Consider the following 72089-nt stretch of genomic DNA (forward strand, 5'->3'; position numbering starts at 1 on the left):
TTTTTCCAGTAATTTCCCTTCTCAAAAAAAAAAATCTAATAAAAACTTATTATAACCACAAGATTCTAACTATAGTTACCATGTACCACAATTTTTGAATTGCTAATGTGTATTAATTGTTAAATCAAAATATTCAATTCAACAAAGCCTTATCCTAACTTTTTGGGGAGTTATTAAGTCCCATATATGGACTATGGAAAAAAATTCAAATTATTAGGCTCTACCATAACTCTTCAATGTTTTATTATCTTTTGGGGGAAATTATTATTTCCATCTAATGGGGAAAAACCTTTCATCAATTAACCCTTCATATAGGACTTTCAAATCTTTGATTAATTACAGCATTAGAACTATATTTTCTAGGTCATAAATTCAAGCCAAAACTAATCTGTATTTATTTTGATCACAATAAACTAACTTGCTTGAATTTAGTTTGCCCTTGGTGGAGGTGAAATAGCTGAACTTATCCTCTCTTTGTCTCCCATGTTCATTATTCTCTCCCACAATCACAACAGCAAAGAGACTGATTATATAAGATTAGGGTCCAAAAATGCAAAACACCCACTTAATGAATATTGCTTCTTGAAAATTAAACACAATTCTTTCCTAAAGAAAAAGAAAACACCCACACTTACTAAAAATTTGGTTGACCTTCCTACCATTTGTTTAAAATGGCAATACTTTCATTAGACTCTCACCAAAATTGTCTACCTGATCAACTTAAAAGTTGTAAGAAGGGTCATTATACTATGAAATTGTTCATCCTTATTTGAATTCAATTGATCTATATTAATACCAGCCATTTTGAATTACCCATCTAATTGAGATGAAAGGATAAAAGGGATGGATCAGACTGTAATATATGTTCTTGTTCCTTCCTTTTCTTCTTCTCCTTTTTCTTTTTTATAATTTTTTTTTGTTTACTTACCAAAAAAGAGTCAAGGCCACGTTTCTTAAGAAAAAACATGTTGCTTCTACTAGACCATGAAAAAAAATGAAAATTTCAATCTTCTTTGCAAAGAGATCAGATTTGCTCCTTGTAGAGTGCACCTCACAGCATGTTTCATTCGTGCATCGAAAACATTTCCATAATTGTAAATTTTTATTCATGAAGAGATGTTCCCAATGCGCAAATAATACGTTCTGTGAGGTCAGTGTGAGGTGCATTCAGTGAGGAGCAGATTCAAATACCTTTGCAAAAACAGAAGAGAAGCGTGAGGCTCCTAAATTTAGCACCAGGTGCTGTCACATTTTGGTTGGGTTGGTTGAACATGCAGAACAAATTTGATAGTCGTGCAGCTGAAAGGAGCATTGAAGGACTGGTAATTTGCTAGGTCCTCTTTCATGTATGTGTGAATGCATTCTAGCCATAAACAGAATTAAGATTGAAGGGTCCGACCTTTCAAAGCTTAACAATAATGAAATATACTTGCTTTTGAAGGCCCGAAGCATGAATTGAAAACATGGCTGTTTTCAAATGAATACTTGGCTCCTTTTCAAGAAAATAATTATTATTTTCTTATAGCAAAGACAACGAGAGCTGAATATCTTGAAGGTATTTCAGTGCCAAAGTTGAATTTTCTTCTATTTATAAAATCCATGATGCGATTCACAGTGGGGATTTTGATTTATCAAGAAAGTGATGATTTGTTCGCTCTTATTCATATGGAAAGATAGAAAATTCTCTATAAATTATTATTATTATTATTATTATTATTATTATTATTATTATTATTATTATTATTATTATTATAAGGGGAAGTGCATTTTTCCCATTTATCAAAATCATAACCCTAATTTAATTACTCTTCCTTGTATCATGTGGCTGGCAACCAGTTTATCAATTTTGAACATCTCTCTCTATCAATCTATCTATCTCTATCTCTCTCTATCTTGTATTGGAGCACTGGATTGGATAAATAGGATTTTTAAAAGGTGTATTTGTATGAGAGAGAGGGCATAAATTTTAATAGTTGGAGAGTGGAAAGCAAGAAGAGTAGGGACACAAAAAGAATAAAAAAGAATACAAAGGCTTTAGATGAGAAGGAAAAGTTTGAGACTCAAGTCACTCAACGATTTTAAAGGGAGGGAAAGGGAAACTCTCCCTTTCATATAAAGGTAACAGACTAGTACAGAAGTATTTATTTGTCAAGAAAAAGCAGAAAATAAAAGAGAAAAGGACTTCTGTAGTGCTCTTGATGACACACCGCAAGCAGGCAAATAAATGCATCTTTTGATTTTTCTTGAATTATAAATACACACTTCTTTTCTTATAAAAAAAATAATTAATTAATAATTAATCAACTTTTACTAAATTGTCTCTTTCATCAATGAACATTGAATTGTTCCTTAAAGAATCCAATCAATAGGTGATATTCCAGCTAACTTCGAAGCTTTTCGTCTAATCAAAATCAAAGTTTGAAAAAAAGGAAAACCAAAAATCGTAGATTGAAACGTCAACGCCACCCCACTTGCAAGAAGAGGTTCGCTTTGAGAGAGTAATTTGATCGTGATTGCATTATATTTGTGCATGAATGATTTGATTTGTCCCCCGCAATGAACATTGAATTCTTCCCCTAGAGCAGTTGTAAAAGTTAAAACAGTTTCTTTTTTTTTTTCAAAAAATACAAAAAATAATTATTAATAACTTAATATTATCTTAGTTTTAATTAGTTATCCTTTCACCTCAAGTATTTGGACAAAAAAAAAAGAGAGAGAGAGAGAGAGAGAGAGAGAGAGAAAGAAATCAGGAATTTTCATTGTAGGGCTCGATTGATTTGTAGAGAGACTAGAGAATTTCTATAAGGCCTCATTTGTTTTGGAGGATGGATAAATAATTAAGATTCTTTAAAAAAAAATTGTTTTCATGGGATTTACCGACTTACGCACTTATTTTTACACGAAAATGAACAGGCCTAAAATAAATCTTAATTAACTAATTAGGTGAGAGTTCTCTGAAGTCTGAAAAGAATACACTTTGAATATTTGACTGTTAGACAAAGAGTTCTCTTGTCACGTGACAACCCAGCAAGATGATTGCATGAGCAACCACCTACATTGACAAGGTAAGTTTTGATTAGCTTGGGGGGAAATTTCTCTTCCATGGAAAATTGGCAAAGCTGAATGCAGGAGGGAGTACTGAAGCTGCTGCAAGTGGAAGCAGGAAGCAGGGAGCAGGGAGCAGGAATGAGCACAGTACCTGCAGTACCGAAGAGGCAGTCAATCGAAATCATGCATGGGGACGATATTAATGCAGAGTCGCCCCACTTGGCTGAGACAAAACGAGTGGTCCGCGGAGGCAGCAGGACCAGCAGGACGCCTCATATCACTCCCATGCAGATGCAATGTTTTCCCCTTATGCTCCCTTTCTCTTTCTCTTTTGAGCCAAATATCAGATAAGAGGTGGGCATTCAAAAAGAGAGGGAGAGGGATGCACGAGATTATGGGCAGACAGTGGCCATGTTGGAAGGATGGGTCGAACAGTACGATTTGGTTTGGGCCTAGCTAAGCTAGCCACGTGAACCTGCTGATACGGGACGACAGCATGGCGATGGACGGTTTGTTTTTGTGGAGGAACTGTGAACTGTCCAAGGCATGGAGCTCAACTTGCTGTGTCCTCCTTCACCAACGAACAGCTAGCTAGCCCCCAACTTGTGATTAACCCCAGCCGAATCATTAAGATAAAGCTTCTATTTCCTGGTACCAACTTGATGTTTGTAACCCAGCTGATAAATCAGTCAGATGAGAGAGTTGAAGGATTTCAAAGTCTCAGATGGGCAGCCTCCAAAGGGCTCCACACGTTTGTGTATATGTCAAAGTGTCACTCATGCATGAATCCCACTTTTCTCCCATTTTTCTTTGCCTGAAAACTTCCAGAGCTCTAATGCTGAGATGGGTCCATCAACAGTGGATTGAAATGCCAAATTTAGTAGGGGAATGGCAAATTAATAGTCCTGGAGATATCAATTATGCAACTTAGTGGTCCTAAATATTCTTTTTCTGACATTTTGGATTTTCCTTTAGAACATTCTTTCTCTTTATTTGAACTTGGACCTATAGAACCACAGAGTTTATTTTGGGGCATAGTTTACGACCATCTCTAGTTGAATTTCATTGGGTGATCTATAACTGTTTGGAGTGAAATTATTTGGTTGTGGCCATTGCATTTTAGAACATATAGAGTAACTTTTTCAACATGGAAATAGAATAAGTGTTTTTGTCAAAACAAAGTAAAACTTTTTTGGCAGATTGGAGGGCTTCTGTTTAAGACAAGCCACCTATCTTCTCAAGAAAGAATATTTAGACAATTTCTTTCCATTTTCAAATAAAAATATTCTACTGAAATAGGCGAGTATTATTCGGATAAAACCAAAAAAACGAATTCAAAATTTTGGTTTGTTTTAGTTTTCAAGTTTAAAATATATAGCGATGAAATTCAGTTTTAAGTTTTAACCGAAAATTGAAGTGAAATTTTCGATTCTGTTTCAGTTTATCATTTGAAATTTTGGTTTTTTTTTAATTCGGTTTTTAATGAATAAACCGTTTGTTTACCCTTATTAAATATGTGTCTACCCATCTTCTTAGAAAAAAAAATTCAAAAAACACTTATACAAGATCAATATTAATAATTTAATGTCCAATCTTAATTTCTAACTGAATTTTATTAAAATGCATCTGTCAAAAATGTAACTTAAATATTAGCCCCACATCATTACATACAGGGTGGCCATTATCTAGTCTAGTATATATATTAAAGCAAAACCGTCAAACTAGAGGGCCTCTACTTCAGACAAGTTGCTATATCTTCCATCAAAATAAAAAAGAAAAAACAAAGAAACAATCAAACCTATAACCATTGTTTTTAAAATTGGATTTGACTGGATGGTCAAATCAGAAAAACTGGAAATTGGTCATCTGATCGGTTCTGTTTTACCCTAGAACTGTCTTTTGGCTAAAAAACCGTTGATTTGGTCAGCAAATCACTTACTCAAGTTGTCAAACTGTTTGACCCATCCAACGTTTTTTAACCTTTTTTTTATCTTTTTATTAGAAAGAGTCGTCCATTCGGTTTGTACGGTCAAATTGTTTGGCTCGGAAACTGGACCCCTGAACGGATTTAGGGCATTTAATTTTCGCACTCTCAAAAAGGTTATTAATGGTTACCTCTATTCACAAAAGAAATTTACAAAAAAAAAATACTCATTTTAAATGGTGTGGACCATTTTTCTAGATAAAGTGGGTTATTGTTTACGAATAATATTTAAATCAATTAAAAATTATAATTTAATATCTTAAATAAAATAAGAAACATATATGCATACAAAATCAAATTAATATCAATGATAGGCGTAAAACAAAATCAAATTATCCCTCAGCATGCATGGCTCATGGCTGAAATAACTCAGTGATGCAGGGAATTTTTTATTCTTTCTTTGAGATTACTCGGGTAAATGGTTATTTGACCTTACCAACGCTGATGCAATAGAAAGGACGCTGATTACATGATTACATCATCGTTGTATTCAGAAATCACGGGTTGTGGAATTTACCATACGGCACCCACAATACCACATTTAATGCATGCAACTATACTAATGGCTATTTAGTTCCACTTGCATGGGATCGTCTGCACTTAGACTGGTTGGCGAATTTACATCATTTAGGGGCTGTTTTGCAGTGTTGTCGTTTATTTAATAAAAGTTTTGTATTGTTTTTATCTTAGAAAACAAGAAAATGGTTGATAGTGTTATTTGGCATTTAGGTGTCATTAATAATTTTATCGTTTTTATGCTTAATATTTGTTTAGATAATTAAAGTTAAATTCAAATATCATATATATATATATATATATATATGATATTTGAATTTGACAACACATGTTAATTTATTTCTTCACCTTTTACTTGCAAGCGCCTTCCCCCTAGTACTTGCCTTGGGTTTCTACATGTAATAAAAGTTAAATCCAGCATACATATATACATATCACGTGCTCTTACACTAATACTGTACTATATACGTAGATATAAGCGTTAGGTTTTGTATAGACAATAAAAATTAAATTTAAATTGCTAGTATATATCATATATGATTAATATTATTATTTTTGAGAAACAATTTAACTCAAAAGCTTAAGTTATTAATGATTTTCTTGATACGTAATTAAAATTCATTTCGAAAGAGAAATATGTTGATTGATATTTTGAGTGAATGATGAATTCCTTCTTTTCTTGGAATTCTGAATGTAGGCCCTCCCTCTCTAAAGGAAGCCTTGTTACTATTGTGAGCCGGAGCTCATAACAAAAGTTTATAGAGTTCTTAGAAAAGAACTCATTCAAGACATCGGAAGATTTTCTGAGAATTTCTCTTTTACCTAAAACATGTAGCGTAATTCGGTCACTTCTAGTTGGCGCTCGAGTGGCTCCTGAGAGGTACCTGAGACGAGAGGAAAGAGGAAGAACCCCCGGGGGGTTTCTCGGCGGGAACGCTCCGATGTTTAAGTTAGTATTGAGTGCAAGAAGCGAAAGGAGAACAAAGGCTAAGAGTGCAGGTTACGCAGGTGATTCGAAGATACCTTGTTCCTTGAGAACAAGCCCCTTATAACTGAATTTCGTTGCTTCAGGCCCTCTGACCTCTGACAGGGCAGGTATAACCGCCACTGTCAATCTACCATAGCCGTTACGGGCAGGGCTGAGGTGGCACGCGCGGGGAGGTCGTGCAGGGTGCGTGCCTGTTAGGTATGGGACGCCTTTCTAAAGGTGGCAGGTGCGGCGAGGGGGACATCCCTGTTGTCCATAGGTTTGTCAGGTACGACGGTCGGGTAGGAAGCCCCCTATGGTATACCGAACTGTTCCCCTGCGAATTACCCTGAACTGGGTTGTCCTTTGAGTGACGGGCTGCCTGTAGCTGGTTATGCCGAGCTAGCCGACCCGAGGTCTTTGTGCCTCGGGGCATCCGGAGAAGAATCGGTGCGTTCTTGCTTGGGAGTGGCCTGAGGTCCATTGAGAGGAGCTCAGGCCTCAAAAGGGGTCAGCGTGCCCCGAACTCGAGACCCCCTGAAGTGCCTTAACCCCGGGGAGGAGGTGCGGGCAAGGCGGCTTTCGGCGAGTAGTTTGCTTGCTGAGTTGCCGTGTTGAACTCGGCGGGATTTTCCCTCCAAGTTGTGCTCATGTCCGTTGCGCTGTCATGCTGAGTCACTGTTTGAGTAGGGTCACGCCCACGTGTACCTGAACTACAAGGTCAGGCCAAATCACCCTCCATCAGGTGTCACGTGTCACTTCTATAGCCATTTCATCTCTTCAGCCAGATCAGCATCATATGTAAGATGGATAAGCGCGACCAAGAAAAAAGAATCATATACAGATAAGGAGGATAGCTCCGTCGCGGATTAGGGCTTATTCCGAATACCTCAACGGACAACCTCATCCCAAGTACCCTAAAAGCTTCATCCAAATTGGACACGGATTTTCGACTAAAAGCTTCATCCCAACAACCCTAAAAGCTTTATCCAAGTCGGGGATTAGGACTTTTGACTCTTCAGCACTCATACTGTTATTCTGCCTCTGCTCAGACCAGCACTTTTCTCTCTACTATTCGGCCCGACCACCCATCATTCTTGACTAACTTGAACATCGGAGTAATATTCAGGGAATAACTCCTCCGGCCTCTAACTACTTTATTGTTTCAGTTCTTAGTGCATGACTTCATTCTTCCATCTCGACTTCGCCGGTTGGTAGGATCATCTTACTTCAATTTTAATTCAGAACACCTCAGATCCGATAGCATCAACAAAACCATAAACTTCAAACAAAACTAATTAAACAAGTTCCATGAAGAGATCTAATTGAGTATGGTTGTCAATCAAGTTGGTTCAAGGTTCCTTATAAGTAAGGTCACGTCATAACCAGTCAACTACTCTTTCTTGTGAGTCGATATTTTCCAAGTGATGTGTACTAAAAAAAAAAAACTTTTTAGGAAAAATCATTGGCATGAATATCTCAGGTGGCACCTTAACCATGTGAGTGGTCCTTCACTGTATCGTGACCCCTGTTGGAACTAATGAATTGCAATGACGTTTGGTTGCAAGTTGAACTGTTTAAGTGCTCACAGTTTTCGTCCACATGCATAGAATGTTTCATCCTGAAATTATTTTAGATACGGTAGGCCCCATTCCCAAGCTTTGTTAATTTTTCTCTTTCTATTGAATCCTCAACTTAACCATTTTCGCCTAGCAAAATAAAAAATATATATAAAAGAAAACGAGGAAAATGAGAATTAATTTGGAATGACTATATATATAGGATGGTTGAAATAAGAGATTGGCTTTGAGATGAGTGAGAGAGTATTCTTTAAAACCCTTTCACCCAAAACAAATATATATATATATATATATATATATATATATATATACAAAATGAAACATGCAAGATTATATCATCTAAATTAATCAAAGAACCCCATTTTTAGGATAAATTGGAATTAGAATCAAAACGAGTCATTTTAATTCCAACTGTTTAGTTGGGCGAAATTGGAATCCTATTCACATATTCCTGCTGGAATGACATTCTTTCATTTAAGGGAATAGAAATCCTCCCTTCCTTTTGGGAATGAAATTCCATTTGGACTTTTATTTCAATTCCGGTTCTCTTGTCTGAATCAAACTGATTATGGTAATAGACCATTTCAATTCTGGATGTGAACCAAATGGATCATTAGTTCTTTGAATTTCAGATGAGATATAGATACTTGAACCCAAGTATTCAAAATGAAAATGATATTGTGTGAAATAGAACAGTGAACAATGAATTTGGATCCTGTAAGGTGCCAACCCCAGCTAGTTGGTAAGGTTTTCTGCTGATCAAATCCTGCCTGCACCTGGGTTGAGGGATGGATGCCCCCCCGTTGTGTAACCCTTCAAAAGATATCAAAAAAAAAAGAATTTGGATCCCTGGAACTACTTGATGGTGGAGAGACAGAAAAAGGGTTCATGCTGATCATATGTAATTGAGATGGATCCTTATAGTGTTGTCATGAATTTTTCTGAGACCAACCCGATGATCAAAAATGACATATCATGTGGGCGTGGTCCCTGAATATTGAATCACGATCCTGATATAACTAATGAATTGACGAGCCACAACAAATGGTGTTCATTGCAAGTTGAACCTTTCATGGTTATTACAATCGATTGATGTATAACCAATTTTATTTAAAAGAAAACAGTTTGATGTTTTAATAGTTATTTTTTCCTCTTAACAACCAACTTGGTTTCACATTTTGTAATCGGTAATTATGAACATCCATTAACTAGTATAAGTTATAAATTTAAAATTTCTTTTGGAGTTTATAAGTTTTAAATAGATACATTATGATTTCAAATTATATATGAATAGCTATTTATTTAAATTTAATACTTACCAAAACTACATACTACATGTATTCATGTAGTTCACCTAAGAATCTATAACAGACAATGTTATTTTAATTTCTTAATTAATTAATTGCTTGGATAATTATACTACATTACATATTATCATGTTCCTTCTGTTTGTAACAGCTTATCGTCCAAATAACCTTTTTCCAACTTGCAGAGAAGATTAATTAATTACACAAACAACAAAAGAAAAGGAGAAGCTAGCAATAATATACATCTATAAGTTTAATTTCTTTTTTACCGGTAAATGAAACTCTACTTAGAATATAAATCCAAAAAAGATTTATCAAAAAAAAATATAAATCCTAAAAAGGAAAATGTAATGTTGATAAAATTCTAAACCATTTTATAATAATCAATCATGGTTAAATTGTGTGATATATAGTATAATGTCATTCATTATCAAACTCGAATCTCCTACCCACAAACTTTTCCCACCTACCCACCCACATGACATTACATCCGCACATCGGGAAATATCATATCGCGCTGGTCATTCAATGGGATCAGATGTTCCTAGTACGTATACAGTAGTGTTTTATGGGTAGGGATGGGGAAAGTTTGTGGGTAAGAGATCCAAAATGTTATTTACCATCATCTAAGCTTTTTTCTCAATTATATGGGATCAGATAGCTACATGAGTCTTATTTTGTCATTCCCTTAAATTATGATCACTTAAACAATTTCTTATTACTTGCACCCAATGATCAACCCTTAATTCTTCTAACCTCTTCAACTTGTAACATATGACTAGTATGATATCCTTCAATATTTTTTTAACAACAAATTGATTTTGAAATGAGTACGGCAAAATCATAATTTATGAATGAGATTAAAACGTAATTTTCAGTGCAACAATAACACAGAATGAAAGACAATAAATGAATAAATATTTGAGAAAAAAAAAAAACTTAGTCTCAACCTCCTGGTCATCATAGCATTCTCAATTTGAACTTCAGGCTCCATTTTTTTGCAATACAAACACTGAACCTGGGTATTTATGTACTGCGGTTTGCATTTACAAGTGTTTGTTTGACATGTAAAAAAGAAACGATTATCAGATCAGAAATATATTTTCTGACATTTTTGTACTCTGAAAATTAAAAGAACATTATTGTACTTATTTTTTTGATTACCAAAGTTAAGGCATTAGAGTTTTTTTGATGGAGCCCACACATAGCACCGATATCAAACAAACAAGAATACAAAAACGATTTAAAATCTGAACCATATTTACATTCATAAACCAAAAAAAAGGATAACATGCAATGTACATATTTGTGTTTGCAACCAAATGCAGCCTCAATTAATAACATCTTAAGCAAGCTACTTACTCATGATATATACTTGACCTCAAGTCCCGAAACCCAAGCACATTCTTTTGAGTTGGACTGAAATTATGATACATTAGTGCTTTCAATCTTGAAACCTAAACGCATACTTGACTAGATTATGTTAAAATTAAACCCAATAAATCTTTCAATATCTTCTACATAAATTCAACTTCCTTTACATTTATATCAGAATCTCTTGAAGGACTCTTCACATGAAGAAGCACTTTTTTTCCACATTGGATTCGAGCATCTAAAGCCATCCTGCTTTGGGACACACCAGCTCGTTGCAATCCAACAATTAAAATTGTCCCATCACATGAGGGGCCCCATGAAAGCACTATCATCCATGCCATTAATTTACATGTCGAGCACCATTTAGATTTCTTTACAAAAGAAGGAATTAACAAAGGTGTAGTCTTGTACGTTGTTGAATGCAAAATGTTGCTCCGTGCTGTCAAATTAAGTTGCCAACTGTCAACTCAAAATTCACAGGATACCATATCCTGCCTCTGACTCCTTTATATATATTAATGTATATGGTGTATGTATACTCGTTATGGCTAGCTGATGGACACCACCATTTCTCTTTTCTTCCCTAAACCTAACTTTCAAGTGGGGCGACCTGCCTTCTTCATGGCCAACAACCTAATACCATCTTATTAACTATCATGGCATCTAGTATTCATTTCTCTTCTTTCTTTCCCTTTTTTTTTTCTTTTTTTGTATTTACTCTTTTGTTTTTGTTTAGCTAAATCAAGATATAGTTGCTTTCCTTTTATTCTGTGGCCTGTTTTTATTTTGGCCAGAACCATGACTTGTTTTATACGTCTTTATGTCCTTTAGTGCTTTCTAATATGATGATTTTATTACACTGTCACTCTAATTAATTTCAGGTGTCCTTGGGACCTATTTTGATAATTTGGTTCAATAGTTCCAAAGAATCCAAAAACCCCTATGTGGTAGGACCCTTTCTCCACTATGGATTAGATAGGAGCCAAATTAACCATCTCTCTCTGCATGTGTTGGTCTTCTTGTTTGTACAATGACACATACATTTGTACATGTAACGCTGTATATTAATAGTTGTTTTAGCGTGGAAAGAACAGAGAAAATCGTGTTACATTTTCTAAGACTTGGATTTATAGAACCCACATAGACCCCACTGGTTAAATCCAGGACCAACCCATAGCAAGTGGAATGTACCTGGAGACAAGCCTTCTTAAAAACTGGAGCCAGCCATATGAGTCCGCCGGTGGTGGGTGGATTGGATCAAAGTTGTTTATGATATCTATAAATTTTATATTAATGGAGGTTGGCATATAGATTGGCCGTTTTTACTGATTCGGTTCTCATTTCTATGGTCTCTCTGCATTAGCTTCCCTAAAATCATAGCCACTCAAACACAATAATGCATTGACTAGTTAGATGCTGCAAATGGATTGGATTTAGATCAGATATATCATTGGATTCAGATCAGACTCAGACTGAATTTCGATACTATTTTCTATTGATAAAGAATGATCAAAATACTATATAATATTAAAAAAAAAAAATGACTTGTGTGAGCCTTGAATCAGTTGGGTGTATTCATACTCGATCCAATCATAAATGGGTCAAATTCGAGTTCAGACAAACAGAAACAGATACCATTTGCAGCCAGCAGAAATTGTTTAAAGTTTAAACAAATGTGGAAGAGCTGAAGTGAAGCGTACGTACATAAATGAAGGAATTACATAGCAGATTGGTTCATTAAGATAATCCAGTCTGATCAATTGCTTGCCTTGGCGATGTCTAGCTGGTAATCAGTTGACAAGTAAAGCATCACCGCACATGAACCATGTGCGCAGTGAATCAGTGATTGTTGTTTCGAGACTATGGATTCCGATCATTGGTTGGTGGTGGTGACATGAAATTAATAATGGCGATGATTGGTTGGACGGGGGCCTGCCTTCTGTTGTCTGTGACCTGAACGAGCGGCGATGATTGGGTAGACAGCCGTCGGCCACCCATCAGTGGTGACGTGAGGCGGCGATAATCGTCGGTTCTGGAGATGGTTGGGGTTGGCTTGATGTCTGAGCATCAGTCAGTTAAGTTATGTACTGATCTAGCAGGTCGAACAGTAGTAATTAACAATAAAAAATGCCTTGGGAAGTTTAATTAAATTCAGTTTAAAGTAATCATGTTCTTAAGTGCTGATTAGTTGATTAAACCAAACCATTTTTACATTTTTTTTTCCTTCTGGCTCTTGGGAAGGCCAATGAATGATGAATCCAACTCAACCCATTTGTCTCTGGTCTGCACATTCTCTCTCTCTCTCAGCCTCAGCTGGTTGCCGTTGTTAGAACCAACTTCAGTTATCCAGTTATGGGCTGTTCTAAGTCGATCCATAAGTAATAATTAATATGCTTTGGGAAAAGTGATTAAGCTCAAAGTAATCAAAATCATGTTCCGAAGTGCTGATTAGTTGAGAAAAGTGATTAAACTATTAATTCTTTTGTTTTTTTCTTTTCTCTCTTGAAAAGCCCAACTAAGCCAATCTAATTTATTTGCACATTCTTACAACACCATTCAGGTTGTTCAAGTCCCATACCCTGGATATTTTATTTCTATATTCTACCCTCATTTGTTTAGTGTGCCATCTCTTGGCCCATGTTTCTAAAATATGTATAAACACACATGGGATTAGCATAATTTATTCTTTTAATTAGTTGCTAACAATAAATAACCCTAAATCTAGAGAATCTCTCTGATTTGTTTCATTAATTCTATCTAGTATCTACAATCTGTTATGGTGGTTTGGTTCTACTAAGGTTGTTTCCTTTAAACCACGGGCGATTTCATTAAAAAAATTCAGAGTTTGTTTATTCATGCTTGGTCCAATCTCACATGCATCTCTTGGGGAATTTGGGTTCTATCATGTGGTGGTAATGAGACTCTCTCTCTCTCTCTCTTTTCAAGAAGAATTTTTCAGAAATCTTTCAGAAACCAAGTCCAGATAGGAGAGGGTTGCATCATGTTTGGCAAACTGATATTAATTTTTTTCTAAATTCTTATTATCATGGACCCTAATGATGATTTCTGCTGTATCATGGGTCGGAACCTAATTATCCACTCACTTGTATCGAAACAAGAACACCCTATTAAACACAGCCCAAGTTGTGATGAGCCGTTCAAACTTCAAAGCACAAATTGATTACAGGCCCAACTAATTTTTAGCTGGACCATTCTATTATGGGTCCTGATCCTCTCTGAAAAGGTGAGACATTTCAACCGTTATGGGGCCCGATACTGTTCTATGGGTCATGTGGTTGAAGGCGCGCTTTCTGTAGACTCTTTTTTTTTATTGCTTTGACCACCAGGAAGAAATAAAGCTCTTGATGACTTTGTCAAGATTTGGGCGGTTATCAATGGAACTGACTTCCATTAATATTTTAAAAACTAAAACCTAGAGCAAGCAAAGCCCATCATGGATGGATTAAAAATAATTGCTCTTTTTTACCATCCGGACTGAATGTTATTGGTAGATGATCTTGTGAGAAGTTCTATAGAAATGATTCTTCTTTAGATGGGTCATTGTACCCATTTCCATGTCGTTTTGGCAAACCTATTGGGTCAAAGGCACCTTCTTTACATGGATCACGAAAAGGTACCCAAAATCAAGGAAAAGAAAGAAAAAAATTCACTCTGATCCCATCCAACCACCGAGCACTATGGCTATATATATTGTAATTTGTAACCCATGAGGCCATGACCCATTAACTGAGCCACGTGGGTCGATGGTTCATTAGTCCAAGTCAGCAGGTTGCCAACCAAGTCAAGGAAAAGGGCAGGTTTAGGTTTAACCCAAATTGGAATCACGACTAGGTGACGATTTGAACGTCCAACCAATCAGGTCGATAGGTTGAAAAACACCACTCCGGATCTCTTACCCACAAATTCTCTCCATGAATGATAGGGAGATATTCCCTGCATGATCCTGTAGATGTGTGGACAGGGATGTGGGAAGAGTTTGTGGGTAGGAGATCCGAACCACCTGATGCTGGCTTAGTAGTAAGTCCTCTGGCGAGATTGGCTTTCATCAAGGCAAACCTGTGCCCACACCGATCCAACAGCCTTTCCTAACCTTGCATTGGGAATATCTCTCCATGAAATAAAGCACATCAGTACGGAGATATTCTCAATGCAAGGCAGTAAAGACTGCTCGAAATTGAATGGGCTTTGCCCTGACTGAAGCCAAACTCTCCTCTGACTGCTTGTAGGGGAGACTTTGGGTCATATCCCGTTGCCACAGGGTTGAAGGGTTTGGGGTCTGGGGGATGGGTTTCCCCTTTGTGCAGACCCATGAATCTAAAAAATTGCCATCTCTCTCTATATTGCTGCGTTTGTTTCTATGCAAAAAGGAGGACAATGTTTGTAGCGTAAATAGATTGAAAAGCTTTTCCTAGTAAGTAGTAAATAGGGGTGGAAGTATCGTTCCAAATTTTAACTTTGAAGTGCATCAGATTGAACTTTAGACATGGGCCTACAGACTTCACCAAATTTCAGTTCATTTGGGTGAAGAAAATTCCAAATGCTTATAAGTTACAAAAGAAAGGAGTTTGCGTTATAATAGGAAGACTGATTTGAATACATCTTATTTTTTTCCAAGCTGAGCAAATTCCGGATGAAAAGACAAAAAACTACCCCACATTTATAATGATAAAAAACAAGACATACCCTGCCAATAAAGAGAGGGAGATGCAATCTATGTGGAGTCTATTTGAGCCTCCATGAATAAGATTCGTAACACAGATACAGAAAAAGTTGGTCTACTCCAATCTATATTTGGGCCGTCAAGAGAATGTGAGCTCATACCCTGCCAACTTAGGATTTATGGGCTTCTGCCGATATTTAGTTGCAATTGGTACATACAGTTAAAGGGAAATTCTTGATTGAGCTCTTTTTCCCATGGTTTTCAAAACCGGACGGTCAGACCAGAAAAGCCGGGAATCAGTCTGGTTACCGGTTTTGGTTTTCCCCAAAACTTGAAATTTGCTCAAAACCATTGATTTTGGTTAGCAAACTACTGATTCGGGCTGTCAATCGTTTAAACAGTTTTGACCTTTTTTTTATTTTTTATTTTTTTTGTCAGAACAGGCCAAAAACTGAACGGTCAGACTGTTTGACCTAGTAACCAGACCCCTGACCGGTTTGGTCTCCAAATCATTTTTAAAAACCACTCTTTCCATCCCTTAGGCTGTGTTTGGTTTGAAGGAAAAGGTAAGAAAAAGAAGAAAAACTTTTATAAATCTTGTATAAATTTTCCTACCTTTTCCTTCAAACCAAATATAAGGTTAAGGATATCATGCTTAAAAAAAATAACTCAATAAAAAAATCTTTAAACAACCACAGTTTTGCAAACATTGACATGATATGATACTGTTAAATTATTCTAATTTAACCTTTTATGGATTCATCGTGAAATCTGGGCAAGAACCACCACTGCATAGTAAAATAATAGTGGTAAAACTGAACTGGCGTCAACGTTTGGTTTGAAGGAAAAAATAGGGAAAGGTATGGATACCTTTACAAATCTTATATAGGTTTCCTTAACTTTTCTTTCCTTTACTTACCTTTTCCTTCAAACCAAACATAGCCTTAGTTTGCAGCCTTATGACCCACCACCATGTATTTCCATTTTCCTTGACAAACATTTGCCAACAAAATACTACTTTTTAATTTCAATAATACCACAAAAAAAATCTAAATTTGGGGCGGTGGTTGGGCTGAAATTCGACCCATTAGGCTTTGTGAGTCTAGCATGCGGGGCCCAAAAGTATCTTGCTACGTATTCTTGGACCGTTCGAAGCAACACTAGTAGACCCGCCACTTAAACTATTCTTAATGAGACCCTAAACAGAATTTTTAGGGCCCAAAAGTTCCCAACATGCTATCATCTAGGCCCCTTTTCTCTTGGGTCATGTTTCTGTCAAAAAAGGACACATTTACAAATTAAGCCCTTCTTTCCTAGGAAGATTTTAAGCTTTGAACAATTAATATGACTTTAGGAGAAGATCCAATGGAGAAAACACATGGTCAATCCAAAGGGCCTGATGTCTTATCCAAAGGTAGGTTCTCTTATAGTAGAAATGTACATAGGTACACATAGATAGATCTATGATTCGATGAACCAAAGTTTTAATTTCGTGGGCCAAGGTTAGGCCCATATTTGCATGTAGACGTGTGAGACAAGAAGCTGAACCAATGATTCTCTTTGTGGACGAAAAGGATGGAACCAACCAACAAGAAGGAAAGCTGCCCATCTTGGGCAATGTTTGCCTTTATATCGCACCGTTTTGTCCTAACTCAAAGGTATCTTTTGGTTTGAGGTTCTTCTTGCTAAGAATAATCCAAGGGACTGCGCCTTGGGCTAATGGGGCTAAAGGGCCTGCCCAATCTCTTGGGCTTGGTTCGTTCTTGGGCCAGCAGATGATACTCACGGCATCATACATAAAGGATTCAGCCTATAAGCTATTTTTGGTAGGGCTGCTGAAGCATTTCAATTCCATCTGGTTAGGGTTTGGGTCCATTGAAAATTTAACAAATTTCCAATCCAACCTGACCCAAATCGCACCTCTAACTTTTTGGTGAAAAAGCCAAACAGCCAATTTGAAGGGCAGTCTGGTTTAGCTTCTGAATGATCTATCTGGAGTGATAAAAAACAGATGAACCAACTTAGCTGAATCTTCATCTTAGCTTTCCCAAACAAGCCATGTATTGGAAAAGTATGGACAGGCTCAATTCAAATTTCTGATTTCCACTGCAAAGTTATAAACATTCAAAATATCAAAAACCCACATTTTATACACCAACATCCACCCATGAATTGGCATCAATTCCGAGCTGGCACCCACCCCAATTGTACTTTGGGCCTAAAAATTCTGACTCTGGGCTGAACTATCATTCTCCCTAAATGTATTACTGCCAAAGATGTATTAATTGGGAGGGCGAGCTCAACACTTAGCTACGTTGATTCAACTACTTTGAAGAGAGACAGACAAGCTATTCAAAGAAACCAAAGCAGGCAGCAAATGACTGACTGACATCCAATTTGCACTCTCTATATTTTTTACAAAACATAGCTTATGGGCTGTCTGTGTGAGGTCCACATTGGAATGTCAGAAGCCAGTACACTTTAGCATCAAATGGCCACTAAGCCAGGTAACCTCAACCTGCCCTAGTACCCCTTAAATTGAATCCGGATTTGCTCCTCACAGAGAGAACCTCACATCGAGTATGACCTCACAGCACACCTCACTGTGTATTGAAAACATCTCCCCATGAAAACAACATGTAAATACAAGAGATATTTCCCATGTAGAAATCAACTTCAGTCAGTGTAAACTTCATTTGAATGTGTTCGAACAACCTTTACAACCTTGCATTAAGATTTCTGTGTTTTATTTGATGAAAAGATATTTGCATTCTATAAAAACAATTCGATTGGGGGCTTGCATTGACTGAATCCGGTTTCTCCCATGTGCAACTCGGATGTATGAGGAGAAGTTCAGATCCGGACTCCCTTCTCCCGTTTGTATGAGAGTGACACTTGACATTTTAGACTCTACTTGCTTGAGAATGGCAACAGGGACTCGTCTATTTGATATCTGACCTTCGTTTACAATTTGAACAAACCACAGAGAATGTCCTGCAAGTATTGTTTAGTGTGGGACCCATATGATGCTGAGCCCAATTTTATTTATTTAGACACGTGGCAACTTGGGCACTTCATTGCTGTTATGACAAGGTGCCTTAAATGCAGCATGCCTCTCCTTTGAATAAGAGCAATTGGAAAGAAAAATGTTCTGAACAAAATTATTTTGACTCGAAAGATAATAGAAATCAACTTTTTCAATTTTTTTGTTCTCAATTTTCTGAATTATATACACCATTTATAGAAGAAGTTAGGATTGAGTTTGAGTAAGTTCTAAAATTTGTGCTGAAAGTCCAATTTCAGGCCTTGTAATTTGAGGTATATAGCTTATTTTCTTTTCTTTGTAACCATCTAGTTTGAAAACAAATTGTTTGTCAAAATAAAAATAAAAAGAAAAAAACATGTTGGTTGTGTTTTCATCTAGTTAATTAATATCATGGTTCACAAATCATATAATTTATACTACAAATTTTATCTTTATTTTAAAAATCATTGTTTTGATGGCTCCAAAAGTACAAATATGCACAATGTATATATAGTCATAGAGGTGTCAATTGGACTGGATTTGGTCCAATCCGATCCAATTTAATGTTAGTCCATTATTATAAATGGACCAGGTCCAATCCAATCCAATGAATATTTTGGATCATTTTGGATTGGTCCAATTTAATGCATGAACCATCCATTCTATTCAAATTTATTTTAATTTGGATTAACTCTAACCCGAACCTAGTCCATTGACACTTTATTTTCCTATCTTCTATCAATGGACCAGAAAGTGACTCAATCCAACCCAATCCAGTATAAATTCATTACGGATGAACCATGTCCAATCCAATAAATAATTTGGACCATTAAGTTTGGATTGGTCCAATTCAATATGAGTTGTTGGTTCATCTAATCCGTCCAAACTGATTTTGGTTTGGACAGAGTCCAATCTAAAACTTGTCCATTGACATCCCTATATATAGTTCTATTTGTATTTGCACTCTTCCCAAACTGAGCATATTGGGATTTTAGTATGGGTATTTATTTAAATGAAAATGGAAATATTTTATTTGTTAACATGTTTTGGGAAAGATATATTCAAGAACATGTTTTTGCTTATGTGGATTTTTAAAAACAATAAAAAAATAAAAGCATCCATATTAAAGAATTTCCCCAAAATTAAATAGTACTTGACGTTGTCCGATTCGAGGTGTTCCAAACCAAGGACACAATCAAATAGTCCTGTCAACTAGATGAGGCCGAAGTGGAAGGATGAAGCCACACACCAAGATCTGCAACCAGGATAAGGGTTATAGGCCCAAAGAGTTGTTCCCTAGGTAGGTACCCTGACGCTCAAGTCAGTAGGATAAAAAGGGATGTGGCCGGGACGAGCAAGTTGAGACAATGCTAGTCCAAGTCGAAGAGATAGTGCAAAGAAGTATTCAAAGAGTGCAGAGTTCCAAAAGTCCCTTACTTCGAGCGGGGAATACCTACTATAGTTGAGTGTCAATGTCCCAGATGGATAGGGCTTCTAAGGTTATTGAGATGAGGGTGTCTGCTGAGGTCTTCGGGAGGTTTTCTCTTCCCCGATGGAATCCACTTCCTTGTGTAGAACACTCCTTAATCATGCTCTTCCATTACACATAACATTGATTATGATTTGCAATTATGATTTGCATACTCACCTGATGCAAAAATTGCTCTTTTTGTTTGTATTAATTAAAAATACAAATTTTGCATCTGAAAAACTGATACAAAATTTCGGCCACTTCCTCTTACTTTAATTTTCTCTCATATAAAGGTGGGGATCATATCAATTGCTTCCTTACTCCTTTAAACAAATAAAACAATATCAAATCTCAGCCATTTCAACTGTTATCAACTACCTCTAACATTTTTTTTTTCTTTCCTTTTTTTTTTTTTAATGTGGCATCAGCATTATACTATTGAAACACCATAATTTTGTCCTGTATATTTAGGGTCCAATTGTTTTTGGATTTTGAGAGGGGGAAGTTGGTCAATGGAATTTTGGTTCCCATTGACCAAAAAACCAATCTTTTTTCACATTTATGTGGGATTCACAGAAAATTTCCCTATGTATCACTTACCCGAGTAAGTGGTTCTCATCTCATAAGTAGGTAAGTAACTTTTCCACTAAGGGAGCCAATACTTTGATAGGACAAAATTGATCATTTTAATAATGACTTTTATGGTCAAAATGGTCATTGTCTTACTTACCTGGAAAATGAAAGATAGAGATGGCATTTTTCCCCATCCCTGATGGGTACCCAACTACACCAACCCGAGGATGGGGACTGCTTTAGTGGGGTGGGGACGGGGATGGGGATTAATAGGGATCCAGGTCCCCACCCAGCCTCGACCCCGACTATATATATGAAATATTATTCATATTAAATATATATATTGTTATATATGATATTATTTATAATATTTATATATCAATTTTTTTAAATGTTATTTATATTTTAGTTTTCTATTTATTTTAAGTGCATTTATTTTTCAAAAATACTATTAACTAAAAAATTTCGGGGGATGGAGGACAACTTTTATCCCCGATGGGGATTTATTTCAAAATCGGGATCGAGGTAGAAAATATAATGCCTGCCTAGTTGCCATTCGCCCATTCCTAATAAAAGAAACATGAATAAATACATTTGGGTAAGTGCATTTACCCAGATAAATAACTTACCAAGAAGGGAACCAGGCTTTAAAGTTAGGCTAGTTTGAACCCAACACAACTTAATGTCATCTTGATTTCCATCCATAAATGAAGGTTAGATTTTTTGAGATCTTCTATATCCATGTTAAGAAACATTTTCCCTATCTTTTCTTTCCAATCAAACACAGCATTGTTGAATGGCACGTGCAAAAGGGAGGGAGAGGGATTGATCAATATAAAATAGTTTGAGAGAGATTATTTCTACCCGAAGCATTAGGGTTGATCAATACTATTTGGAACTCTTATTGTTTCTAGCTGCCTGAAACATTTTAGGTTGGTCAATATAAATTTGTGAGAGAGATGTTTTGGTATAATCAATACAAGTTCTTGTTTTTACTTGGAACATCCATTTTGATGTTTCAATTTTTTATATAAGTATATCAAGGTGAAATGTGTACTGAGGATGCAAGAAATGGAATATAGCATTAACTTTTGTCTTTTTTGTTTTTCCTTAAAAATTACAAGAATGCCACATGAAGACAAACCCCTTATGTGATTGACTTGTAAAACCCCTATGTTATTCGAAAGTTACATGACTATCATATATAATACAAACTTTCCAACTTGTAATTGCATCTATGGTATTCAAAAATTATAATACTACTACATATAAGACAAACCTTCCAATTTAATTGACTCCAATGCATTCAAAAACTATAGGAATGCCACATATAAGACAAATCTTCCAATTTAATCAACTCTAAGGCATTAAAAAATTACAAGAATGCCACATATACGACAAATTTACTCTCTTTACAGCAATGCCTCTACGGTATTCGAAAATTACATCAATGCTATATATAATTATTTGCAATTATGCCATCCTACAAAATAAAATGTCATCCATCTTCTATCTTGTTTAATTCTTTCTCTCTTTCTCCTCATATTCTTTATCTCAACTTTTATTTATTCATTTCTTTATTTTTTATTGATATTTAAGCATTTATTTATTTAATAAAGTATTTTAAATCAATAAAATAAAAAATATTTGACATTGAGAGAAAGATTTTAATACACATTTATTTATTTGTTTTACTATTATTAACTAAGCATTTATTTAGTTAATAAAAGTAAATAAATTATTTACAAAATAAGTAAAATAAAGGAGATTTGACATTGAGAGAAAGATTTTAATAGACATTTATTTACTTATTTTATTATTATTATCTAAGCATTTATTTAGTTAATAAAAGTAAATAAATTATTTACAAAATAAGTAAAATATGGGAGATTTATTTTACTAAATTATTTATTTATTTAGAAATAATTTACTAACAAATTATTATCTCCCATTGAGCCCAATATTTAGGTAGGGTTATCAATGGGTGGGGTCCGACTCGATGGACCCGAACCAGTTGGACTGATTCTAGTTATGGGAACTGGAACTAACAGGTCGATTCTCTATCCTGATATAGGGTCCCAATTACTATTGGTTTAGAATATATATATATATTATACATAAATATTTATTTTTTATTTATTATAATCAAGTCTATCGGGTTAGACCCGATTGTCTTGAGAATTTATTGGTTCGGTTCCGATCCAAAAATTACAAACCCTATTGGGTTAGGGCCCAAATTTGGGCCCCCAACTTTCCATGTTGGGTCGGTTCCAATTACAACTGGTTCCAACCCAAACTCGATCCGTTGGCAGTCCTATATTTAGGTTTAAGCCTAATATTTATGAGGGGGGCCATGGCTTCCCTGGGTCCCCTTGGCTCCACCCCTGGGGTTGGGATTAAACCTATTCACAAGTCACGTTGCGATGTGACCTTTGCCTTTATATCAATCAAACATATTCAAGTCCAAGTTTGAGCATGACTGAACCATCGGGCCTAGATCTTGAGCCCAGGCCCAACCCTCATATAAAGCCCGAAGCTCCACCAAGAAATTGAGAAAAAAGATTTGTATTCATTATTTGACAACAAAATCAATTTATTTATATTAAATTGAATTCAAAAGTTGAAAATTTAATTAATTAATTATTGTTTTATTTTATTAAATCAAATATATTATTATCCATATTTTTTTATTTAATTCAACATGCACCCAATATTTAGGGTTGTCAATGGGTTGGGTTTGGTTCTAGACAACTTAGACCACTCATGTCCTAATAATAAATGAATAGTTACTTATTTATTTTATTATAATAAATAATTGATTTATTTATTTTACAAAACTAAGTAAATTATTATCCATAGATTTCTATTTATTTAATTTAATAAATTATTCAATTAGTTAATAATTTATTTTACTAACAAATTATTTTTCTTTCTCCCCGAGCCTAATAATTTAGGGCTATCAATAGGTTAGGTCTGCATTGAGTAGGGGTAGAGATAGGAATTTTTCATGAGGGGGGCTAAAATCTATGTGGATTGGTGGGGGGGGGGGTTGAACCATAGTGGGAGAGTGGGAAAATATACATGAAGAGTGGGGATTTGTTGGGCCATAGGGGAGCCATGGCTACTTGGGGTCCCCCTGTCTCCATCCCAGGGTTGGGACTAAACCTATTCATAGGCCACGTTAGGCTTTGCCTTTATATCAACAAAACATACTCAGGCCCAAGCCTGAACATGATTGGACCATTGGGCCTAGATCTTGACCCCCCATATAAAGCCCAAAGCCTAGCCATATTGAGAAAAAAAGATTTTGATTCTTTATTTAACAACAAGATTGATTTATTTATATTAAATTGACTTCAAAATTGAAAACTTATTTTATTTATATTAAAGCCCAAAGCCTACCTTTTGCAAACTCTTTTTATCTATACAATAATTTAGCTTTTGCAATCCCCTACAACATTGGGCCCCTCCGCTACTAAATATCAAAGAGTAGTTCTATCTAGTAATTATGAAAGATTAGTTCTATACATTCGTTTTTCATGTTGAAATGACTTTCATAAGTGATGTGACAATTCATATTTTTCTTCTTTTACATTGATCACTCAAAAACATTTTTGATAAAACATAATGGTGCCCTACATATGTGTGACTTTGATGCGTAAAATATAATGGCGTAAATCTTAGAATGTTATTGATATAAACAATAAAAAAACTTGCTCCTTTGTTTGTAATGTGCAATTTTATTTTGCATTAGTACAAATTAGAAAGGTGTAAATTTTTCTTCACCATTGTTTAAGGCTTTACTTTAATATGCTTTTAAGTTTTGTTCACCACAAATAAATAAAATAAAATAAAATATAGAAACAAAAAAGAAACCATAATTTATTTTCAACCCATTTGCATTCTCATACTTCAAAATTCGATCCAAAACACGAATCGCTTTGGCCACTGGTTTTGGGTCAATGGTTCAAATTTCAACCAGACATTTCGATCAGTCCATAACATTTAAAAAAAAATTAAAAGTAATTAAAATAAAAATTTGGCCTAAAGCCATTGTCTGGATTAAAAGGATTGATGGTTTTACTGTCCGGATCAACATGTCATTAATCAATTCAATGATTTTTTGGAAAAATAAGGATTAAGGGTAAAACAAAACTAGTACCCTGACCACTGTCCGGCTGAATGATCCGACCGTCTGAATCAATTACATGTGAAAATTTTTGCTCATACTTTTTGCATCAGTACAAATGAAATTACATTGCACACAAATCAGGCCTTACGAGTAAACTGATGATCTCAAAACTTGTGATTCATCAGGTCTCTTGTATCATAACATTTTATCTGGGTTATCAAAAAAAAAAAGAAAAGAATATTTCATACATTTTTATTTGAGATTTTGTTTGTTCTGGTTTTGTTGGGTTTTAATAAAGAAAAAAAAAATCATTTTTAGTTTGTAATCTAGTTCACTTCCATGATTCAACCATTCAGCGAGTGGATGGATGTCAGTTCCACTTAAAATTCTTCTCAGAACCTGAAAAAAAAGCTGTTTGATTAGAGTAGCCACTGCAAATGCAAATTCTAGGCATTTTGTGGAATCTAGAGGAGAATCTTGGACTTGTCCACTAAATTGAATGGCTGATTCGACTGAACTAATAAGTTGTTGGCCTTGTAGTCGTAGGATCTCTTTCAGGGGGACCCATCAAATGCCTTGCTTCTTGCCACGTTTCCCTTGACAACACTGTCACCAGCACAAAAGCTGGGGTATCTAATATGTCATGTTCCCGAGGAGCAGGCTCCTTTTCCTACTTCATACACGCGCTATTTGCACTCACTGACCAACACAGATTGCGCGTAGCTTCGCTTTCCTACTCGCGCGAGCAGGCTACCGTTGGCTACCTGGCTTCCCAAAATCAAGAACCAGGTGCAGGCTCGGCCTTTCCATGAGCCTGTAACTTGTTTCGCTCTGGAATCTGGATTCTTTTTTATTTTATTTTTCAGAAATTACCTTATTTGTTTTAGTCTATTGTTTCTGGGTTCAAGAATCTCTCTGATTGTGGGGAAGAAGGGATTCGAGGAAGATTGTTGTCTTAGATTTTTCTTTGAAGATTTCTTGTCTGATTCTCTGGACCGATTTTTTCTGGTAGGGAGAAGGGATGGAGCATTGGTGGGTTCCTCATTTGGTACTTGAATAATTACAATCTTGCTTTTTTTTGCCATTTTTTCTGTTATTGGCAAGATTTCTTCTTGTTATGGAATCATATGATTTTATTGTTTTTCATCTTTTGAATTTGAAAATCTCTAATTTATTTTATCGTAATCACTCTTTGAGTTCTCTTCTTTATTTTTTTTCTTGCTACCCGTTTTTTGCGGGTGGGTTAGTGGGTCTTATTTAACTTGTCATCTAAATTTCTTTATATATATATATATATATATATTTTGAGAGATTTGTTTAATATTTTTATTTCCAGCGCATGCTTTAGATTGTTGAGTTTTCTTTGTTCCCATGGATTTTTGATAGGTTGATGGGTTGAATTCAATTTCATCTGGGCTTGCATGGTTTTGCAGATAAGCTTCGGCTATAAATATTTTCTTCTCTTTAGCCTTTTCCTATCTATCTTTCTTTCGAAGCGAGGAGCTACCTGCTGTTTCGTATTTGAAGGACATTGCCCGCGCCAGTCAGGTTTGTTTTTCTTCAAAAAGTTATCTTGATAACACTATTTGATTTAATTTTATGCCTTAAGATTTATTTACATTGTAAATATGAACTCTTTCTGGGTAGAGATTGTTTATAAAGGAGGGTGAAATCTTTGCCAGGGTTTGAATTCAATTGTTAGGACATATTGTGAGTAGGGAGGTAAGGTGTGGGGGTCTCCTTCAACGACAGGGGCCGGGAGCAGGAGACATGCTAAAGGCTAGGGTGATGATTTTGTTACGGGTTGGACCCCTATTTATAGGGAAAAATCCCGAGGCCCTAAAAGGAAGGAGTCAAAAGTGTTTGATTCCCATTAGGGAAGGGAATCTTAGATCCGGTGTCACTTGTCCGGGAACACCACTAGGGTTTTGCCACGTGTCTTATGAGATATCTCAAGGACGTGCTTTCCTTTTGTCTAAAGATTCTCATAATACACATGTACTACTTCCTTTTGCAAGCCTCTTAGACTAATGTGGTGGGGGTGACATCACTATTTATCTCGCATGTCCTCTTTAAACCTACGAGGCATCTCGTCATATGCGTTATTAGTGACACACATGTTTCTGACCTGCGATGAGCTTGCACTTGTTGCGATTGTACGATGGCTTTAAGCTCATCGCAAACCCGCACGGGTCATGAGCTCATCGCATCTCATTTCGGGTCATGAGCTCATCGCATGTCTGTGTGGGTTTCGATCTCATCGCAGATGTGCGTGTGAGTTGTGAACTCATCGCATGCATTCATGTTGTATTGGTTTAGCGCCTTTTGTGCTCTGATGGTCTAGGTGACCATCATATACCTACACATAAATTTTACCATCGCCAAAATCTGAACTTTTTGTTAAGTTGCATATCAAATTTAAGTCATTATGTGTTCTCTCTTAGATAGTTACTTATTTGTTGCAAGGAGGATTTGATTTTACTAGTGGTCCTTTATTCACAGAGTAGTCGTACAAGACTAGATTTGAACAGAAAATAAAAGAAAATTAGAAGAGAAGAGGAGAGGAGAAGAAGAATTTGTAGAAGGGTTTTAGGAGAAGAGAGTGGTTGGTTGTGTTAAACAGCCACCCAACCCTTTGAATTTATATACATGCTTTCATAATTGTAATAGGACTTAATGTTTACATGGCAAGATAAGATAAGATAAGATTAAAACTAATCCTACTAGGAAAGCTAATCCTAATCAAGACTTAATTAAATCTATGCTGTCCCACGAGTACACTAATGTGGGGTCCACAGTTTCCTACACTCCCCCTCAAGATGGGAGTAGATGTTTGTCATTCCCAATTTGCATAAATCTTCCTCTAATTTCTTCTTTGAAACAGACTTGGTGAGAAGGTCTGCAAGCTGCATGTCGGAGGTGATGTAGGGAAGGCGTACTTCTTGAGATGTAACCCTTTCTTTGATAAAGTGTTGGTCCACTTCAATATGCTTAGTTCTGTTATGTTGTACTGGATTATGAGCTATTATTAATGGTAGCCTGATTATCACAGTACAACATTAGGGGTTTCTCATAAACAATACCTAATTTCTCAAGTAATGATCTTAACCATAGGATCTCAGCCACGCCATTTTCCATGGACCTATATTTAGCTTCAGCATTGGAGCGAGAAACAACACTTTCTTTATTACTCTTCCAGGATACCACTCCTACAAAGGTACAATATCCAGAGGTAGATCTTCGATCATCAACACACCCAGCCCAATCAACATATGTGTAGACTTCTATCTTCATGTGGTCATTATTCTTGAACAAAATGCCTCTGCCTAGGGACCTCTTCAAATATGCTAATATCCTCTCAACTGCAAGGAGATGAGTAGTTCTAGGAGAGTGCATATACTGACTAACTACACTGATTGCATAATTGATGTCGGGTCGTGTGAGGCAAAGATAGAGAAGTTTTCCAACTAACTGTTGGAACATAGCTTTATCTTCAAGAGGCTTTCCTCCCTCAGCGCTGATCCTATGGTTCTGTCAATAGGTGTGTCTGCAGGCTTAACTCCCAACTTTCCTGTTTTTTCTAGCAGATCAAGAACATACTTTCGTTGAGAGACAAAAATTCCATGCTTGGATCTAGCTACCTCAATGCCCAAGAAGTATTGTAGTTCCCCCAGATCTTTTACTTCAAACTCTTGATGAAGGAGTTGCTTAAGAGACTCAATTTCACTAGCATCACTTCCTGTTACTACAATATCGTCCACATACACAGCAAGCAAAGTTACAGAGGAAGTCACTCTCTTAATAAACAAGGTGTGGTCTGACTGGGCCTACACATATCCGAACCTTTCAAGGGCTCGTTTGAATCTGTCAAACCAAGCTCTGGGAGACTGTTTTAGTCCATATAAGGCTTTGTTCAATCGACAAACATTTTTTCCTGTCTCCATACCATAAAATCCAAGAAGCAACTGCATGTAAACTTCTTCCTGCAAGTCTCCATTGAGGAAGGCATTTTTAACATTCATTTGATACTGGTGCAAAAGTTTCTAAGTGCTCAATACCATATGTCTGAGTAAATCATTTTGCAACTAATCAGGCCTTATACCTTATACCTTTCAACAGAACCATCAACATTATGTTTCACAGTGAATACCCATCTACATCCAACCGGTTTTTTTCCTTTGGGCTAATCAACTATTTCCCAGGTATTGTTTTTTATGAGGCCATCCATTTTTACTTTTATTGCATCTTTCCATTATGGTACTGCCAATGCTTCCCGTATTGTTTTGGGAATGGGAATATCCGCAACGGATGCAAGAAAAGACTTGTAGGAGGAAGACAAATGATCATAGGACAAAAACTGAGAAATGCAGTGAGTTGTGGATGTGGTGCAACGCCGCTTGCCCTTATGGATTGCTATGGGAAGGTCAAGATCATCAAACGAAGGTGAAGGCTCCATGGCGGGATGTCTCTCATCTGTAGTATCTATGGTACCTGGATCTGCAGAAGGAACTAGGGCTACTGTGGTACCGGGATCTAGATTTGCAGAGGGGACCGAGACTGGCCTGGACTGTTGATGTCCGAAATAAACTTGTCTCCATCATCTGTGAAGACTCTCACATCCCTGCACCTTTAACAACCTTCCCCACTACGCCCTTCTTCACTTAATGGGATTGGTAAAGGAACTTCTAATGTGCTAATCCCAGCCTCACCATTCTCCCTTTGAGGAGAAGCCCATGGATAATAGGGTTTATCCTCAATAAGCGACATCCATTGAGACAAATCTTTTTCTAAAAGTGGGTTCATAACAACAATATCCCTTTTGAGTTTGTGCATAACCAAGGAAAATACATTTGGAGGCCTTAGGATCAAATTTGGAACAATGAGGACCAAGGATCTGAACGAAGCAAGTGCAACCAAAGGTTTCAAGTGGAATGGTGAACAATTCTTTATCGGTGTATAGAAGGGTAAATGGATATTTTATGTCAAGAACCCGTGAGGGAATCCGATTGATGAGATATACTGCGGTAAGAATAACATCCCCCTAGAAACGTATAGGCACATTTAAGGTAAACATAATGCCTCTAGCTACTTCCAATATGTGTCTATTCTTTCTTTTAGCAACCCCATTCTGCTGTGGTGTATGTGGGCATGCTCTAATGGATAATCCCATGGTCAAGCAAGTAGGAGGCTAATGTGTTTGCAAAATATTCTTTTGCATTATTGGATCTAAAAATTTTAATTTTGACCCCAAATTGGGTTAAAATCATTTGATGAAAGATCCGGGTTAATGCTAGGACCTCATTTCGAGAACACAAAGTAAACCCAGGAAAATCGAGTATAATTATTAACAAATAACAGGAAATATCTGTACCCCCCCATGGCAGTGGTATGATAGGGTCCCCAAACATTATTACTTAATGAATAGGTTGTTCTATAATGTTTTGCAAGCTCACAACTCTCACATTTCAAACTAGACATCTGGACAGATTCAAATAAAATAGGAAACAAACTTTTCAAGGTCTGAAAGGATAAATGACCCATTCTATTATGCCAAAGCATCACTTGATCAACAAGCTGAGAAACGAAGGATTTCTTAGTTTCACTATCTTCTTGATGAGCATTTCCATTCCATTCGTCTCACGGCCAGTAAAAATAACCTTCCTTGTCTCCAGATCCTGAAAAACACATCAATCAGGAAAAAATGTTACTGAAAAGCTATGTTTTTTTGTAATGCTACTAACTGAAAACAAGTTAGTATTAAGCTTAGGAACATACAAGACGGAGGATAGGGAAATGGCATCAGACAACTTGATGTCTCCTTTGCCAGAAATAGGGACAAAGGGTCCATCAGCAATGGACACTTTGTCTTTACCAGAAGATAAATGATAGGTAGAAAAAAGTGATGGCAAGCCATTCATATGGTCAGGTGCTTTTGAATTTATTATCCAAGAATGTTCTGTATTACCTGGAGCTGAAGCATGATAAGCTGAGGCCCGATTACCTGATTGGGCAAAACATGAGGTTAAAGGAGCTGATGGTGGCTAAGGAGATGGTACTGAGTTACTAACTTCACTTTCCAACTGTGTCAAAGCAGCTTGGACAACAACTAGGGTGTCTAGAGGAGTGCCTCCTGAGGCTGTTGAGGCTGCATTATCAGTGTTAACAACAATATTGGCATTCCCTTTTTGTTTTTGAGTTTTGTTGGAACTAGATGTGGATGCAACTTCCAACAAGTGTCTTTAGTGTGTTTAGGTTTCTTGCAATGTTCACACACTAGGTCTTTCTTAGCCTCTTTCTTCATGTCCCTTTCCTTATCTCCCCCAGACTTGGGTTTAATTGCTGCAAGGGCAGATTCGAAAGGCTGCTGCTGCAACATAACCTTTCTCCTAGTCTCCTCACTGTGCACTAGGGAATAGGCTCGAGACAGAGTCACACCCTCTCTTGTCAACAACTGTTGTCTTATAATATCATACTCAGAATTTAGACCAGCCAAGAACTCGAATACTCTGTTAGTTTCAACTTGTCTTCTGTAAGTCTGTGCATCTCTCTGACTTTCCCATTTCATTGTCTCAAGATGGTCAATTTCATGCCATAGAGATTTTAGGGTTGAAAAATAAACAGAGACCTGTTTCTCTCCTTATCTGAGATTTCTAACTTCCCATTTCAGCTCATAAGCCCTAGCAACATTAAGGAGCTGAGAGTAGGTTTCTTTCACAACATCCCATATTTCTTTAGCTGCTTTTGCCCATAAGTAATTTTGGCTGATGTGTGGCTGCATGGAGTTGCACAGCCATGTCATCACCAAATAATTTTCCTGAATCCACTTAGCATAAGTGGGATCCTCCTTGGTTCCTTTACATCCCCCAACAAGTAGTTCAGCTTTCCTCTTCCCCCAATGGCCATCATGGCTGATTGGGCCCACTCTAAGTAGTTTGAACCATCAAACTTTACAGTTGTAATCTGGAAAGTGTTTTCAAACATGCTACCTAAACCAGTCCCAAAAACACCCTCCTCTTGGCTTTTAAACTCCATTAATGATCAGTAAAAAAAAAACTTCCTAATTACTGTACCAGTTGGCCTACTGGGTCTGCAACAGGTAATAGTAGTAAAAGAAGCCCTAATTTCTGTGACAGTCGGCCTATTGAGACTGATAGCAGTAAAAAAAAAAAAAAACTGTGACAGTCCTGTTGAAACAGCTCTACTGGATCTTCCTGAGAGCAAAGAAATCGAGGGAGACAAGTCCTGAAGCAATAATAGCCCTGAAACTTGAGGGTTTTCTCTTAAACCCTAAAAAGGACTACAAAAATCTTCTGGAGTTTTTTTCGTACCTCTTATATCAAGGTATTCTTGCTTCCGATCTTAAGAAAGACCGAAAAACTTACCAGAAAATTCTGAAAAGCTCTGATCTTGATGAAAACTTCTGGAGTTTTGATTGTCTCTCTCAGTCTTGAAGAGAAAAAACTGATCTTGAACCAGAAATCTTCTGAAATTCTGATTGCCACCTCTAGTCTTGATCAAGAACTGATCTTGATCCTCTAATCTTGAAGGGGAAATTCTGATCTTGAACAGAAATCCTCTGAAATTCTGATCACAATCTCTAATACTGATCGAACAGAAATCCTTTGAAATTCTGATTGCCACCTCTAGTACTGATCAAGGATTGATCTTGATCCTTTTCTCTTCCTCTGATTCTTCCTGGTTATCAAAGAAACGATCCGATCTTAGGACTGCTGCTGTAGATAACCTCCAAGAATCAGCCGAAGAGAGCTTTCTCTATTCTTCCAGCCCTAGGCAACTCTTATGTGGTCAGCTGGATCAAACTCACATGAGAATCCCTAATCCAAGCTCTGATTTGAACAAGACTACAGATTTGAACAAAAAATAAAAGAAAATTAGAAGAGAAGAGGAGAAGAGAACATGAGAGATGGAGAAGAAGAACTCGTAGAAGGGTTTTAGGAGAAGAGAGTGGTTGGTTGTGTTAAACAGCCGCCCAACCCTTTGAATTTATATACATGCTTTCCTAATTGTAATAGGACTTAATGTTTACATGGCAAGATAAGGTAAGATGAGATTAAAACTAATCCTACTGGGAAAGCTAATCCTAATCAAGACTTAATTAAATCTATGCTGTCCCACGAACACACTAATGTGGGATCCACAGTTTCCTACACACAGAAACCACACTTGGCATGTCAATAGGGTTTATGAAAGTAATTTAATTTTCATGTAAAATTGTAATTTTTTTTTTATCAATGTAAAGTTGTAATTTGGTCCTTATATGCTGGTAATTGTGTGTTTGAATTTGCTCCCATGAAACCTTTGAAAGGAAGAGCTTCAGAATACTATGGAGAGAATCAATGTAATACTTCCATTTTTCTTCCCCCTACAGATACTTGATTTCTTTTTAGAATGACTTCACACCATAATTCAGCTTCAACACTTGACCTAGCCCCAACTAATTGCTTCTTACTTATTTAGGATATAAGTTACCTCTTCTATGTCCCTCTCAAACCAAGCTCTTAAAAACTATTTCAGCCCGTACATAGATTTCTTCAGCTAATAAACATTCTCTTCACTCCTAGGAACTTGAAACCTAGGTGGAAGTTACATAAAAATTTGTTTCCTGTAAATGTCCATTCAAGAATGCACTCCCAATGTTTAGTTGGTATAAAGGCCATGAATAAGATGTTTAAGAGACAAAGGGCCCTTAGAGTTAACTTTTCGCAACTAGAGCAAAGATTTTCTAATGATCTGTTCTATAGGTCTTGGTGTATAGCCTTTTGCTATTAATTTGACCTACACCTTTGGATAGATCCATCAGCCTTATACTTCATGGTGAAGACTCACTTGCATCTCATAGGTTATTTTCTTTGTAGAAGACTAACTCCAAAGTATGATTCTTTTTAGTAGTGCTTCCATCTATTGTCTCATAACTTCCTTTCACTTAGGATAAGAGAGAACCTATATAACATTGCTAGGAAAAGAAACAAAAGAAATTGAAGAAAGAAATGTAGAATATGATGGAAATAGTTGCTTATAGAAAGGAATTAGAGATGGAATGAACTGTACTAGTACAAGAATATTTTTCCTTCTATAAGGCAATATAAGCATCAATATCACAAGGACTGTTCACATTATGGCATGAATCATCATGAGTAGTAATAGTAGAGGTACTTGGACTTGGCTCCAAGAAATCCAATGACATGGTAGGAACTGTCTTAGGCCATCTCTTGAACACCTTAAATTCCCTTACCATTTTGATAAGATGAAGGAGCAATATCAAAGGGACTCTGTTCACAAAAACTCTCCTTTTGAATGGATAAACTAAGAGAAAACAAGCGTGTGGAGTCAAAATATAATATCATGGACGCAAACCACTTACATGAGATGGGATTAAAACATTGATACCCTTTTTGAGTCAATTACTACCCCAAGAAAACACACTTGATAGCCCTGAGATCTAGATTTGATCAATAGAATCTAGAATTAGTGTTTTCAACCCATTGTTGACCTAGACAGTTGAACTGTTTGACTCGCCAAGATGGTCTAGCTCAACCCCATACCTGTTATTATACAAAAATGTGTTGACTTAATGAAAACCTGTTTTGCCCAAACATTCAAACTGTTGAGTCATTCAACCTGGTTCATGAGTCATGGTTCATACTGTTTTATAATATAAACTTCCGTATGATTTGTTAATATGATTTGAATATTAAACTAATCTTACCAACCAGTCAATCAGAGTTTGTGACCAGCTAACACCAGTGAATCTTCTTTCTTATCAACCTCTTCTTCAACTGCCCTTCTCTTTATCTCTCTCTCATATTACACTAATGCTATTCTGATCTAAGGGTTTGCATTTCATGATGAATAGCTCCATGTTCTGCCAAATAAGAATGATGTTTCTCAATTTTTTCTTTTAGTGATCTCCAAACCCTACCAAGGTGACTTTCGAATTTGGCTTCTGTTTTTTTTTTTTTTTTTTATTAAAATATTGGTCCATGGACCACTCGACATTGAGGAAGAATGTGTTGAGTAATGCATGCATATGATGCTGGGCCTAGAGTAGAGTCACTAAATTCTGAATTTAGCTGTTGCGGTGTTGCCAAAGTGTTTTTTTAAGGTTTAATGATCTTTGATGTCATTTTTGGAAGAAAAGGAATTCCCACATCTTTGGTTAACATCTAGGAGCAAGGATCATGCGGTGGATAGAGTTAAGACATGCATATCATTTAAAATCTTTCTTTCTGTGTTGGTTTTGAGGTGTGCTTGTGGAATGGTGTAGTGTTACATAATACATCTTGATCCACTTTGTTATGGTACTGTGAATATTTAGATTCTTATTTGCATATAAATACATTCATTCCCTTTCATATTAATACAAAACTTACCTTGTGATAATGCAGTCAGTAACAAACAAATTTTACTTGTACAAATCACATATAAGATATAACCAAGCGCTGTTACTAGGGAATAGAACTAAAGGACTAATGTGTCTATCTGCACTAACACTTGGCATGGCATGACATTAATGTTAATGATACCCCAGGCTGAACCACTTAAGTCAGCAAAGAACTTGGCATCCTGTACTCCTAACTCCTAAGCAGTGTTTTAAAAGGCATGGGAAGTATATGCCTGGAGGCGTGCCTCTAGGTGAGGTGCCCCCCAAAATGCCCTGAGGCACTGATACGTCTGAGGTGTACTCCTCATATGCCTTTTTCATGAGGCATGCTAGAGGCATATGCCTCATGCACCTCACACACACCTCATATAAAAAGACAGAAAGAAAGAAAAGAAAGGAAAGGAAAGGAAAAGAAAGGGAAGGGAAAGAAAAAGAAATAAAGAGGAAAAAAAGAGAAAAGAAAGAAAAGAAAAGGGAGAGGGAAGGAAAGAGAAGGGGAAAGAAAGTGGGTCGGGGGCTCTGCCCCCAGAGCCCCCAACCCCTTTTCAATTCATCCCTTTTTTTTGTTTTTGTGTGCTAGGGGTCTTGCTTTGCTCCGACTCACTTGCCTCCACTTCAACAAGACCCCCTTCCCTTTCAGCTAGTGTTATGCATCTACATTCTTGTCAATATACAAGATTTTTATTAAAAATAAAGAAAAATGACATCCTCCCTCTTCTTCCTCCTCCCCCTCCTCCTTCTTCCTCCTCATCCCCCTCCTCTTAAGGAGGCTTACACATCCTTGTGTTTGGGAGGCTTATGCCTCTTACAGTTTGAACTACGCTTCATGCCCTCTAGGTAGTGGAACGCCTTGCATCATGCCTCCACATTTTAAAACATTGACTAGGAGTACTTTCTTCTTCAACAAGGTGGTGTGATAAGAGTGTTGAAGAATATTTTTCTACTCTCCAGAACTCGAGGAATGAGTTGAATCTGTATCAACCATTATCTATAGATTAGAAGGTATATAATGCTAGATTTCTATCTGGGTTGAGGTCTGAATATGATCCAGTTTGTGCTCAAATTCTTGGGAGTGGTGATCTCCTCCCTCTCTCTCTGAGGTGTTTTCTTGTGTTAGAAGGGTGTTTACCACACATAATGAGCTCCTTTCACATACATAGAGATTTGCATTAAAAGTGGTTAGAGGAGCTAGTTGGGGACATGATAGAAGTGTGAATGTGGTGGTCTACAAATAGTTTGTTTGGGTCGTGGTAGTGGTAGCAAATTAGCAATATGGGAAGTCCTTGTGGTAGAGGTGGCAATAGATGTGGAGCCCCACATGTGTACTTATTTTGGACTTCAAGGACATATGGTTAATTTTTCCTATGATTTGCATGGATGCCTTCTGCTTGGGCTAATCATGCGCCAATGAGTGAGGACCCATCAAGTAATCATGTGAATCCTATAGATGAACAAAATGTGGAAGGAGGTAAGAAGATGGTATCTATTACTCGAGAAGAGTATGAGAGGCTTCATCAACCACCATCTTCCAATAGTGTAGCCTCTCTTGCAGTGGCAGGTGTAGCTTGACTTGCTTCTAGTTCTAAAACCAGCTCCTGGGTTATAGATTTTAGAGCTTTGAATCACATAACTGGGTCTCCAGATGTCTTTGCATCTTTATCTTCCCCTTCTCACAGATTGTTATCCTAGCTGATTGTACCACTTCCCTGATATCAGGTATTGGCAATGTTGCTCTTGATTCCAACCTTACTTTATCTTCTGTTATATATTTTTTTTATCAATAACAAAGTCAAAATATTATTAAGAGTTTAAGACAAATATTAAGTACAAGAGGAAGGGATAAAATCTCTTAGCCCCTCCCCAAATGAATTACGTCATAGCCCCCACCCCTTGTTTGGCAAGCATATCAGCAAAAGCATTTGCATCTCTCTTGACCCACCTACTAGTCACCTCTATCCCTTGTAGCCAATTAACAATTTTCCTCTTCTCATATATGTAGAACCATCATCCAACCTCCTGTTCTTTCTGGAGACAATTTATAACAAGCTTTGAATCTTCCTCAATTAGCAGCTTCCTGATGTTCAGCTCCTTAGCCTTTTTAATTGCTTCCATAACTGCCATAATTTCCACCCTCAAAGAGTCTCCTACTCCAATAGGGCTTGAGTAGAGAGCAATAACATTACCATCCTCATTTCTAAAGAGTCCTCCAATGCCTGATGGGCTCGGGTCGCCTTCACTACTACCATCAACATTGAGCTTAACAACATCTCTGGTTGGTGGGGACCAAATTGGCCTAACCACCCCCCTAAAGGGAGAAGATCTAGCAACATCACCCCAATTCCTCATCACTTCATCCCCTGGAACATCCTTGAAGAGCTCCGAGGACTACACCCAATGGATCACCTTGATTGTAACAACTTCAATAATGCCTTCTCTACTTAGATCTTTTCCAAGAAATGTTCGTTGATTCCTCTCTTCCCAAATTGTCCAACACACTGCTGCCCTTGTGCATCTCCAAAGCAATACTTCCCTCTTATTTGCCCAAGAAAGGAAAGTAAGCGCAAATAAGCTTTGAACATTAGACAGAGGGTTCCACCTACACCCAAACATAGACAAGAACCAATCCCAAATAGAAGAAGAAAAAGGGCAGGAGATTAATAAGTGATAGCAATTCTCACCGTTAGCTTTGCATAATGAGCACCAATGGGGGGAGAGGTACTGATTTTGTCTTTTTCTTTGCAATAGCTCACAAGTATTAATTCTTTCTAGATACATTTCCCAACACAAACCACCCATTGTAGGAGGGATAGGAGTACTCCAAATCTCCCTAAAAGGAAAGAAAGGACATTGGTTGCTACTCGGTTGGGTAAGGGATGGGAAAAAGGAGCTACAAGTGAAGGTACTAGATGGTGTTAGGGCCCAAATTCTCCTATCCTTTTTACCAACATCCAGACAAACCCCTTTTAGGGACTGAAGTAAGTTTTTGACATTGTTCACTTCATAGTCATGAGGCTCTCTTTTAAAGCCCAAATCCCAATTACCCCTAGAAAATGCATTAGGTAGGTCCAAATATGATTGGAAAGAGCATAGAGACTGGGGAATTATGTCTTTAGGAAAAGGTCGCCCACCCAAATATGATCCCAGAATTTAAAAGATTCCCAAAACCCAGGCTATATTTGATATGTGTTAAAAAGAGGGGAAGAATATCACAAATAGATTTCCAAGGAGAAGCTCTTGTTGCCATAACCGAAGTTCCAAAACCCAGGCTATATTTGAATTGTGTCTTTAGCGAAAGGTTGCCCACCCAAATATGATCCCAGAATTTAAAAGATTCCCAAAACCCAGGCTATATTTGATATGTGGTAAAAAGAGGGGAAGAATAATTGATAAAAAAAAGAGGGGAAGAATATCACAAATAGATTTCCAAGGAGAAGCTCTTGTTGCCATAGCCGAAGTTCCAAAATCCCATCCATCCATCGTAAGACCATGGGTACTAACTATGACCTTTGCCCATAACTTATCTCTCTCTAAAGGCAGTCTCCACAACCACTTCCCCCAATAATGCCATGTTTCTCTCTTGTATGTTCCCAAGGCCTAACCCTCCATATCTCTTACTTCTACACACCATCTCCCAACTTACCCTATGATCCTTCTTCTCCTCCCTTGGCTCCCATAAAAAAATCTCTCATCAACTTCTCTATGCATCTACTTACCCCAATCAACATCCTAAATACAGGCAAGTAGTACATAGGTAGATTAGCCAAAGTGGATTTGATTAGGTGACCCTTCCCCCCAGGGACAAATAATTGTTCTTCCACAAGGCCAACCTATTGGTGAGGCATTAACCACACGGCCCCAGAAATTACTCCTTGGATTATCTCCTAAAGGTAGCCCCAAATATGTTAAAGGCCAATGTGAGACGGCACATCCCAAGATTCCTACACATTCTAAAACCTCCCTTTCCTCCATATTCAGTCCCACCAAGCAACTCTTATCCAAATTGATTTTCATGCTGGACAATCTTTCAAAAATTTGAACCACCATTCTTAAGTTCCTCACCCAACTAATCTACTTTTCTTCACAGAAAAAAAATCGTTGTCATCAGCAAACTGAATGTGAGTAATTGGAAGTCGGAACTTGATCTCTCCCAATCCTCCAATCCTTAATGACGCTTCTAGAATCAGCCCTTTCTGTGAGTCTCCCAAACACATCAGCAATCAAGGTGGAGAGAGAGAGAGAGGGGATCCCCTTGCCTAATTCCTCTCTAGGCTGGAAAATGATCAACAACTGTCCCATTGACCAAAATTAAGTAATGACAAGTTCTAATACACCCCAAAATCCACTTACACCACTTGTCACCAAACCCAAAATTCTTTATGACATCCTTCAAGAATCCCCAATTCACTAAATCATAAGCCTTTTCTAGATCCAATTTGCAAACAAACCCTTCCTTCCCATTTCTCCTCATATCCTCTAGACTTTCATTAGCAATTAAAATCTGATAAGTTATTTGCATGTCTCTAAAAAAGGCCCCTTGATATTGTGAGATTATGCATGGGAGTACATCCTTAATCCGCCGAGAAAGCACTTTAGCAATTATTTTATAGAGGCTGTTAACCAAGCTAATTGGTCTGAAATCTTTTGGATGCAAAGCCTCACTTTTCTTAAGGATCAAAGCAATGAATGTTGAATTTAGACCTGGATTAATCACACCTCTTTCATAAAACTCCTCAAATACCTTCAATATGTCATCTTTTAGAAACTCCCAACAATCTTGGTAGAATGCCATAGTAAAACCATTGGGGCCTGGAGCTTTAGCCCTATCCATGGAAAACACTGCATCCATTATTTTTTTACTGTTAAACCTCCTTTCCAGCCATCTCTTTGACTCCTCTAAAAGCTTAGGCCACTCCAAACCTTCAATCCAAATCCTCTCATTCAAGGGCATCCTAAAAATAGATTTAAAGTGCTCCACAAAGATGTGGCCAATTTCATTCTGTTAGCAGACACTAATCCCATTCACCTCCAACTTAGACACAAAATTCTTCTTCTCCCATTTTCCAAGGCATGAAAATATTTTGTATTCTTGTCTCCCTCCTTGATCCATTTGCTCCTTGATTTTTGCCTCCAACTTATTTCCTCTTTCAATAAAAGATCCTCTAAATCCTTCCTCAAAAGCCATCTTTCATTCCTGTCTCTTTCCTCCAATGTACTGGATACCTCCTTTCCATCCAACTCCTCAATTTTGGCAATCAGATTTTGTTTTTGTTCCTCAATCATACCAAACTGCTATAAGTTCCATTCCTTGTTCTTTCCTTTAAGATCTTCAATTTCCAATGGAACTTCATTCCTTCCCACCTCACCCCTGGGTTACTCTCCTCCCACCAAGCTTATCTTTGAAACCGTTAGAACATAACCACATATTCTCAAACCTGAACGGGGTTGGACCTCTACCTCCCAAGTCTTCCTCAGAAATAGAAATTGCCCAGTGATCCAATGTTACTCTTGGTAATGCTCTAGGCACAAGATTTCCCCAATGCTCCACCCAATCGACTGTAAACAAAAATCTCTCAAGTTTAGAGTAAACTGGGTTGGCTTGTGGGTTGGACCAAGTGAAGTTATTATAAGCAAGAGGAAGTTCTTTCAGCCCAAAAGCATCAATAACCTGATTAAACTTCCTCATGCTCAAATTTATTCTCCTTCGTGGGTTGTTAGTTTCCTCCAAAAATCTTGTCGCATTAAAGGCCCTTCCTAAACACCACGGCCCTTCCCATAGCGCCCTAATGTCTTCCAATTCCTCCTAGAACTCGTTTCTTTCCCGATATCAATTAGGCCCAAAGACATTTGACAAAACCCACTCAAATCCGTCTGACACCTATTTAAACTTGACTGACACTGGAAACTTTCCCACCAGCTCTCCTCCAATCCGGTAACGACCTCATTATTCCACATCGTCGCAATACCACCCAAAGCTCCCCATGAAGGACAAACAGCCCAACTCTATCCTCTAGCTTTCCAAACACTCCTAGCCCATCTCCTATCAAATTCCATCACCTTAGCTTCTTGGATCAGAATGATTTCCCCAATGCTCCACCCAATCGACTGTAAACAAAAATCTCTCAAGTTTAGAGTAAACCGGGCTGGCTTGTGGGTTGGACCAAGTGAAGTTATTATAAGCAAGAGGAAGTTATTTCAGCCCAAAAGCATCAATAACCTGATTAAACTTCCTCATGCTCAAATTTATTCTCCTTCGTGGGTTGTTAGTTTCCTCCAAAATCTTGTCGCATTAAAGGCCCTTCCTAAACACCACGGCCCTTCCCATAGCGCCCTAGTGTCTTCCAATTCCTCCTAGAACTCGTTTCTTTCCCGATATCAATTAGGCCCAAAGACATTTGACAAAACCCACTCAAATCCGTCTGACACCTATTTAAACTTGACTGACATTGGAAACTTTCCCACCAGCTCTCCTCCAATCCGGTAACGACCTCATTATTCCACATCGTCACAATACCACCCAAAGCCCCCCCATGAAGGACAAACAGCCCAACTCTATCCTCTAGCTTTCCAAACACTCCTAGCCCATCTCCTATCAAATTCCATCACCTTAGCTTCTTGGATCAGAATGATATCCAGCTTCTCCTTTGATGATGGCTCTCTTCCTTGCCTTCCCTAAACCTCTAACATTCCAACTTTCAATCTCCATTCGTTAACACAAAGAAAAACCCCTTTTTTACCAATCCCCCTCTATTTGTTCCCCCTCATCCTACCCTTGCTTACACTACACTCCTTATCTCCTTCTACATCTTTTTTTATTCTTTCAACTTCACTGAACTTTCTTTTCCTAGCCTTACCCCCTCCTTCTTCTTCCTCAAATATGTTTTCACATCGTTAGGCTCTTGTAACTTACACCCCAATTTCTCCACAAACTCAGCCATTTGAGCCTTTCTCATCCTCCCGCCCCTTCACCTTCTTCTTTAGATAACGTAGCCTGTTCAATGGATTCACTCCTAGCTTCTATCACCCCACAATAATTCCCTTCCTTCTAATTCCTTCCCCATTAATTTCTCAAAGAATTGTTCAATCATCTTCCATATTTCCTTACCTCCTCTTCACAAATTAACACCTCCCCTCCATCCCTCTTTTCTTCTTGCAGCAAAGGACTCAGTATAAAAAACGGCCTGTTTGTCTTTCCTTGGGAATCATCTCGGTGCTTACCACCTTCCTTGGGTTGGGTTTGGGTTGGCAGATCATCTGTTGAGAAAATTCTTCTCTGTTTACTGCAAATACTCTGTTGCCTAACCCCTTCTGGGCTTCTTCTGCCAAGCCTCTGATGATCCTCATCCAATCTCTTACTATCACCCTGCTTTGCAAATGAATCTAGTCAGGTTCCCTCCTTGTTGGGCTTTGATTTCCCACCTCTTTATTGCCAACGCAATCCACTACATCGCCCCTGCCTTAATCCGCTGTACCCAAAGAGAAGTTGGAATTGCTGTTTTCATCAATGAAAAGAATGTCAGTACGTAGAGAGTCCTCCCTCTCCACCAAAAGCCCTTCCTCTTCGCCTTCCTTTGAACCCATTGGATTAAACTCCGAAATAGCATCTTCGTCTTCATCCTCCGAATGCTTGCAATCCTCCCAACCCTTATCAAAAGTCTTGTAATCTTCAAGCTTCTGTCTTGAGTATCTAGGATTAGGGTGGTCGATAACACTTTGAGTTGCACACCCCTGCAATGCCTCTTGCTTTGGGACCCACACCTATGGACCCTAATGTGAAGATGATTGCTGACTGGGGGGAGTCTCTAAGTGACCCATGCAAGTAAGAAAGCTGGTGGGTAAGCTCAACTATCTAACTATTACAGGGCCAAACATTTCATTTAGTTTGGGAGTGTTAAGCTGGTTTATGCAAAGTCCTAGAGCTGATCATTGGGAGGCTCTTATCAAGGTGTTGCACTACCTAAAAGGGGCTCCTGTATGTGGTTTGTTATATAAGAAGGGTGGTGCTTTGCAGTTGGAAAGTTATTCAGACGCAAATTGAGCTGGATCATCTATGGATAGAAGGCCCGCTACAGGTTACTGACTTACTGTAGTACTGAAGCCGAATAAAGGGTTATAGCCCAGGCGACCTGTGCACTGATGTGGTTGAAACGTCTTCTTAAGAGATTGGGATATCTATCTCAAAGATGGTGAATCTGTTTTGTGATAACTAGGCTGCTACTCATACTGCATCCAACCCAGTGTTTAATGAGAGGACTAAGTCCATAGAGGATTGCCACTTTGTGAGGGAGAAAGTTACAAATGATGATATTGTTACTCCATTTTTTAGGTCTTAAAATCAGTTGGTTGTCCTCTTTACTAAAGGTTTGAATTGGGCAAGAATGAATTATGCGTGTATCAAGCTGGAGTTGTATGACATTTATACTCCAGCTTGAGAGGGAGAAGGGAAATGGCCGGGTTGGGTGTGGGTTGAGTACCAACCCACTAACCCTTTTGCCACCCACGTTAGTGGGTTAAAGTGGGTCACAACCCACTGACCCTGACCCACTCTCTAATTCAAATTAGATTTCTTTTTAAAATTTCTCTATTATTGCATAAAAACATAGAACTATATATTTCAACTAAAAAACATAAAAAGTTTCAATTTTTTCAAATAAAAATAAAAATGCATAAAAACACAAAAAATGGTCAAAAATATATATTGCAGAAAATTACAGAAAAATGAACACACACACACACACACACACACACACACACACACACTTCAACTAAAAAGACATGAAAAAAGACAAAAAAGTTCAAAAAACATTTTCAAATATAAAATACATAAAGACAGAAAAAATGATAATATATTTCACCTAAAACCTTATAAATTGAAAAAATATATAAATATAATAAAAAATTAAATGAAAATATACAATTCAGATAAAGAACAAAAATTGTAAAAATATAGAAAATTGCAGAAATAAAAAAAATAAAAAATTGAACCCAAAAATCATAGAAATTGCATAAAATACATAATTGATAAAAATTCAAAATAATTATATATTTCAACCCAAAAACCATAAAAAAACACAAAAAATTATAAAAAACTATATTTTATAGCGAAAAATAGCAAATGTTGTAGATACACAAAAAACTCTAAAATTAAAAAAAAAAACCAATTTGAGTTTTGGTTTCTCTCAAAATCTACTCAAATTTTCCATGATAAGCAGCAAATACTCTTGTTTGAAATTGTTAGCAACCAATTCAATCCTCTCTCTGCAAACTTCCCTTGCGTTTTACAGTTGTAATTTTTCCTCCATGGATTCTTCCTTGCTCTTCTCAGTTGAATTATCCACAAAACATCAAAACTTTCTATCCAACTTTCTCTCCTCCACCTATATTTCCATTGCCCAGTTCTATAGTATTATTAGATGAGATATCATCATGACCTTGATGAATCCATCCTATTCTGCATAGATCTGGGTCACAACCGTCTTCCCCAATCTGAGTTTCCAACGATCTGAGCCTTTGATGATCCTATCCTTCATTCTCTCCTTCAACATGTATAGATCTGAGTCGCCACTCCCCTCCATGATCTGAGTTTCTGAAATCTGAACGTCCAACGATCCTTTGTGTTCTCCTTCAACTTGTACAGGTTTATTGTTGCTTTCAACTACTTGTATAGATTAGGGGGAGAGGAGAGAGAGAGGTGGAGAGAGAGATTTGCCATTATTGCCAATGATCTGGATCACCGGCTTGAGCTACCTATGTAGATGAATGAGAGAGAGAGAGAGAGAGGCAAAGAGTCGAGGGTGGAGGCAGAGTTATTTGATTTTCAAACCTTGAACATCACTGTACTGACCCAATGGGTACCATAACCCATCCTAACCCAACACTTCTCTTTGGACCCATATGGGTTACTCAACCCATATTGACCCACATGATATATGGGTGGGTCAAGTGGGTTGGGTAAAAAATTTCCACCCCTAAGGGGAAGTGTTAGAAGTGTAATATTATCTCTTATATAGGCAACATGGTTATTTATGTCCTTTTATATTGTTTTAACTTAAGGAGGATTAGTTTGGTCATTGTACCTAATATGATAATATCATTACTTAAATGAACAAGGTCGGTTGATGGGAGAGGTTTAGATTTTTCTCCCCATCAAGCTTTCTCTCCATTATGTTCTTTCTCTCCTTTCTTTCTTTCTCAATTTTATCTTATTATCTTGAGATTAATCTTAGGTCACTTTCAACGAGAAAGGATATATTCAGTAAGGTGTTAACACTTTGATTTTCAAATATTTTCTTTAGTTTTTGTCTTTAGTATGTTTTCATTATATATCTTTATTTGATATTTATCCTTGGTGTCATTGTTTTAAAAAACACATGTAGTTTATATATTGAGGCTTACATTAAGATCCTAACTAATGCTTTTAGGTCATTGTTTATGTGATCAGCCAAGACCCTAGATAGGTGGGACCAACACTGCGTAATGGCCCTTTACAAGATGAAGGCCTCTTAGTTTACCTTATACCACATATAAAAGAGAGTCATTTGTATTGAGAGGTTTTGTGCCTTATTGGTTTAACTTTTGCTTTCATATATAAGCAGGTTTGATCTTTTCTCTTTTTATCCACTTTGTAGCTTCCTACCTCCTTTCTCTTACCATCTATGCAGCTTTCTCTAAGGGTTATGGGGAAATCACTCATTTCTGTAGGATTAAGAATCCTGGCATGAATATATTGCCAATTAGGCAACCATGTCTACAAAAAGGCCAAGACAATGATGTTGTTGTTTACATACTTCAGCTTTGTTATGCTTCCCCATTTAGTAGGGGTCTTTCTCCTTATATATCATCAAGAATACCTTCTTGATTTTGATTGATAGAAAAAGGGATTATGTCAGAAGATCTCCTCAAGTTTCTGGATGTCCTCTTTGAAGTTGGATAATCAAGGAGGAACAGAGAAATACCAAAGGAAGAAAATTGAGGAAGGAAAACCAAGACTCCATGACTTTATTTCCTTAGCCTTTTTCCATTCATCAAGGAGTAGCTCCAATAGGTGGTCAAATGGGAGAAAATAGATTGAGATGGTTTGGTCACATGCATAGAAGACCTTTTACAGTACCTGATAGAAAAAAGTTATTTGTTACAAGTTGAAGGGGGCTAGAAGAGCTAGGGTCAAACTGAAACGGATTTGGGTGGAAGTAATAATAAATGATTTAAGTGCCCATAATTGAACAATGGATATGGCACTGAGCAGATCGGTGAAATAGGATTCACGTAGTTGAGCTCATATGGTTGGGACAAGGCTTAGATGATGATAAATAAAGGCCATTACCCAATGTTGGTCCCAACTATTTGGGGTCTTGGGAGGGGTATACTTGACATGGTCCTAATCTTTGGCTCTCCTCTCTCTCTCTCTCTCTCTCTCTCTCTCTTGCACAAAGCGGCTGCTCTCAGACTCGAACCTGCATTCTCTCACTTGGCAGCTAGAGATTTTACCATTACACCAAGTAATGGCCCCTGTTTAGATTATTCATGTAACTGCTGCAGAGGGATTATATTTGATGGCGATGATGATGGCAAAAGGAAGGTTCGTGAATGCGACTAAGTGGAGGCAAGAGTTGTAGGTTGAAGTCAAGAAATTCGTATTGGAAGAACAAAGAACCAAAAGACACCGGTCCTTGAAGGTAAGGGAAGAGAGAATGGCTATAGTTTTCTTGGTTGGAGAAGCTATACAATGGCTACAAGGTTTTGTAGACAGAGCAACACTTTCGTCAAGAAACAAGGATGGAGGAGTTTATTGTTTTCTTTAGATCGGAGATATGAGGTGACGCTCAGATGGAACCAGAAGGGTTGGTTCGTCATAGTTATAGAAGAATTTCAAGGAGGGAGAAAAACAAATGCTCTGTTTGCCTGAAAGCAAGAACAACAATGGTTGGAAGATGTTCACAGATTCCTTGCAAAAGAGGATGAAAGAACAACAATGATTGGAAGATGTTCACAGATTTCTTGCCTGAAGGCAAGAACAACAAGGGTTCTGAAGAAGGGGTGAAAGAGGATGCCTTGTTAGAAGAGCAAGGAAACCATGATGAATTTCAGATTGATAAAGCAGGAGGGATCGAAGCATTGGAGGTCGAAGTGTTTAATAGTGTTTCAGGAGTCCCGAAAGTTTTGTTTACAGGGAAGGGTGAGGATTGGAGGAAAAGAAAGGTGGTAAGTCCTAACAAAAAGGTGGAATTGGAAGGGACTTTTAGTTGAAATTGTTAAGTTGCTGCCTTCCTCCGGCTTCACCATGGTTGGTTCCTTTCGACGAGAAGAAAGGAGATGGGTGATCTTAAGGATGAAATAATCAATTAAATACTAAGGAAGGCGATGTGTTGATTGAGAACTAGAACCCATCGTGCAATGAAATAAAGATGAGATTAAAATCTTTGGCCTTCCTTTTTTAACTTATGGAAGGACCAAGTGCTGGAGAAAAGTGCAAATGTCTGCAGAGGAGATTTAGAAGTGGTGAACACCTTTGATCTTCATGCAACAAGCTTGAGGATAGCTAGAGAAAAGTTGGAGGCAGTCCCATGAGCTATCGAGCTCTTTTTTGATGGTCAGTGGAGGAAGCTGTGGATAGATTTGGAAATTGAATGGTCACTATGGGGGAATGGGTGGAAGGTTGAAGACAAAGTTGAGGTGGCAGATTGGAGGCCACGTGGCAGTGATGGATGGGAAGGAAGAATGCCATGTGAAGAGAAGTCTATAGTCGCGCTGGATATGGAAGAGGAAAGGTCGGAAGGAAAGGAGAGGGTCAATAATTATGCATGGGAAAGGAAAGAAAATTTGAATGATTTACAATAGGGAGGGAGCAATTTCGAGATATGAACGTTTGCTGAGTTATTTATTTAAGTCGGGCACAATGTCAGATCCGAATAGATTAAGAAATAAAAGAAGGATAGAAAGCGGTTCAGGCTCCATGGGCGGGTGCTCCAAACTAGGTGGGATCCAAAGGACCTTTAGCAACTTGCTGGGTAATCTCGGTGAGTCTTTTCTAAATCTGGGCGAGACAGATTTGAACCAGTTGAAGGGTCTCTTGAGTTTTAATTCATGTGGCATTTTAAGTTGTCACATGAGTCAGTTTTCAAAGGAGTTGGGAGATAGCTACGGTGGTCTATCATCTTCTCCAATAAAGCTACAACAGATTTGAGGCCAAATGAATTCGAGTAATTTGATTCTACGGAAGAACTCAGTGACTTCAGAGAGGAGTGACAAAGAAAAAAGAGGTACTTGCGATTGATGTTGATAGTGCTATTCAACGAGAAGAAGGGGATGGCAGAGACTTTCAGAAAGGCTCTAATGGAAAGGAAGAAGATTTTGAAAAAATAGAAAAAGGAGATTTGGAAGAGCAAAGAGGAGCGATGGAGGAAGAACATAGCAAAGAGGCAGCTAGGACTATGCGGGAAAGAGAAGGTAGAAAGGAGGAGGAGGAGAAGGAGATTGGTCAAGGAGATGAGAAGAGCGGGGTGGAACGAAGGAAACAACAAAGGAAGAAGAGCTAGGAGGGGAAAAAGGAGGAGACTGGGATAATGTTTCAGTAGAGGTGAAAGAAGGGGAGAAAGGGGTTGGGAATGAGTGAGGGGGAAATGAGGGCGTAGTAAGGAAGAATCGAAGTGGGATTTGTATCTACAAAAGGAAAAGATATAGGATTCTTCATTTATCAAAAGAAAAAAAAATACCGAGGACTCTTCCTTTAGAAGAAAACAGAGAGGGGAGGGAGAAAGTGGACTCAGGAGAAGGATTTGGGGAGGAAAGTGAGGATGATGTGATGATTGACGAGGTCCATGAGGTGGAGAAGAATGGCAACATTGAAAAATGGTAAATAAAGAAGTGGAAGTCAGCAGGATTTTGGGTTTGTTCTTCTTAGGTGGGGAGGAGTTTGCGAAGGAATTTAATAACTCAAGAGTTGAAAGAGCTGAAAGAAGGCTATGTGAATAGATTCACAGAAAAGGAAGAAGAATTAAGAGGGGAGGATGTGTCAGATAGAGGTCGGAAATCTGTTGGAGAATTGGAAGAAGCAGTTGGAAATTTAAACACAATCAGAATATGCAGAACTCAGAAAAACAGAAAGAGTCAACAGCAGATAACAATGTCAAAGGTTTTTGCAAGGATAAGAGGAGGCCTTTGAAATCTGAGAATGTTGGTAAAAATCTTTGAAAAAGTGACAAATCTAAGAGTGAATCTCCACAAAAGCCAGGTGGCAGGGATCAATTTAGCACCAAAAGAGATTAATGTTTGGGCCAAGAAATTAGGATGTTTAAGCAGTGAGTGGCCACTCGAGTATTTAGGGCTCCCCCTTGGTGCAAATCCTAGAAGCATAGATTTTTGGAATCCAGTTGTGGAGAGGTTTGAAGAGAAACTTGTGGTGTGGAAGAGGAATTATATCTCTCTTGGGGGAAGGATTACTCTTATCAAGTCTACCTAGCAAACCTTCCAGTTTACTACCTCTTGGTGTTTAGTTTGCCTCAAGCTGTGAGAAAGAAATTAGAGAGAATAATGAGGGATTTCTTGTGGGAACCGGGTGAGAAGAAGAAAGATCATTTAGTAAGATGGGATCTTGTAACTAGGAGGAAAGAATTTGGAGGGTTGGGGTTAGGAAGGTTGAAGGAAAAGAATGAGGCTCTACTAGGAAAGTGGTTATGGAGGTTCCCACAAGAAACAGATAGGCTGTGGCACAAAATTGTGACTAGTATTCATTGGCTCTCTGAAAATGGTTGGGATGCTGGGGTGTCTTATAGGGTTTTCAGTGCTTCACCGTGGAAAGTGATTCACAAACTCCTCCCGTTGTTCCTCAATCATGTTAGATTTGATCTCGACTCAGGTAACAAAGTCAATTTTTGGGAAAATGTTTGGGTGGGTGACTCTTCTTTAAAGACTTTATTCCCTTCAGTTTTTGCTGTCCCGCTTTAAAGGAAAATCAGTTGCTGATTTCCTGCCCCCCTCTCCCTCGCAATCTGGGTATGCTTGGAACCTGGGTTTCCGCAGAAATGTGCGTGACTCGGAGTTGGATTTGGTATCTGCTATTATTTAGTTGCTTGATGGGATTTGTATAGATTCTACCAAGCAAGACACTAGAATTTGGATACCGAACCCCCTTGGTGAGTTCAGTTGTGTGTCCTTCAAAGCTTTGACTTCTTTTCAACCTGGGGTTCATTTTCCATTTCGTGAAGTCTGGTGTCACCCTATTCCCCCTAAAGTGGGTGCCTTTTGTTGGGAGTGGTTCTTTTCTCTCTTTGGTTGCAGGTGGGAGACCCCAGTGAGCCTGGGGAGTTTGTTTGAAGCCTCCACTTTCAGGTGGCCAAAGAGAAGGGGGAAAACCTTATGGAGATGCACACGGGCAGCAGTACTTTGGATGTTATGGGAGGAAAGAAATCTGAGGATTTTTTAAGGGAAGAAAAGGTGTAAGGAATTACTGATAGAGGGGATTATGTTAAAAGTGACTTCATGGGTAAAATCGATGGAGTCATTCTCAGACTTTACTGTGAATGATATAATCAGGAACTGGAGGGCCGTAGCTTCCTCATCATTTGCTAAAAAGAAAGTAGTAAGAAGCTGGAATCCTCCTGAAGCGGGATTCCTCAAATTAAACTTTGATGGGAGCAGTTTTGGCAACCCGGGCATGGCTGGTATTGGTGGGGTCATTAGAGATGACAGGGGCAATGTAGTGGGGCTGTTTTCCGGCCCTATTGGGTGGGGAGATTCCATTACAGCTGAACTAAAAGCTCTGGTTTTCGGTATACGAAAGGCCTCGGAAATAGGTGTAAGGAAGTTGGTTGTAGAAGGTGACTCCAAAGTGGTGATAAGCTGGCTGAAGCAGGATGGAAAGACTCCATGGGTATTCAGAAATGAGATTAAGAAAATTAATCACTCCACAAAGGATATGCAGGTTTTATTTCAGTGGACTCCAAGAGCAGCAAATGGGTTTGCAGATCAGCTAACAAAGCAAGGGGCTAACAGGGAACATTGTTTTTGGGCTCTGTTGTAAGTCTACAAAGCAATTTTTAGGTGGAATGTCTTTTGGACATTGGGGTAGCCGAGGCTACCCATTCTCTGTACTAATATTCTCTTTTTTAATAAAATCATTTTCACTGATCAAAAAGAAAAAAGAAGATTGCATTCAAAAATTGAACAAGAAGAAAATGAATAAGAGTCCGTTAGTGGGTTGGGGTTTTGATTTGGGTTCTTGTTGGGTGGCATTTGTGGGTGCTTGGGGCTGGAAAGGGAGTCGTTTGTTTGTTTGATGATCGGGATCTTTGTTGGTTTTAAATTGCTTTTGTTTCCTTTTGTAAGGGGCTGACTTGTGTGGGGTTTTACTTGGCAGGGTTTTGTTTTATTTTAGTTGATTGTTCATTGGGTTTTAATTTCCCTTGGGCGATTGCTCATCACCTTTCTTTCTACTTTTTGTTTTAATAAAATTTATTGCTTTATCTTAAAAAAAGGATGCTTAATATGTGTATTTTTAACCACCATGGAAATAATTTAAAATAATGTCTTGACATCCTAATCTTTTTTTTTTTTTTTGAGAAAAGCTAACTTAATTCATTGAAAAATGAGAGGGGTACACAAGGTGTACAAAACAAACAAGGGTCAGACCCCTAAAAATTACAAAGGAGGAATCTTATCACAGTACAAGGCCTCTAAAATAGAAGGCTTAAACTGAATTTTGTTGGATACTTATAGGCACTGAGATCGTTAGGTGTGTGTGGGTGATGCTTTATGGGGGCTGCTAGGGAACCTGTCTTGGTCTATTCCAGGCCAATTGGAAGGGACTCGTTGAAAGATGACAAACTACTCACTTTAGGGTCTGAAATTTGCCTTTTCCTAAGCTATGATAAACTATTGGTAAAAGGTGATTCTGAGATGGTACTGTTTGGATGAACTCCATTGCTGATAGCCCCATGGGCAGTTGGATACTTAATAAGACTATAAGAGAAACTAGGTTGCTGGTACTACTTTCTTAATCTTGTGGTTACAGTTGGGTAGCACCCGAGCTTCTTCTGGAATTTTTTTGGCAGTGGCAGGCTAAAAGTCTTGGAAGGAGGAAACAGACACATGTTGGTGTACTGTTATTCATGTGGTAATGTGAGAGTGGGGAAAGAAAGAAATAACCAGATTATTGAAAATAAATCCGGATCCGTGGAAGGCTTTATCTCTCATATTAATTATTTGTGTAACATGTGAGCACTTAATTCTGTGGACTTTAAAGGATGTTTCATGAGTGAGTTGCATAGGAGTGTGGTGGAGCTTCTGCATGCTTCACCTTTGACTCTTGTCTCCCACTGGGTCTATATCACAAAGGAAGAGTTGGAGAAGAAATTGAGTTTTGATGGAAGTGCTTTAGGTTTGCACTGGCGCAGCAGGAATTGGAGGTTTAATCCAAGAAAGAGATGGAAATATTTGTTGGGCCTTTAGTGCCCTGATTGGGGCTGTTGATTCTACAATGGCCAAGGTGTTGGCTGCTCTGACTGGGCTTAGCATAGAAGAGATTTGGGCATAACTCATTTAACCATTGAAGGCGATTCAGCAAATACAATAAAATGATTAGAGGAAAAGGATGGTGGCCTGTGGAGATTGGCTCACTACTTGCTGAGGCTAGACATTTTTTTCCTCCTGGTTGGCTTTGATGTACATCATTTCATCCACCCCTCTTGTTGCTTTTAACGAATTAGATACATTTTTTTGAAAGAAAGATTGCTGGTATCTACTTTGCAAAATTCAGGTGGATTCTCATGTCCACATATTCTATAGTTCATGGTCTATAAAGGGAGAGAGCTGGGTCTTCGGAGGTCTGAGAAACTTGAATTTCAGACTGCAAATCGTGTAAGGGGAGAGATAAGAGGGTTTATCTCTCACTGACTTTCTATTTTTACAGTTGTTGATAAAAAATCATGTCATTTGAGGCTATTACAATCAAATGCCACAGATGTCTTCAAATCCTAACAGGGATGGTGTCACGACATTTCACTTCTGATGAATCTAAACGTCCCTGAATGCATTGCCAGTGACTTATTTGGGGTTGCCACTGCTTCTTAACCTGCATTCACTGCCACTACTCCCCTATAATTCTTATGTTCCAACCCCCCCACCCCCACCCCCCCCACCCACCCACACAAAAAAAAAAGATGAAAACAATCAATTATCTTCATACTGTTGCATAATTCCTTTGGTGGAAAGATCTTGACATTCTTACATGCAGAGGAAAGAGAAAAAAGAAGAGACTATTGGTGTTCTTTCAGACACTTTGTTGAAGTAACAATCATAAACTTGATTGATGCCTGTTGAGTTTGTGCAAGAAATTAGATCATTCAAGTCGTCCCTTCATCTGTCACATAATTTTCTTCCTTCTGTTCTTTTGGAGACTGGTAAGGGTAAAACAGGTTTATTTCTACATCTATTTCTGTAATTCAACTTGCATTGTGTAGTTGCTTTGGGGGAAGAAAATACCAAAACATGGTTTGGTATTTAATATTCAGGATATCTCCAGTATAGAGAGCTATTGGATCATTCAGTTGTTCATAGTGAATAATTAGAAGACAACCGTGTGACTGCATAGCGATTGGAGTAAGTAGTGCTGTAAGTGGGTTGGATAGGGTCCTTGTCAGGGTAGATCCTGTTCCAACTCAACAAGTAAATGTGCAGAACCAGTTCTGAACTAGACCTTATAGGGTCTGTAATCAGTACAATTTTTTTCTTTGCTGAAAAGTAACCAGGACAACCAGATCTCTAACTGATAAGACCCAAATATAATTGACAGCTATACTTTTAACCTACTTATTGGTTAAATTGACAGATTTAGAATATTACAATTATAACGTACACATGATTTTATATATGCCAATATACATACACGTGATTTTATATATACAATTATGTGTGAATTTGGAACAACCAAAACCAATCCCAACCCAATTATAATTGGGACACATACAGGTCCTATATAATTTGATCACTTTGATTCAGGTCTGTCTGGTCTGCCCTTCCCAGCCTCGGAATAAGAATTATTTAGGAAATATTTAAAAAATGGTGATAGAAATTCCTTTCACATTTTTAATGATTAATTTCTGTCATAACTATTATTCCCTTTTTGGTATTTTTAGAGTACTTATGCAAGAGTAATTGTTGTCTTTTCAGGCTCATAGACACTATAATTATCCACTATTGATGATTTGGTACTCCTAGCCAGTTATCATCTCTATTAACATGGATAATATGCATGCTGAAGATCAGGTATGCAATTAACCTTGTGATTCTAGTATTCCTGATTACTTGGATCACCTGAATTTTATGTCATGGATTACACTCCTAGCCCTGATGCAGGAGGAAGTTAGTGTTGTGGGTTTTGAGGTTCCCCACTCACCCGATTCAAGTTACAACAACCCATACCCTGGGAATGAAGATGAAGCAAGGGACCCGCCTATTGTTCCTCCTCACTTGCAACACACCTTGTTGAGCTTTCCAACAAGCAGAGATGCTTCTGCTACCCTTCCTTTGCCACAAAATGTTATTCTCAATCATCTCTACATAGAGAATAGGGAGAGTCCACGATCAGTAGTGGCACTTGGGATAACGCATCGTTTCCGTTCAAAATTTGTCACTGTTGTGCTTTACAAACCAATTCAAAGAAGGGGAAGCGCAAGTGCTTGAGTTGCAATTCTTGTTTCTTTAGGTAGGGTCTATTTTCTCCTTGTTACAGTGGGAAAAGTTGTCGTTGAACTTACATGGGAGATAGGAGTGAAGATTTTTCATTGTTTTACAGCTGCTTAGGTCATTATCATCTTGGGCTTTAAAGTTCTGCATATTGTGTCTTATACTTGGTCCTTCCTAGGAGTACCACAAGGCCAGAATTGCAATTTATTTCCAAGGATCGCCTCCATGATTTCTTCCACAGCTAGGGTCCTAGGGAGGATAGGGCCCCCTGTGCTCGTCTAATGCTTGTATTCTCTCCAAGGCGACTTGCAGGCTCATCCATTATGATCCAAGAACCTTCTGGCACACCATCTGACTATAAATATTAGCTAAAATGGTGATTACTTGCTACTTGGAATATTACTGAAAATGTTGGTTAATAGAATTACCCAGTCAAATACATTAAATTTTGTAGTTCTGTACTTATATGAAGTTTATTTTAATATTTTTCCAGGCTATATAGCCTGTAAATGTAAAGTTTCCAATAGCCAGGTACGAATATTGATGGAAAACCCGGGGCTCAAGTATGACTCGCCCAACACGGCAACACTACAACCATGAGTTGATGACTCGGCGTGTCAATCTCGACTCAAGCCGAGTGGGGTGGTAAAATAAATAAATAAATAAAACTGATGACTCAGATTTGTGATTCGACCCGAGTCTTGGCATATTTCCCTTAAAAGTTAAAAGTGACTTGACTCAGTGGGTTGCTTAGTCGAGTCTGCATTTTCGTTTTCCAAGTATCAACTATGGTGTTGAGTGTTGAGTGTTGACCTTTCAAGACCTTAAATTAAAGCTGTACCACTGAAAGTGGATTATGATCTTAGAGATTAGAACTGAGTGGAACAGAGCTTTCATGTCACGGAAGATTGAATTGTCATTTACATTTATGACTCAAATAAGAAATGTAGCGGGAAAAATGATGTATGGACGTAAACATCTCACCAAACATGGTCTTAGCAAACTAATTAAGCATTGTGCAAATTACCATTTGTTTGCAGTGTAACTTCATTTGCATTAATATAAATGCATGGAAGTGCAATTGATTACAAAATTTGCACAATGTTGGGTTAGCTTATAATATTAAGAATTTCTTAGAATGACTTACAGTGTTTTTCTATATATCTATATTATATAAAGTGGATATTTGTTTTAGTTTGGAGCAAGTCATAAGATTTAAATCGAAATACCATATATCAATATATGATTAATATTTAATTGAACACGTGCATATCGTGTGCTCTTAGACTACTACTCCATAACTGGAAAATTAATTTTCTCCCAATAGTCTTTAGCATAGGTCTTTGAATTTTTTCATGTTCTATTACAACACCACTACTGTCCCATCCTCGTCTAACTCCAGGGCCCCAAGGTGATGGAGCTTATCACCATTTAAATTTGCCTTGTAAAGCTAAATCTCATGAATAATATGACTTGGGGGTCTTCCTCATCACCGCAAAAATCACATGCTTATTCATTTCTCATATCTCTCTATCCTAGTTTTCCCTTTCTTCTATTGCTTCCCTTGATATACTATAGGTAGTCTTAAATTGAGAACTACCCTTTTGGGTCATCATCCCACACTAAGGCTGCATTTGGCATTCCTTATTTTAAGGATTTGTCTCCTTTTTGCAGTTAAAATGCCCATATGAACACTGAGTTTTTAACAGCAAAAAGGATACAATCCTTAGAATAAGGAATGCCAAATGCAGCGCAACCCATTTTCCTTCTCCCCCATTTCATAGTGTAGGATTTCCTTCCAGCCCATGAGATATCTTCCTCCTTTTTGCTTCAAAAAAAGAGTTTTTCTTAAGATATTTGCTTTTAACTACTCGCACCCGTAAATTTTCATTTTCATTGCGAACTCTCCATCCCAATTTTGCTATATTTGCACCATTGACCCATTCCATTTTCTTAAGATTCATGCCTTCCCTTTGTTTAGCTAGACATGGTAGGCTCCAACTTACTAGGGCCATTGGTCTTTTGTTTGATTTCTTTCCCCATAGGAACCCTTATTGTAATTTATCAATGTCATTAATTGTGAATCTACATGATCTCATTAGGTATCGGGGCATTATCCCTTCTTTGCTTTCAGCAATGTGACCTTGTCCACAAAGGAGAGAAGTCTCTTTTTTATTTTCTCTATTGTCATGTTAAAAGTTTGTTTAGTAACCCTTCCATTTACTAGGAGTTCCCCAAGAATGATGCATTCCTCGACTCTAGGTGTATATGCATAATGCATGCAAATAATTTTTGGAATTTTCTTGATTTATATTTTGAGCATGTTAGGGCTAATCTCCCATAATTGGGGAGTTGTCCATATACACTCTATTGCAATGTCATATTCACATTATGTTCTTAATTTTTGCAGATGTAGGAATTGTAATTGTGGAAAATATTAGACAATCATCAATAAAGTCAAGGATTTAGATTTTGGGACCTCCTTAATTTTGGCTTTCACCCCTTAAGCTCTTGCTCTTTTTATTTTAATGGTTCTGCACAAAGTACAAACATACCATTACCCAATCAACCCATTCCCTATTAAATCCAAATTTTAATATTTTCCAACAAATTTCCATTGTAGTTTATCATATACTTTTTCCATGTCAATCTTATTTTCCTTCTTTTTTTTTTTTGTTTCATAGTATTTTGGATTTCATGTGCAATTAAGATATTATATATTATTTGTTTGTTTTGGATAAATACTCCTTGATATGGGGAGATATTTTTAGTTAATATTAATTTAATTCTCTAAATCAATATCTTTGTTGTTATTGTGTATGACATTGCATACAGGTGTTTTAGTATATTAGATTTTGGGAACTAGGGCTATAAAAGTCTTTTCAAATTTTCTTATCATTTTGTAGAGTAAAAAATAAACTCTGACAACTTTTTGTACAGTTTCATGTATGACCGACCAGTATTTTTTTTTTTTTGAAAAATAAAACATTCAAGTCATCCGGTCCTGATGCTTTGAACTCTAGCATGGATTTGAGGGATTCTCAGATCTCTTCATCACTTGCTTTCTTTTCCAATTCCCAGATATGTAGGACATTTATTCTCAATGAATTTGTCAATGTTGTGATCAATTCCCTATATATTGAATCTTTGTTGGACTTTTGTCTAAATATTTGTTTAATTTCCTCTATATTAGAGGTCCATTCATTATTGTCTTTAACTTCTGTAATTTTGTTTATAGTTCTTCTAATCATGGCCATGTTATAAAAAAGAACGTAGGATCCGTTTGGTTTATAGTTGAAATTTGAATCAGAATCGGATTCAAAATCCTCCGAAATCAGAATTGGAATAGTACATCCCCATAATTTGTTTGGTTCAAACAGAAATAGAAATGAGAATTAAAATCAGCAGGAATAGAATTTCACTCCCAAGGGAGGGGCAGGAATGACCATTGCCTCAAATGGGGGAATGCCATTCCAACAGGAATGGAATGGGATTCCGATTCCGTCCAACCAAATAGTTGAAATCAGAACAACTCATTCCAATTCCAATTCCAGACCCATTCCCACGAACCAAACGGGACCCTAGTATTTTTGTCACCAAAGCCTGTTACTTCTTGCTTGTTGGGCCCTGAAAAGTTCTTTCTTAGGGAGAAAATTATTTAATTATTTCTAGAAAACCCTTCTTTTGTTTTTCTAGGGTGGAGCATCCTTTTGATATGTTGCAGAGTTTCCATAAGTGCTTTCTTTCTCGTGTATGCCACCGAACTTACATTTGTTCTATTCTTTCAATTTTTTTGCTATTATAATTGCATACTCCTTAGAATCTTTTATTGTGGTTTCCCAAGCTTGCTTATTGGTGATGTCCACTTCAGGTTGAAGGCTCCACATGGCCTCAAATGTAAAAGGCTTGATATATTCATTTTAGTAATTATTTGTTAAAATAAATAAATAAATAAATGAATCAGGGCATAATCCGATGCCAAAATAGGTAAGTTTTCCAATGTAGCATTTTTTTTTGGGTAGGCCCATCTCCATACCTCACCTATCAAAACTTTCTTGAATAATATTGTTTTCAATTTCCACATGTATAATGAGACCATAATAGTTTATCATTTACCACACATCTTTTCGTTTGGCTTGGAGTTATTTTCCTTCTTCTCCTAGATTGTCCTTTACATATAGAATATTGTTTAAGTCACCCATCACACGTCAAGCTCCTCCAATGTCTTTTAGCCACTGCCATACTACTGGTTGCTCATTTTTTGCTGGGAGAGGCATCTGTAAAAGTGATATATTTAGATATTTATCACATAAAATAGCAAAGAACAAACCTGTCTGTGTATTTGATTACATCCAAATCACTATAGACCACCCACATGGCCTATTGGGCATACAGTAAACAACTTAAAAAAGACCAAAAGATTTGACTATCTTATCACCTCAAGATGGATTAACCCTAGTTTCCATTAGAAAGATAGAGCAAAAGCTCCTTAATCTTCCCTCTAATTAGAGGCCTAACTGCACCTCTAACGTTCCAAGATAGGAGCAACTTCATTATCCTTTATGTTTTTTGGTTAACAAACCCATCTCTTTCTCTCTCTCTATCTCTCTATCTATCTATCTATTTATCCGAACTGGTTGTTTCCTCCATTACTCATGAGCCAGCAGCTAGCGATGCCCTTGCATTATGCGAAATTCTAACTCTTAAAAAAATACATTTGTATTGTTGCAATTGGGTTCAAAAGAAATCAAAATTCCAACTCTTTAAGCTAGATAGCAACCTGAACACAGACAGGGTCCTAGTAAGAAAAGTTTTTAACACTGTTTTCAAAATCGGTCCAGATTGGACGGTCAGACTGGAAAAATCGGGAATCGATTCATTTTCCTCTAAAACTGTTTTTTTCCTCAAAACTGTTGATTTTGATCAGCAAACCGCTGAACCGGCCGATTAACCGTTTGAACGAAGACCCCTGCAAGTTTTTCTTACTTGTGATTAATTTAAAAGCCCAACAACCACGTAATCTAAAGTCTAAACATATATGGAATGTAGCTTTTGAAAACATTTTATGATCGTCTTCTATTTTCTACACCAAATCCCAGCACAAATCCAAGTAATCATGTATGTGTCGAGTCTCGTCATCTTATTAAAAACAACCTCTCAATACATGGAAAGGGTAACAATTAAGGGCGATATCAACATGATTCTTGTCACCACCGTTATGGTATATGTATTAACTAATTTTAATTTATTAACATGTGCTATTTGATTGTAAGAAAGGGATGTTTTGCTATTTGACCCAATAAAAAATTTGGCCAAATTTCTTAAACTATTCTTACCATTTAGTAATTAACAAACTGTATCCTTATTGTTTAATTATTGTCTTAAATTAGCTCTACTGTTTTTGACAATTGATTGGCTCTACCTCTACCATTAGTGTCAGTTAATGTTCTGTCAAAATCTGTACACATGCGATACCACGTGACACATGCTTTTTTAAATTTCAATATTACCCTTCGTCCCACTTATGTAAGTCTCTGATATTTCTGATGTCAAAGCTTCAACATTTTAGACACTACGGCTTCGACAACCAAATCGATTATTTTCAGGCTGAACACCGGTGCTAGTTACAGGTCCCGCAATCGCAACTGGGGTTTGACATCAGACCAGGGTTGGAGCCAGTGAGCAAGCAGAGGCAGGGAGACCGATCAGACTGGGGGTGCTTCTATGTTTTTCGTTTGAGTGAAAATACCTCTAATGTTGTAACTTCTTGCAGTGGGATGCTTCTATCTTTTCCCTCTTCGTCTTTCCTCTTTCCCTCTCTCTATATCTCTCACTCTATATCCCCTCCTTTTTTCTTCTTCTCTCTCCCCTTCTCTCCACTGCTACAATCATGGTTTTCAAAACTAGAACGGACTGGATGATTGGACCAGAAAAACCGGGAACCGGTCAAGTGACCGGTTTCGGTTTTTCCCAAAACCGGATTTTCTTTAAAAACCGTTGATTTTGGTCAGCAAACCGCTGACCTGGGCAGTTAACCGTTCGAACCTTTTGAACAATTTTGACCTTTTTTATTTTTATTTTTTGTCAGAATGGGCCAACCGTTCGACCCGATAATCAGACCCTTGACCGGTTCGGTCTCCAGGTTGATTTTAAATACCATGACTACAATAAAACTCCCATGTTCACCTTCTTGAACCACTGAACAGATGGTCTCAAAATGGAGCTTGTTGATTCAAAGAAGAAACCGTTGCATCTTCTCTTAGATTGGAAAATAGGAAGAAAAGAAGAAACCTTAAAATAACAACCTTCGATGACATTGGTGGTTTCGTATTCATCAACAATGAACATTGAAGGAGACGCATGGAATCGTACAGAAAACCTGGCAACAAAGTGTGCTTGTGTGCTTCGAGGCATTAAACCCTATTTAAAAAAGGCAGCAGCATCACCAACGGTTCTGACAACCCACCCAAGCCCCAAACCCCAAATTTGGTATTCTGGTTCAGATGCTTGAATGGTTGAATGAACCCAGATTGAAACTCCGCAAAGGCTTCTTGTAAACTGGACAGTTTTGGGGCTTCTGATAAGTTGAATTCTTTTTTGAATGTTAAGGAATTGTTGGAGATTAAGAATGGTCAAACTGGTCTACTACAGGTGGGAAATAGGCCCCATGACAAATGGGAGATTGATCCTCGATCAAAGCACTGAAGCTGTAATGGAGATAGATTTCTCATCCACTATAGAAGGAAAAATTTTTGGTTCTCTTTATTTGCAGCTTGCAGGGTTCTTCAATGGATAGGATTGATACATCGGTTGTTCCTATTGAAGCAGAAGTGCATGGGAAAGCTGCGTACAGTGGACTTACATGTTTGGTTTCAATGTTTCTTGAGGCTCTTGTGCCATGTGATTCCTTAGAAGCAATGGATGTTGCTCTCTCTTTAAAAAATGGGGCTCCAGATATGTCAAGGATTGTCACTATTAGTGAAGTTTCAGAAAGTGTGAATCTTTTTAAGATCAAATGGAATGATTAATATTCTTCCTTGGCACTGTTACAAAAATTGCAATGACTGATCCTTGGGCTCTCAGGAGTCGGGCTTAGCCAGAGGTGCTTTCAGGTTGGGCTCTCAATCTAAATGCATAGTTTCTTGCCAGGGCTTTGCCAGGGGTTCTCTCTCCATTTGTAGTTGTCCGGAAATTGTTTCCCGTTAGCTGGAGACGGAAATGGAGATAGAGCAGCAATCTGCTTCCTGAAACTTGGGTTTTATTTTGAAAATTTGAAAAATAATTGAGAACAAATTTTACATTTCATTTCTTTCGTTAGCACTTGATAACAGTGTCAATTGTCATAAAGAGTAGGAATAGTTTAAGACAATAGTTAAATAGTAAGAATACAATTTATATTTAATAGAAACAGTTTAAGAAATTTGCCCTAAAAATTAAGCTTCGGCTTGAGAAATATTGTGAAGGAATAACTATAACGATGTTCAAAATATTATTTGTATTGATGTATATCCGTATGATATCAGTTTTTTTTTTATAGGACAAAATCCATTCTCCGAAATCCAAACCCATAAACAGATAACCCCCTAAATCTTGTTACAGGCAGGATTCGATCCAAATCTCCGCTACATCTAGCTAGAGACCTTACCAGTTTTTTGAATCTACCTAAATGTTAAATAAATAAAAGGAAGATTTAGGACATTACACCACTTTTGCTTTGAAACCACGCCTCAGTTATTGGAAGAGCTAATGGGAGAAAGGGTTTTTGACTTTCTGTGTTATGGTGAAGAGGCTAAGGGACCTGAGCCTGATACTAGACTTCAATACTCACTTGCTCAGAGGTGTAAATGGTTTAATCCAACAGATAAGATTTGATTCAAGTTTCCAAATATTACTAATGGGTCAAATTTGAATTTATGGGATGATCCATTTCACTTGCTTGCAGCCCTAATGAATTGAATGACACGGGAACATGTAGGGTATTTTGGTAATTGTATATAAAGAATGGCAATGGCCCCCACTACAGTACCACTGTTATTACGTGGCAAAATGATCCATCCTTTGGGATATACGGTGAGACGAGACTGAAGCCCTGGGACGTGGCGCCGAGGATTCTGTTTTTGTATCTTCTCTCTCTGTATGTGTGTGCTCCAACTTCCGAGTTCCTTCTACCAAATACGACTATTGGAATCTCCCAATCGCCTCTTCGAAATTCCAATGTCAACGCCCTCCTCATATAAATAACCCACCTTCACAACTTCCTCTTCCATATCAAGCAATCTTTCTACCTTTTTCCTTACTGTAATTCTCTCCACATTCCACGCTCAATCACTCTTTCGTCTTCTTTCTCTGTGATCGAGTGTGTGTGTGTTTGAGAATCTAGCTAGGAAATGGCAGAGATACAAGGTGAGCCTGGAAGCTCCATGCACGGAGTGACGGGCAGAGAACAGAGCTTTGCCTTCTCCGTGGCCACGCCCATTGTCCCAACAGATACAACCGCAGGATTCGCCTTACGAGTGGACTCCGAGCACAAGGCCAAGGTCTTTAAGATCTTCTCATTTGCCAATCCCCATATGAGAACCTTCCACCTCTCCTGGATCTCCTTCTTCACCTGCTTCGTCTCCACCTTTGCCGCCGCTCCGCTGGTACCCATAATACGCGACAACCTCAACCTGACCAAGGGTGATGTCGGCAATGCCGGAATTGCCTCCGTCTCCGGGAGTATCTTCTCCAGGCTTGTCATGGGCGCTGTGTGTGACCTACTAGGCCCGCGTTATGGGTGTGCTTTCCTCGTCATGCTTGCTGCTCCCGCTGTGTTCTGTATGTCCATTGTGTCGTCCGCCGGCGGGTATGTCGCCGTCCGGTTCATGATAGGTTTCTCCCTTGCAACATTCGTGTCGTGCCAGTACTGGATGAGCACCATGTTCAACGGCAAGATAATCGGGCTTGTCAACGGCACTGCTGCCGGGTGGGGGAATATGGGTGGTGGGGCTACTCAGCTCCTAATGCCCTTGCTTTACGACGTAATCCGCCGCACCGGCTCCACCCCATTCACCGCATGGCGGATCGCCTTCTTCATCCCCGGAGTTCTGCATATTGTCATGGGAATCTTGGTCTTGACCCTTGGCCAAGATTTGCCAGATGGAAACCTTGGAAGCCTTCAGAAGAAGGGAGAAGTTGCCATAGACAAGTTCTCTAAGGTAGACTACATGAACATGGTTGGCTTGTTAATTAACAGACTCAGAGACTTGATGAATGCTGCGAAATGCTCTTTTCTAAGAAGCCATGACATTTCGTTTTTCCTCTGGTTCAGGTGCTTTGGTATGCCATCACAAACTACAGGACATGGATCTTCGTCATCCTCTATGGTTACTCCATGGGTGTAGAGTTAACAACTGATAATGTTATTGCCGAATATTTCTATGACAGGTTAATTCATCATCATCTCTCAATACCCAATTCATTAATATCATCTTTTTCTGTGGATGCATGATCAGTTGAACAGGTGGAGGATAGATGAGTTCAATATTGACAATCAATTTAATGAAACTGCTTTTATTCGTTGTATCAGATTTGATCTCAAGCTCCACACTGCGGGCATCATAGCTGCTGCGTTTGGCATGGCCAATTTCGCTGCTCGCCCCTTCGGTGGATACATGTCCGACGTAGCTGCGCGTAGGTTTGGCATGAGGGGTAGGCTATGGAACCTCTGGATCCTGCAGACTCTCGGAGGGGTCTTCTGCATCTGGCTGGGTCGAGCTAATTCGCTTCCTATCTCCATAATGGCAATGATTCTTTTCTCCATAGGCGCTCAGTCTGCCTGTGGTGCAACCTTCGGTATCATCCCATTCATTTCCAGGCGGTCTCTGGGAATAATATCTGGCCTCACCGGTGCCGGTGGGAACTTCGGCTCAGGGCTGACCCAATTGTTGTTCTTCACGAGCTCGAGGTACTCTACTGCAACAGGGATATCTCTCATGGGGGTTATGATTGTAGCCTGCACTCTGCCGGTGACTCTAGTTCACTTCCCCCAGTGGGGAAGCATGTTCTTGCCTGCATCGACCGACGCTGAGAAGTCCAAAGAAGAGTACTACTATGGATCCGAATGGACTGAGGAGGAGAAGCAGAAGGGCTTGCATGAAGGGAGCTTCAAGTTTGCAGAGAACAGTCGATCGGAGCGTGGCAAAAGAGCCATTGCTTCTGCACCAACGCCACCCATCTCATCGATCTGTACGATGTGATAAAGTAGCACTAAAGAATAAAAAATAACCTCGTACGATGGAATTCGACCTCTAGCCAGCTACTGTGTCATCCAAAATTTCTGATATCTATACAGTTCTGAGAAGACTTGCTTTGCTTGATTAAGGAAGAAAATTTACATATTTTCCAACTTTCCATGATTAGGGCTCTGCCTTTTCTTCCCTAGCTATCATGTCATGTCACCAGAAATAAAACAATAAATGCTTTCAATTTGCCGTCATTTGACTTGATGATAGATAAATAGTTGGACCTAGACAGAAAGATGGCATTCATTGATATATAATAAATTGTAATTGGTTAAGAATGCTCTGTATCTTTCTCTATTTTTAAAACCATATTATACATAGAAAGCGTGGTTTCTTACTTCTGCATATTACATGTTTCAATCTCGTTTATGTTTGTTTATAGCACACCCAGATGCAAAATCGGATATCAATTTGTCCATTCTCAAAATATAATCAAATCTATAGTTAATTTTGGCTTAAAAGGTGTTGGAGGGAGATTCAAAATTTCAATTATCTTCCTCTCTCTCTTGTGTTTTTACCGTTTATCTCTTTCTTTTCTTCTCTTGAATGTATGGGAGACTTCTTGTCCCACGTTGTTTGGGAAAGGAGTTGGGTTTGAGTATATATCTGGACTTGCTCTTTCTCTTTATGGGTAGGGACCTATAGGAGAAAAGAACTATAGATGTTCACATGCATGTGGGGGGATTGGGGGTGCTTTTCACATGTGTGTGTTGAGCCAGGCCGGATCAAGTCAATGCGAGGGCGAGGACAAAGGTGTTGTGTCTACCCAAATAGATGGGTTTCAGGTGCTTGTGGGGGAACTACCTAAAGAATGAATGATACTTTCAGATGAATTTGTAGCCGGTTCTCATAGAGAATTTTCCACATGCATAGGGTAATTTCAAAACCACTATGAAGTACAAGAGAAATGACACTATTTTGAATCAAGTAGTGGTTCGAATCAAAATAGAAGAAAAGAATAAAAAGAATGATGAAGTTCATATTTCCAAAACCAATATGGTGGAGGAAATTACTACAAAATTCAAAAAGAGTTTGAATGTGAAACATGAACAAAAGTTTAAGATAACAAAAGAAAGGAAAATGATATGCATGTGGCAAACTCGAGCATTACAAAAAAGATTACCATCGCCGAAAGAAGAAAGACTCTGGAAAACCAAATGTCAACTTGATTGATAATGTCATTGCAGCAATGGTAACCGAGGCTAACTTGATTGATAAACTGAAGGAGTGGGTATTGGACATCGGTGCTACTAAGCACATATGTGGGGACTACTACTCCTTCTATGAGTATACAACTCAAACTAAAAAAAAAAAAATACAAGTCTCCCTGGAAAACTTACAGACTTTGAAAGGTGCTCCTGAAACTAGCTTTGGGAAAGATCCTAATGATGAATGATGTGTTGCATGTACTCAATATCAGACAAAATTTGGTGTCAGGTGCACTCCTCAACAAAGTAGAATTGAAGCTCATATTTGAAACAGACAAGGCTATGTTGATTAAAAACAATGTAAATGTTGGAAAATGATATAATATTGGTGGACTATTTGTATTAAGTATTTCTAATATTATTATGAATAAGATATCATCTTATGCTTATATTGTTGAACCTTTTGATATTTGGCATGCTAGACTATGACATTGCAGTGCTTCTTATTTAAAGATATTATGTAAGTTAGGAGTTTTGAATGTTCCTAAAATTTTACAAGTGAAAAATGCCAAGCATGTGTAGAAGCAAATTTACTAAAAAATCTCATACAATTGTAGAAAGAGAAACCAGATTGGTGTAACTTGTACACAATGATTTAGGGTGATCTTAAGTTTCATGAAGCTAGATGAGGAAAAAGATATCATATAACCTTCATACATGACTTCTCTAGATATGCAAAAGTTGTTTTACTTAGATAAAAGGATGAGGCTAAACAAGCTTTTATAACTTACAAGACTGAAGTAGAAAATCATGTAAGAAAGAAAATAAAAAGACTTAGAACAGATAAAGAGATCGAGTATGATAAAAAACCCATTAGAAAATTCTTTAAAGAAAATTGAATTATACATGAAACCACAACCCCTTATCAACCAAAATCTAATTTAGTTGCAGAAAGACTTAACAGAACATTAAAGGAAATGATGAATGCTATGTTAATTAGTTTAGCTATACCTTTAAACTTGTGGGGGGAAGCAATTATAACACCTTGTTACTTGTACTATAGGATACCTCCTAAGAAGAAAGGAAAAATACCATTTGAACTTTGGCATAACAAGAAACTTAATTTAAACTACTTAAAAGTTTGTGGCTATTTAGCAAATGTTGGAATACCTAAACCTAAAAAAAAAAAAGAATCTGAGACCAAAAACCTATGACTGTACACTCTTTGGGTATGCACAAAATAGTGCAGTTTATCGGTTCTTTATAATTAAAACAATTGATAATGTTATAGAGTATAATATAGTAATTGAGTTTGGAGATATAGAATTCTTTGAGCATATGTTTCCATTGAAAAAGAAAATTATAAATAGGAAACCACCCCAAGTTTATAACAGAGACCAAGAATAACGGTTAAATGATCAATAAGCTATTATTTCACATAGTATTAATTCTAGTAATCAAGAACCAATCTTAAGGAGAAGTTAAAGACAAAAGAAAGAAACAAATTTGGGTGATGGAATATTCACATTTCTGGTGCACAAAGACCTAGTAAACTATTAGAAAGCTATAACCTCTCCTGATGTTGTATTTTGGAAAGAAGGTATAAAAAGTGAAACAGACTCTTTAGTCACTAATTACACTTTGGAACTTATAGATCTCCAACCTGGAGATGAGTTACTAATTGTAAGTGGATATTTAAAAAGTTAAATCCATATGGTACAATAGATAAGTTAAATCCAGATTAGTTGTTAAAGGCTTCAAACAAAAGAAAGATGTAGGTTTTTTGATACATATTCACTAGTTGCAAGATTAACTACAATTAGAGTTTTGTTTGTTATAGCACCCATTTACAAAATGGTAGTTCATCAAATGGATATAAAAACAATTTTCTTAAATGGACAATTAGAGGAAGAAATATATATTAAGCAATCTAAAGACTTCATAGTACCAGGACAAGAGAATAAGGTATGTGTTAATCACAAATGGATATAACAGAATTGATCCGGACAAATGCGTTTACAACAAGTTTGTAGATGATAAAAAGGAGTCATGATCTACCTATATATTGATGTTATGCTAATAATGGGTACAATTTTGAGTGTAGTAAAAGAAACAAAACAGTTCTTAATATCCAAAATTCACAATAAAAATAGGGGTGAAACTCATGCAATCCTAGGGATTAAAATCCATAAATAAAGGAAATAATATCCTCTCTCAATCATATTATGTAGAAAATATACTTAAGAAATTTAGACACTATGATTGTAAATTTGTCAAAACATTTCTTGACTATACCATCCACTCAAGAAAACATGTAGGAGAACTTATTTTACAAAAGGAATATGTAAGCATAATTGGATCTGTGTCATACTTAATGAACTACACAATATGGGATATATTAATAGCGGTTGGAAAACTAAGTCAACATAATCATAATCCCGAAAATAAATATTAGGAAGCTCTAGTAAGATTAATAAAATATTTAAAGGGAACCATAAACTATGGTTTGCATTATTCAGGTTTTCCTCCTATTTTAGAAGACTTTGCTTATGCCAATTGGATTTTAGATTGAAATGATAGTACTTCTACTAGTGGGCATGTCTTTACCCTAGGAGGTGGAAGAGTATTATGGAAATCGGTAAAGCAATCTTGTAATACAAGTTTGATAATGGAGGTTGAATTCATTACGCTAGAATAGTAGAGTCCATGGTAAAGTGGCTAATAAACTTCCTAGAAAATATACCAATTTGGTGACGGCCGGTCCCATCTATATCTCTCAATTGTAATAGTCGAATAGTGATAGCTAGAGCTAAGGAAAAAAATATATAACGGTAAAAGAAAGAGCATATGCCTAAGGCACAACTTAGTAAGATAATACTTTAACAAAGGTACAATCACGTTGGATTTTGTAAGGTCTGAAAAGTACCTTATAAATTCATTAACCAAACCATAAACTTCTAAAATGGTTTATGAAGCATCAATAGGATTGGGGTTAAAGCCCGCTAAATAAGTCATTGGTGATGGACACCCAACCTATGTGAAAGGAGATCCCTAGAATTAGGTTGAATGGGTAAGAATGAATCACTAGATGACTTGGAAAAACTCTATTAATTTGTGTCATATTACAAATGCTGAAGTAAGATAGTGCTCACTACAGAATGAGGAGGGCGAGTATAAGACAATTAATCGGTTAAGAACGGTGTGTGCAATGTACGCTAAATAATTGACCTAAGTGAGTGTGAAGTGCGACTGCTTCTGTGAGAGCTCTAATGGTTGACTCTCTAAAATACTCATGATTCCAAGAAGGGAACACGAACGAAATGTTCCAAAACAAAAGAACCACTGAGGAATCAATGAGTTAAATTGGCTAGCAAATTAACTAGTTACGACAAAGAGTAAATGTTGAAAGAGTCTAACTTCACTCATACTCTATAACATAATTTATCATACCTAAGTGATGATTGAAATCCAAAAGACCATCACCATGAATACCTATCTCACTACAATGCTCAGGTTATCCAATCATTCTTGTAATTTTGAATCTTGTGGGGGATTGTTGGAGGAAGATTCAAAATTTCAAGAATCCTCATCCCTCCTTCACGTTTTCGTCTTTTCTCTTCTCTCTTCTTGAATTCATAGGAGATTTCTTGTCCCACATTGCTTGGGAAAGGAGTTGGATTTGAATATATTTATAGACTTGCTCTCTCTGTGGGAGGACCCATAGGAGGAAAGCACTATAGATGTTCACATGCATATGGGGGGGTTGGGGTGCTTTTCACACACACGTGAGCCAAGTCGGGCCGGGGCAAGGGCGAGGGAAAGGGCACAAGTGTTGTGTCTGTTTGAGTGACTAAAAATACTCTATAAATAGAGTTTTGGTCAACCTAGTGACACATACAAGTGCACACAACACAATTTTCATCATCTTTGATTGGTTCGCGGAAGTCTGGTAAGCGTGTGCACACTTACTAGTAGCCCGTGGGTTGTTTTATCTTGGCAATCAATTTGCATTCACCCATCTGCACCATAGGGGGCAAATGCAGTTTTAAAGAGAGTAACCAAGTGGCATGACTCAGTCCTCCTTTTTTCTGCAATTCCTAGTCTTGTCTTCACAGTTCTGCAACACTATCGATATTTGGTTTGGAAAGCATTCGTCGATAAGTTCCATTCTGCCTTCTTCATTATTAATTTTCCAACAAAAGGATCTGATGCAGACATACAAGTAGAAAGGAAAGATGAGAAAACATGTGCATCAAAAGACCTAAAAAGATGGAAAACACCAAATTTCAAGAAGCTCCAAAAAAAGTTTTTTGGTCTTTCTACATGATAAATAGCCTATAAACGCGTTCTTAAAAGTTCAATAGACTGAGTCGCTTACCAAACAGTTTAATCCTTAAAGACAGGACCCCAAAAGCTCAATATGTTTTTCTGCCATCTGGGCTACTAGAAGATCTTTCTAAAAAGACTTTCCAAATGGCACTAAGTGTTCATACAACCTACTTCAATTATTTTTGTTCATGGATAAGGCCTAGCTGGGCTTTGCTTCTATATTAATAAAACACATTCTTGGTCTGAGCCTGAGCCTATCCTAGTCACCGGGCTTAGATCTTGAACCCAAACCCAAACCTCATATAAAGCTTAAAGCCTGTCCTGGAAATTGGGTAATAAGGTTTTCTTACTAAACAACAAAACTGATTTAATTATATTAAATGCCTTTAAAAACCCAAAAATATAAAAGGATCTCACTATAATATATATATATATATTATCAGACCGATGTCAGGCTTAGACCAGGCATCTTTGAGAAAGCCAAAACCCACGGGCTTAAAATCATATCTAAGGCCAACAAAAAATGGGTCGGGCCATAGGTTTCCACAGCCCATGAACAGATCTCAATTATTTTTGTTCATGGATAAGGCCTAGCTGTGAGACACATGTTTGACCTCGTGCCTCCATATTCAGGGGACAATGAGTGACAGTTTCAACTCGGAAGTAAAATCCCATGCGTGTTGTCTCCTAATTTGGGTTGTGAATAACCCAAACTTTAACTAAGGGCTTCTTTGGGAGGGCTTAGCTAAAGATTAATTAAGCTAATTCAATTGTCTTGAGACACTGCAGATAAGTGATTCATAGAGGCCAAAGCAAACGGCTCTTCAAATAGGGGTGATCATTTCAGCCCGGCCCGGCCCAGAAATTTCGGGCTTGGGCCTGGGTTTTGTGTTCAGGCCCAACTTGGGCCTAGGCTCGCAAATTTTAGGGCCAGGCTTGGGCTTAATACTTCAAGCCCATCCCAGCCCGCATATATTTAAACTTACACATTTTGTGTATAATGTATACATATGTATACATGTTATTTTACATTATATTATATATTTTATATATAAATATTATAACATGACATGTATAATTTATATTATATATAATATTTTATATTATATAATATATAAAATAAAAATTTATATACATGTTATGTCATTTAATATAAAATACTATAGATATATAATATTTTATATATGAAAGACATTGGCCTAGAATCAGGCCTAGCTCAGCCCGGGCTCGTGTAGACTTGGGCTAGGGCTATGTTACAGGCCTAGGTCTAAGCTATAGCCCTTATCATAAGTGCAAAGACCAGCCCAGGCCCGGGCCCAGCCGGCCTATGATCACCCCTACCTTCAAATAATCAATTAAAAGCCGATTTGGTATCTATGAATCTTATACCAAACATAGCTTATAGACTGTTCGTGTGAGACCAATCTCAGAAAAGCAGAAGCTGCTGCACTTCAGCCCTTCCAAACGGGCACTAAGATTTGCACACCAGAGCTGAGACCGGATCTAAAATGTTCCCAATGCACGGTGGATGTGCATGTGAGGCGCCCAAGTGTAAGGAACAGATCCGGTTCCAGCTGAGCTTATTAATGGTC

General features: G+C 37.7%; 2 protein-coding genes across 8 annotated transcripts; both read left to right on the forward strand.

Moving 5' to 3' along the window:
* Positions 1–25075: 25075 nt before the first annotated feature.
* Positions 25076–55247, forward strand: LOC148869031 (SNF1-related protein kinase regulatory subunit beta-3-like). Of its 7 annotated transcripts, none has more exons than XM_088972239.1 (4): positions 25076–25447; positions 26092–26206; positions 54222–54317; positions 54408–55247. In XM_088972239.1, exons 3-4 carry the CDS (start codon positions 54291–54293, stop codon positions 54732–54734), a joined length of 354 nt encoding a protein of 117 aa, XP_088828365.1. In that variant the 5' UTR covers positions 25076–25447; positions 26092–26206; positions 54222–54290; the 3' UTR covers positions 54735–55247. The 7 variants fall into 7 exon arrangements, 6 of the variants coding, with proteins under 6 accessions (XP_088828365.1, XP_088828366.1, XP_088828364.1 ...); XM_088972240.1 differs by having other exon boundaries at positions 25304–25474; XM_088972238.1 differs by having other exon boundaries at positions 25310–25690.
* Positions 55248–63002: 7755 nt separating this feature from the next.
* Positions 63003–65357, forward strand: LOC148869032 (high affinity nitrate transporter 2.4-like). Its single transcript, XM_088972150.1, has 3 exons — positions 63003–63934; positions 64048–64163; positions 64306–65357. The coding sequence occupies exons 1-3, from the start codon at positions 63125–63127 to the stop codon at positions 64973–64975; spliced, it is 1596 nt and encodes a 531-aa protein (XP_088828276.1). The 5' UTR covers positions 63003–63124; the 3' UTR covers positions 64976–65357.
* The last annotated feature ends 6732 nt before the right edge of the window (positions 65358–72089 follow it).

This window comes from Nelumbo lutea, chromosome 2, assembly GCF_056320005.1.
Source record: "Nelumbo lutea isolate HS-2025 chromosome 2, American lotus-T2T, whole genome shotgun sequence".
NCBI classification, from domain to species: Eukaryota; Viridiplantae; Streptophyta; class Magnoliopsida; order Proteales; family Nelumbonaceae; genus Nelumbo; species Nelumbo lutea.

What these genes read in the sequence shown, in the direction of transcription:
- LOC148869031 (XM_088972236.1), top strand. Translation starts at nt 54,375, where the DNA reads ATGTCATGGATTACACTCCTAGCCCTGATGCAGGAGGAAGTTAGTGTT.
- LOC148869032 (XM_088972150.1), top strand. Translation starts at nt 63,125, where the DNA reads ATGGCAGAGATACAAGGTGAGCCTGGAAGCTCCATGCACGGAGTGACG. An exon ending in CCATAGACAAGTTCTCTAAG is followed by an intron (nt 63,935 to 64,047) that starts GTAGACTACATG and finishes CCTCTGGTTCAG; the next exon opens with GTGCTTTGGTATGCCATCAC. An exon ending in GCCGAATATTTCTATGACAG is followed by an intron (nt 64,164 to 64,305) that starts GTTAATTCATCA and finishes TCGTTGTATCAG; the next exon opens with ATTTGATCTCAAGCTCCACA.